At 46.4% G+C, this 72,089-nt stretch overlaps 1 protein-coding gene, 1 long non-coding RNA gene and 1 pseudogene across 4 annotated transcripts; 2 read left to right on the forward strand and 1 right to left on the reverse strand.

The window, feature by feature from the left end:
• Positions 1 to 5,333: 5,333 nt before the first annotated feature.
• LOC141041416 (uncharacterized) lies at positions 5,334 to 8,597 on the reverse strand (annotated as a pseudogene).
• Positions 8,598 to 12,232: 3,635 nt separating this feature from the next.
• LOC109744609 (uncharacterized) lies at positions 12,233 to 53,599 on the forward strand. Its single transcript, XM_073507560.1, has 7 exons — positions 12,233 to 12,335; positions 49,743 to 50,062; positions 50,158 to 50,270; positions 51,218 to 51,340; positions 52,347 to 52,455; positions 52,547 to 52,669; positions 53,310 to 53,599. Exons 1-4 carry the CDS (start codon positions 12,233 to 12,235, stop codon positions 51,336 to 51,338), a joined length of 657 nt encoding a protein of 218 aa, XP_073363661.1. The 3' UTR covers positions 51,339 to 51,340; positions 52,347 to 52,455; positions 52,547 to 52,669; positions 53,310 to 53,599.
• A 3,736-nt stretch (positions 53,600 to 57,335) lies between these two features.
• On the forward strand, positions 57,336 to 60,508 carry LOC120973890 (uncharacterized). Of its 3 annotated transcripts, none has more exons than XR_005769495.2 (3): positions 57,388 to 57,748; positions 57,827 to 60,105; positions 60,188 to 60,508. It is a non-coding gene; the product is annotated as an uncharacterized lncRNA (long non-coding RNA). The 3 variants fall into 3 exon arrangements; XR_005769494.2 differs by having other exon boundaries at positions 57,389 to 57,748; positions 57,827 to 58,002; positions 58,087 to 60,508; XR_005769493.2 differs by having other exon boundaries at positions 57,336 to 57,748; positions 57,827 to 60,508.
• The last annotated feature ends 11,581 nt before the right edge of the window (positions 60,509 to 72,089 follow it).

Consider the following 72,089-nt stretch of genomic DNA (forward strand, 5'->3'; position numbering starts at 1 on the left):
AGGTTTAACACCACTATAAATAAAGAATGAGTTCATTACAGTACCTTGAAGTGGTCTTTTGTTTTCTTTCGCTAACGGAGCTCACGAGTTTTCTATTTTAAGTTTTGTGTTGTGAAGTTTTCAAGTTTTGGGTGAATTCTTTTGATGGATCATGGAAAAAGGAGTGGCAAGAGCCTAAGCTTGGGGATGCCCATGGCACCCCCAATATAATCCAAGGACACCAAAAAATTAAAGCTTGGGGATGCCCCGGAAGGCATCCCCTCTTTTCGCCACTTCCATCGGTAATTTACTTGGAGCTATATATTCACCAACATGATATGTGTTTTGCTTGGAGCGTCTTGTATTATTTGTGTCTTTGTTTGCTAGTATACCACAATCATCCTTGCTGTACACACCTTTTGAGAGAGCCATACATGAATTAAAATTTGATAGAATACTCTATGTGCTTCACTTATATCTTTTGAGTTAGATAATTTTGCTCTATGTCCTTCACTTATATCTTTTGAGCTAGACAATTTTGCTCTATGTGCTTCACATAGATATTTTAGAGCACAGTGGTGGATTCTTTTTAAAGAAACTATTGATCTCTCATGCTTCACTTAAATTAATTTGAGAGTCTTAAATAGCATGGTAATTTGCTTAATAATAATATGCTTGGTATTCAAGATTTGTGAAACTTTCTTTTGAGTGTGTTGAATACTAAGAAAAGATTGAAGCATGATAATTGTTTTGAGATATGGAGGTGATAATATTAAAGTCATGCTAGTTGAGTAGTTGTGAATTTAAACAATACTTGTGTTGAAGTTTGTGATTCCCGTAGCATGCACGTATGGTGAACCGTTATGTGATGAAGTCGGAGCATGATTTATTTATTGATTGTCTTCCTTAAGAGTGGCGGTCGGGGACGAGCGATGGTATTTTCCTACCAATAAATCCCCCTAGGAGCATGCGCGTAGTACTTTATGACTAATGTTGAGTCCATGAGTATATGAGTTCTTTATGACTAATGTTGAGTCCATGGATTATACGCACTCTCACCCTTCCACCCTTGCTAGCCTCTCTAATACCGCGCAACTTTCGCCGGTATCATACACCTACCATATACCTTCCTCAAAACAGCCACCATACCTACCTATTATGGCATTTCCATAGCCATTCCGAGATATATTGCCATGCAACTTTCCACCATCTAGTTCATCATGACACATTCATCATTGTCATATTGCATATCCTGGTACACCGTCGGATGCATTCACATAGAGTCATACCTTGTTCTAAGTATCGAGTTGTAATTGTTGAGTTGTAAGAAAAATAAAAGTGTGATGATCATCATTATTAGAGCATTGTCCCAGTGAGGAAAGAATGATGGAGACTATGATTCCCCCACAAGTCGGGATGAGACTCCGGATGAAAAAAAACAGGCCAAAGAAGCCCCAAAAAAGAGAAAGGCCATAAAAAAAGAGAAAGGCCATACAAAAAAATATAAAAAAATGAGAGAAAAAGAGAGAAGGGACAATGTTACTATCCTTTTACCACACTTGTGCTTCAAAGTAGCACCATGATCTTCATAGTAGAGAGTCTCTCATGTGATCACTTTCATATACTAGTGGGAATCTTTCATTATAGAACTTGGCTTGTATATTCCAATGATGGGCTTCCTCAAATTGCCTTAGGTCTTCATGAGCAAGCAAGTTGGATGCACACCCACTAGTTTCTATTGTTGAGCTTTCATATATTTATAGCTCTAGTGCATCCGTTGCATGGCAATCTCTACTCACTCACATTGATATCTATTGATGGGCATCTCCATAGCCCGTTAAATACGCCTAGTTGATGTGAGACTATCTTCTCTGCCGGGGTTTCTGATCCACGGGCACCTATGGGACCGGCGGACCGGGTCCCTTTTTTTTCGGCGGGGGGCGGAGGTCGCGCAAAGAGCAGATCGAGGCGAAGCACGCGGGCGGTTGGTCGTGCGAAGAGTAAATCGAGGCGAAGCACGCGAGCGATTTACCCAGGTTCGGGCCGCACGGATGCGTAAAACCCTACTCCTGCTTTGTGGTTTGGTATTGATTTCTAGCTCGGGAGCGAGTTCGAGCGTGAGTGTGTGGGATTGCTCCCTGAGGCTCTCAAAATGGCCGACCCCCTCTATGTTGCACACGGGCCTCCTTTTATACTCAAGGGGTTACCGACATAGAGCAACGGGGGCCAAGGGCAAAGATGGAAAGGGTGCCGTGGATAGGCACAGCTAGGTGCTGTAGTAGGCACAGCTAGCTGCTACAGCGTTATCATACCTAACCCTGACGGCAGGGGACAAGGGCATTAAATGTCCGTCTGTGTCGCCTAGACAGCACCGAAAGGGACCGCTAGGGACGCCACCGTCTTGCCATGATGGTTGTCTTGTCAGTGCCTGCGTGCCACCGCACGCCCCTAGCTGCACAGCCTCCTGCCACGTGCGCTCGGGAGGGGCCCCGGAGCGACACGTGGGTGGATGTGCTGGAGCGCGGGCGTGGAGTGGGGGCTTGCCGCGGCCGTCGACTTGTCACTTCCGGGAGCTTGTCGCTCACCGGGCCTTGTCGGGGCGTGTAGCGCGCCACGGCAAGTTCCTTGGAATGCCTTGGACGGCCTTCCCGGCAAGCGCCTCTTGCCGGGGCCTTGGGACGCTTCTGATGGCCTTCCCGGCAAGCTCCTCTTGCCGGGGTCTTGACTTCTTCCCGGCAAGCTCCTCTTGCCGGGGTCTTGTCTTGAGTACTTTGTTCTAGAATGGTCTTCAGAGGGACCACGAAGGATCTTGGCGGTGACCTGGCAGGCCTTGCCGCGGGACGCTGCGACTGCCCGTGCACAAGTTCGGGGTACTAAGGGTACCCCTACTTTAGTACACCGACAGGAGCCCCCGGGCCTGGGCCAGACACGGTGCCGAGCGCTGTTGGGTCAGGCCCAAAACAGTGCACAGGCACGCGCGGCCTGGGTCACGCCGTATATCTCTCCGCTTCTATCGCGCACGCCCGGAGCGGCATGCGTCAAACGCGGCATCGTGGGAGACGTGGGCGGCGCACGCGCGTGGCTAAGCCCCGCGAGCATGCATCAAGCCATGATGAAGGGGGACGGCCCACGCCCTCTTCTCCAAACGGAGGTAGGCGTGGCACATTTATTGGACGGGGCCGGTGCGCGGTTTTCGAAGCGCCCACTCCCCGAGATTACGGGGTAGGGCGAGGCCGCCCCATCCGTCGCCTCAGTTCTGCATCCCCGCCACGCGGCTCCCATGCACTTGGGATCGCGGACGGTGGGAGCGGGAATCTGGGCCGTTGCGAGCGGAGGTGACGGGTCGGCCCGCCTCCCTGCTCTTCCTGTGCCTTGATTCGTTGAGCGGGGCGGCTGGGCTCCCACTTCGCTCCTTTATAAGGAGCGGGAAGGGAGCACCGAAGCCTGCACGAGCTCGTCTCCTCCTTTCTTCAGCTTCTGCTCCCCTTTCTCTCATTCGCCATGGAGAAAGGGAATCCTGGGCCTTCATCGGTGGCGGCGAGGGTCACCGCCAGACAGCGCACCCTCCCCTCTTCCTCGCTCGTGGTGGCAGAGCCAGCCATAAGGGGAAGAGGGAGGGGGCGAGGTCGTGGACGAGGTCGAGGACGAGGTCGAAGCGCTCGGGGAAGAGGCGGACGGGGCAACGCGCCAGCTTCGCCCCCGCCGGCGGCTCCTCCCCCCGCGGCAGTCCATATAGGGGACAACCCTTGCGAGTTCTTCGTCAAGCTGCACCGGGCGCCTCGTCGTCGCCTCCGGCTTCCAGCTCCGTTCGCGAGCGCGATGGAGTCGGACCCGCCCGAAACTCTGAGATTACACATGAGGGGCTGTGGGATCAGCGGCACGCGAGTCCGCGTGGTGTTCCCAGCCCCTAGTGTGATGTATCTCGATCGAGGGTGGAAGACGTTCGCCCGCATCCACAGCCTGATGAAGGGGTTCACCCTCCATTTTGAGCTGGTGGAGGGCGATCTCCTCTCCGTCAAGGTCTTCGGGTGCTTCGGCACCCGGGCGAAGTGCTGCGTGGACAGCTCCTCCTATAGCGAAGGCTCCTCCTCGAGCGAGAGTGACGAGGAGGAGAGCGGCAGTGATGGCGAGGGTGGCGGGTGACAGGATGGCGGCTCCGACTAGGTGTCGGGCGCCGTCTCGTGCGGCACCGGCGACCCCATCATCCGCGCTGCCGGCTTCTTGAACTCCCCGGGGGCGTCTCCTTGGGCGGCTGGCGTAGGGAGGCCGCGGAAGGGGAGGAGGGCTGGCGACAAGGCCGTCAGGTCGGAGTACGAGGGCGTGGTGCCCTCGACAGCGTGCTGACGTCCTGCCGCCCCTCCTTCGCACCCTTCTCCCGGCATCGTCATCACCGTCCGGCCCCCGGGATGTTCTCTTGGTGTCTTCTGGCACCCGTAGCTCGCCTTTGCGCCCCTTTCCCCCTTTCGCCTTCTTGACCTACCTCCTGAAGAGAGGGACAGGAAAGGGATTACGGGCACCTTATCTTTTTAATTGTAAGCCCTCGGGCCTTAGTTGTATCTAGAGCTTGTAATCCTCTCTTCATGTTTTTCATCCTCTATGGACTGTACCTGTATGGGATGTTTTTTAATGAGAAGGGGATGTTTGCCGGGTTATTTGCCTCGCGGGTTGAACCCACGCCAAGGAGCAAATCCTTAGTATCCCTCGGACAGACATTCCCGGCAACAGGCCCTGCCGCCTTCCCACGCCGCTCGACCTTTCTCACGCCTTTGACAGAGGCGGGAACGAGGTGGGCGCGGCCTCCTCGTTTCATCCCTTCGCTTCCGCGACTATGACCAAACTTGGCCCCGGGAACGCGCTCCAGGGCCTAGAGTCGGGGGAGCACGGCAGTTTCTGGGAAGAAACGCGGTTTCACATTCCCCAGTCCATAGGAGGGTGCATGAAGAGGGATGAAAGACTTATCTGATATTGCAGCCCCCGGCAACTATGGCTTGCCGGGGGTGACACCTTGGCATTCGCAGCCCCCGGCGTTCTTGCTGGGGCCCAGGTGCCGGCGCGCCCTTCTTCTCCTTTTCGTCTCCAGGTGGTCTGGCCAGGACGTGCGAGCCCTGCGAACGAAGGAAAAGCAAAGGGACGGACACTCGACCTCTAAGCTAGGGGTTAGCCGCTGTTAGGGACTATCGACCCTAACCAAGGACGAGACTCAACCTAGCATGCATGCTAAAACCCCCGGGGTATGCAGCGCTTCATTTTCTGGTGCTCAGGGTCTGCGCCTGGCTCTGTACAGAGGATTACATGCAACAGCGGCAAGACTCGTACAGAAAGGTGGTTGCCGGACGGGGTCCGACAACCGCGCCTTACGGGTAAAACTTACGAAGATGCTCGATGTTCCAGGAGTTGCCCACTGGAATGCCATCTTCGGTCTCAAGGCGGACAGCGCCAGGCCTTGTGACTCGTTTCACCCGGTAAGGGCCTTCCCACTTCGGCGTCAACTTGTTGGAATTCTTGGCCGACTGAACGCGCCGAAGAACAAGGTCGCCTTCCTCGAGACTCCTGGCATTGACTCTGCGGCTGTGGTAGCGGCGCAGAGCTTGCTGGTAGCGAGCAGCTCGCACAGCAGCCTGGAGACGATCTTCCTCAAGGAGCAGCGCGTCATCTTGCCGCAGCCGCTCTTGCTCAAGCTCATCGTAAGCGAGCACTCGAGGTGACCCATATACGAGTTCCGTGGGGGTAACTGCCTCTGCTCCATAGACTAGAGCAAAGGGTGTCTGTCCGGTGGCTCGATTTGGCGTCGTTCTGATCGACCAAAGAACCACCGGTAGCTCCTCGATCCAGTTTCTTCCGCACTTGTGCAGCCTGTCGAAAGCTGGTCTTGAGCCCGCGCAGCACCTCGGCGTTTGCCCTTTCCGCTTGACCGTTGCTTTTTGGGTGAGCAACAGAAGCGAAGCAGACCTTGGCGCCGAGATCTTGGACGTACTGCATGAAGGTGTGGCTCGTAAATTGTGTGTCGTTGTTGGTGATTATCCGGTTAGGGATCCCGAAGCGGCAAACAATCGACCTGAAGAACTTGACGGCTGACTGTGCGGTCACCTTCCTCACTGGTTCCACTTCCGGCCACTTTGTGAACTTGTCGATTGCGACGTACAAGTACTCAAAGCCCCCGACAGCTCGGGGGAAGGGGCCGAGGATGTCGAGCCCCCAGACCGAAAATGGCCAGGATAAAGGGATCGTCTGGAGAGCTTGAGCTGGCTGGTGTATCTGCTTGGAATGGAACTGACACGCTTCACACTTGGTTACTTGTGCAGTTGCATCCTGGAGGGCTGTTGGCCAGAAGAATCCCTGCCGGAATGCTTTGCCGACAAGTGCTCTCGCGCCAATGTGGTGACCACATATGCCTCCGTGTATCTCTGCCAACAGCTTTTGTCCGTCTTCCCGGGGAATACACCTCAATTTCACACCGTTGAGTCTTCTTCTGTACAGTGTCTTGTCGACGAACTGGTACATACTTGACTGTCGGGCTACTCTTTCGGCTTCTTCTTGCTCTTCGGGAAGTTCTCCTGTCTGAAGGAAATGGACAATCTGCTGCGCCCATGTTGGAGCCTGTGGCTCGACAACAAGGACTAAAGGCAACTCTGCTGCTGCGGGAACGTCCTCTTCTACGGCGAGAAGCTGTGTCTCTGCCGGAGCTTGACGTTCCGCGACAAGCTTGCCGGGAGCTTCAGCTTCAACGGAACAAACCCTAGGGCTTGCCGGAGCATCTGGCTCCCCGGTGCTCTTGGCGTTGATCTTGGAGGTTGCTGCGGGAATATCCGCTTCTACGGTGAGAAGCTGTGTCTCTGCCGGAGCGTGACATTCCGCGACAAGCTTGCCGGGAGCTTCTGCTTCAACGGAACAAGCCCTAGGGCTTGCCGGAGCATCTGGCTCCCCGGCGCTCTTGGCGTTGATCTTGGAGGTTGCTGCGGGACTATCCGCTTCTACGGCGAGAAGCTGTGTCTCTGCCGGAGCGTGACATTCCGCGACAAGCTTGCCGGGAGCTTCTGCTTCAACGGAACAAGCCCTAGGGCTTGCCGGAGCAGACTGCTCCTCAGCGTCTTCGGTGTTGATCTTGGGGACCTTCTTGGCGGCGGCCTCGGGAAGCTCTGCCGGCAGGTAGTCACCAGGAATCAACTTCCTCTTCTTGCTTTGTCCAGCTGATGGTGTTACGGACGGTTGAGTCAGCTTGAGCACAAAGGTCCCTGGTTCCACAGGTAACTTAAGTGCGGCGCACTTCGACAGGCCATCTGCAATGGCGTTCTGAGATCTCGGAACGTGCTCCATTTGTAGGCCGTCAAAGCGCTCTTCTAGCTTTCTCACTTCGTCGACGTAAGCTTCCATCAACGGACTCTGATAATGCTTGTTTACTTGGCGGACGACAAGCTGTGAGTCACCCCTGACAAGGAGCTTCTTGATCCCAAGGTCTGCCGCGATCCGGAGACCGGCAAGCAAGCCTTCGTATTCTGCGGTGTTATTTGTTGCTTGCTCCTTGGGAAAGTGCATCTGGACTATGTACTTGAGGTGCTCTCCGGTGGGTGCGATAAGTAGCACACCAGCGCCGGCGCCTTGCAGCGAGAAGGCACCATCAAAGTACATCAGCCACTCTTTGCTAGCTTCTTTGTCGGGGATGCTCATCTCTGGAATTTCTTCATCCGGGGTTGGCGTCCATTTCGCTATGAATTCTGCCAATGCTCTGCTCTGGATAGTTGAAGTGCCTTCAAACTCGAGACCAAAGCTTGACAGTTCCAGTGCCCACTCAGCAATCCTGCCTGTCGCTTCTGGATTCTGCAGTATCCTCTTCAGTGGAAAGCGAGTGACCACTGTGATCTCATGTGCTTGGAAGTAATGGCGCAGCTTTCTCGAGGCCATGAGAAGGCCGAAAAGCAGTTTCTGCACACCAGAGTACCTTGACCTAGCCCCCTGCAAGAGGGAACTGACAAAGTAAACTGGGCGCTGCACCATTTTCTTCCGTATCTCCTCATGTATCAGCGCGGGTTCATCTTTGTCGGGACCAGAGCTTGTCAGGGAAGCCCCCTGCTTGTCGCTGGATGCGCTTGCCGCGGTTGCTGGCTCATCATCCGCCTCCCTCTCTGCCACTAACGCAGCACTAACCACTTGATTGGTTGCCGCTATGTACAGCAGCAACTTCTCTTGCGGTTTAGGTGCGACAAGTATTGGAGGGGAGGACAGGTATCTCTTCAGGTCTTGCAGCGCAGCCTCCGCTTCCGGAGTCCATTTCATTGGACCTGCCTTTTTCAATGATTTGAAAAATGGCAGGGCGCGCTCAGCAGACCGAGAGATGAACCTGCTGAGAGCAGCCACGCAACCGGCAAGTTTCTGTACATCCTTGACGCGCTTTGGTGCTTCAATCTGCTCAATGGCCTTGATCTTGTCGGGGTTGGCTTCAATCCCCCGCTGAGACACGAAGAACCCGAGAAGCTTGCCGGAGGGAACTCCAAACACACACTTCTCTGGGTTGAGCTTGAGGCTGATCTTGCGCAGATTTGCAAAAGTCTCATCCAAGTCTTGGATCAGGGTTGCTCTGTCCTTGCTCTTGACCACTATACCATCCATGTAGGCTTCCACATTTCTGTGTATTTGTTGCTCAAGAGCAATATGGACTACTCTTGCAAATGTTGAACCAGCATTTTTTAATCCGAAAGGCATCCGTACAAAGCAGTACGTGCCACATGGAGTAATAAATGCGGTCTTCTCTTCATCCTCCTCTGCCATGAAGATCTGGTGATACCCGGAGTATGCATCAAGAAATGAAAGCAAATCACATCCAGCTGTGGAGTCAACAATCTGGTCAATGCGCGGCAAAGGAAATGGGTCTTTGGGACAAGCTTTGTTAACATCGGTGAAATCGATGCAAAGCCTCCATTTCCCGTTTGCCTTGCGCACGACTATAGGATTGGCCAACCACGTGGGATGGAGCACTCCTCTGACAAGGCCTGCTGCTTCCAGTTTCTTGATTTCCTCCGCAATGAATTCTTGGCGCTCCACCGCCTGCTTCCGGACTTTCTGCTTGACGGGCCGCGCATGAGGACAAACGACAAGGTGGTGCTCAATCACTTTCCTGGGAACACCGGGGATGTCAGACGGTTGCCATGCAAATACGTCGACATTCGCCCGCAGGAAAGCAACGAGCGCGCTTTCCTATTTAGGGTCAAGCGTGGCACTGATGGTGAAGGTACCACCAGTGCCATCCTCCTTGGCGGACACCTTCTTCGTCTCTGGCGGAGCTGCCATCGTCTTCTTGTGCTTGCCGGTGGAGCTCGATGGTGCGTCCTCGACGGCAGCGCAACACTCCGAAGAGGCACGCTTGCCGGAGTGGGCATCAGAGCTTTTGCCGGACTGGGTCTTCTTGCCGGTGGAGCTCGATGGTGCGTCCTCGACGGCAGCGCAGCACTCCGAAGAGGTGCGCTTGCCGGAGTAGGCACCAGAACTCTTGCCGGACTTGGTCTTCTTGCCGGTGGAGCTCGATGGTGCGTCCTCGACGGCAGCGCAGCACTCCGAAGAGGTGCGCTTGCCGGAGTAGGCACCAGAACTCTTGCCGGACTTGGTCTTCTTGGTCCCGGGAGCTTCAGCGGCAAGTGGATCGCGGTCTGCCGTGGCTGCTGCTTCCCGGTAGATCTTGTCGGCACAGATAAGAGCGTCCTTCTTGTCGCCAGGGACAGAAATGACGCTTATCGAGCCTTGCATCTTCAGCACGTTATACGCGTAGTGAGAGGCCGCCATGAACTTGGCGAGTGCTGGACGGCCAAGTATCCCATTGTAAGGCAACGGGATATCGGCAACGTCGAACGTGACCTTCTCAGTCCTGAAGTTTAACTCGCTGCCGAATGTTACCGGCGGCGTGACCTTCCCCTTCGGCTTGCTCCTTCCCGGATTGATTCCTTGGAATGTGCCGGTCTCTTCGAGCTCGCCGTCAGGGATCTGGAGTTTTCGGAGCACAGCGGAGGAGATCAGGTTTAAGCCGGCCCCGCCGTCAACTAGCATCTTGGTGACCTTGAGGTTGCGGATAGTTGGTGAAACCAACATCGGCAGACACCCGACCGCGGTTGTGCGATCAGGGTGGTCCTCAATGTCAAAGATGATAGGCGTGCTGGACCACTTCAGAAGCTTGCGCGATTCGATGGGTGGTTCCGCTGCATTGACTTCCCGCACCCACTGTTTGAGTTGGCGGTGCGAGGTATGCAGGGAAGCACCCCCGTCAACGCACAAGACCTCTGTGGCTTTCTGAAACTCCTGCTCACTGGTCTCAACGTCATCCATGTCTTCATCCTCCCCGTCGTCTTCGTCGTTGTCGCGACCGCGGGGAGGTCTGTCTCCTTGCCGCTGCTTGGCCTTGCCGCGGCGTCCTTCCTGGCCGGTGCGCTTCTGGCCAGGCTTCTCGGCACCACCTTGGGCTCTCTCCCTGTCGCGCCGCTCGTACTCAGCCCTCTGTTGCTGGACGAGCTGCTCGACCTTCTTCCAGCTCTGGAGGTCATGGCCCTTGGTGCGGTGAATCTTACAGTATTGCTTGCCGGAGCCGTCCCGCTTGTCGGCGACCGCCACAGCCTGACAGTTGGTGCATGCGGCAACTTCCTTGCCGGAGCTACCAACTGTAGCCTTCGTGGCGTCACCTTCATTGCCGGACTGCTCAACGACCAGCACCTCGTTGTTCTGCTTCTTCCTGTTGTTGCGCCGCCGACTTCTTTTTGCCGGGGCGGCATCCTCACTGTCAGATCCTCCTGCTCCAGTGCTTTCTCCGGGGAATTTCCTCCCCTCCTCAGCGCGTGCACATCTGTCGGCCAGGGCATAAAGCTCGCTGACGTCCCGAATCTTGCACATCGCCAACTCCTCCCGCATCCTGCGGTTACGCACGTTCTGATGGAACGCGCTGATTACCGCGGCGGGGTGGATATTTGGGATGTTGTGGTGTACACGGCTGAACCTCTGGATGTACTGGCGCAGGGGCTCTCCTTCCTTCTGGACGAGCAGATGAAGATCGCTCTCTTGGCCATGAGGTTTGTGGCCGCCTGTGAAGGCGCCAACAAACTGATGGCACAACTCAGCCCAAGAGGATATGGAGTTGTCCGGCAAGTGCATGAGCCAGGACCTGACGTTGGGCTTGAGTACCAACGGGAAGTAGTTGGCAAGGATCTTGTCGTCCCGCCCCCCAGCAGCCTGCACCGCGATGGTGTAGATGCTGAGGAACTCGGACGGATGCAACTTCCCGTCGTACTTCTCTGGTACGTCGGGCTTGAGGTTCTTCGTACTGGGCCACTGGACTTGCCGCAGCTCACGAGTGAACGCAGGGCAACCTACCGGGTACGGTAAGTCGCCTGGTTCCCCTGGCGCATGCATGTCAACAGAGGGCCCAGCGCGCTGGTCTGACTGACGCCGCGCTTATCTCCGGCGCTCGATGCGAGTACGAGCGTCTTCCCGCTGCCGTTCTTGAAGAACTTGGCGCTGATCGCGACGAACTCGGGGATCAGACGACGCGGTGGAGTCGCTGTCGAGGTGGATCCGGCGAGTCGGTGATCTTGGCCTTCGGGGTGGGGAGTGCACAGTAGTTGCACCCCCACCAGTCTTGTCACCACCGGTTCGTGCCTGGCTGACTCGCTGCGGCTGCGACGTCGGCTGCCGAGGAGTGTTGCCGTTGGCGAAACCGATGAGACTCTGGATAGTGGCCCTCCAGTCGTCGATCTTGTCCGGCGCTGGAGGGTAGTCTAGGAGCAGCTGAGCTCGCGCCAGAGCTTCGGCTGTAGTGGCGGGCGGCGGTAGCGAACGGTGCAAGGAGCGGGATAAGCTCGGACTTCTAACTATGTTAGAAGGAGCAGTATCTCGTCCAGGCAACCGCGTCTCGCTCGCGCCGGCTTGTTGATGCGCATGGTGGTCCTGGGCGCTCCGGGATCCACCAGCTCGATCTTGATCCAGCGAGCGCATGGTACCGTGAGTACCATGACGCTACCGGTCCCGCGCCTCCTGAGATGGGCGCGGAGCATGCACGGACGCCGAGGTCTTGGAGTGCGCCCGGTCGTTGTGGGAGCCGGCCACGCCGCCGATGGGCAGCGCAGCCTTGCCCTGGGACCTGGCAGCACCGTGAGTTCCCTCGTCGATGCGTGCCCTTCCGCCGGCGCCCGCACCACCATTCGTTTGCTCCGGCGGTGGGTGGCTCGGCGCGGACGGAGCGGCTGCCTCCGAAAATTTCTTCTTCGGCGGCATCTTGATGAAGATGGTGAAGATCGATGAAGAAGATGAAGATCTAGCCCACGGGAACGCCGGATTTGATTCACACAACTTCGACGCCCCCTACCTGGCGCGCCAGAGATGCCGGGGTTTCTGATCCATGGGCACCTATGGGACCGGCGGACCGGGTCCCTTTTAGTTCGGCGGGGGGCGGAGGTCGCGCAAAGAGCAGATCGAGGCGAAGCACGCGGGCGGTTGGTCGTGCGAAGAGTAAATCGAGGCGAAGCACGTGAGCGATTTACCCAGGTTCGGGCCGCACGGATGCGTAAAACCCTACTCCTGCTTTGTGGTTTGGTATTGATTTCTAGCTCGGGAGCGAGTTCGAGCGTGAGTGTGTGGGATTGCTCCCTGAGGCTCTCAAAATGGCCAACCCCCTCTACGTTGCACACGGGCCTCCTTTTATACTCAAGGGGTTACCGACATAGAGCAACGGGGGCCAAGGGCAAAAATGGAAAGGGTGCCGTGGATAGGCACAGCTAGGTGCTGTAGTAGGCACAACTAGCTGCTACAGCGTTATCATACCTAACCCTGACGGCAGGGGACAAGGGCATTAAATGTCCGTCTGTGTCTCCTAGACAGCACCGAAAGGGACCGCTAGGGACGCCACCGTCTTGCCACGATGGTTGTCTTGTCAGCGCCTGCGTGCCACCGCACGCCCCTAGCTGCACAGCCTCCTGCCACGTGCGCTCGGGAGGGGCCCCGGAGCGACACGTGGGTGGATGTGCTGGAGAGCGGGCGTGGAGTGGGGGCTTGCCGCGGCAAGCGCCTTGCCGCGGCCGTCGACTTGTCGCTTCTGGGAGCTTGTCGCTCACCGGGCCTTGTCGGGGCGCGTAGCGCGCCGCGGCAAGTTCCTTGGAATGCCTTGGATGGCCTTCCCGGCAAGCGCCTCTTGCCGGGGCCTTGGGACGCTTCTGATGGCCTTCCCGGCAAGCTCCTCTTGCCGGGGTCTTGACTTCTTCCCGGCAAGCTCCTCTTGCCGGGGTCTTGTCTTGAGTACTTTGTTCTTGAATGGTCTTCAGAGGGACCACGAAGGATCTTGGCGGTGACCTGGCAGGCCTTGCCGCGGGACGCTGCGACTGCCCGTGCACAAGTTCGGGGTACTAAGGGTACCCCTACTTTAGTACACCGACATTCTCCCTTTTTGTCTTCTCACAACCACCATTCTATTCCACCCATAGTGTATATCCATGGCTCACGCTCATGTATTGCGTGAAGATTGAAAAAGTTAGAGTATGAAACAATTGCTTGGCTTGTCATCGGGGTTGTGCATGATTTAAATACTTTGTGTGGTGAATATGGAGCATAGCCAGACTATATGATTTTGTAGGGATAACTTTCTTTAGCCATGTTATTTTGAGAAGACATAATTGCTTTGTTACTATGCTTGAAGTATTATTATTTTCTATGTCAATATAAACCTTTGTCTTGAATCTTTCTAATCTGAATATTCATACCACAATTAATAATATTTGCATTGAAATTATGCCAAGTAGCACTCCGCATCAAAAATTCTCTTTTTATCATTTACCTACTCGAGGACGAGCAGGAATTACGCTTGGGGATGCCTGATACGTCTCCAACGTATCTATAATTTTTGATTGCTCCATGCTATATTATCTACTGTTTTGGACTATATTGGGATTTATTTTCCACTTTTATATTATTTTTGGGACTAACCTATTAACCAGAGGCCCAGCCCAGAATTGCTGTTTTTTGCCTATTTCAGTGTTTCAAAGAAACGGAATATCAAACGGAGTCCAAACGGAATAAAATCTTCGGGAACGTGATTTTCTCACTAAACGTTATCCAGGAGACTTGGACCCTGCTCCAAGGAACAAAAGAGGCGGTCACGAGGGTGGGGGCGCCCCCCTAGGGTGCGCCCCCTGCCTCGTGGGCCCCTCGTTGCTCCTCCGGCGTACTTCTTCCTCCTATATATACACACGTACCCCCAAACGATCAGAGCAGGAGCCAAAAACCTAATTCCACCGCCGCAACTTTCTGTATCCACGAGATCCCATCTTGGGGCCTGTTCCGGAGCTCTGCCAGAAGAGGGCCGTCATTACGGAGGGCTTCTACATCATCATAGCCTCTCCGATGAAGTGTGAGTAGTTTACATCAGACCTTCGGGTCCATAGTTAGTAGCTAGATGGCTTCTTCTCTCTCTTTGAATCTCAATACAAAGTTCTCCCCCTCTCTTGTGGAGATCTATTCGATGTAATCTTCTTTTTGCGGTGTGTTTGTTGAGACCGATGAATTGTGGGTTTATGTTCAAGTCTATCTATGAATAATATTTGAATCTTCTCAGAATTCTTTTATGTATGATTGGTTATCTTTGCAAGTCTCTTTGAATTATTCGTTTGGTTTGGCCAACTAGATTGGTAGTTCTTGCCATGGGAGAAGTGCTTAGCTTTGGGTTCGATCTTGCGGTGTCCTTACCCAGTGACAAAAGGGGCAGCAAGGCACGTATTGTATCGTTGCCATCGAGGATAACAAGATGGGGTTTATTTCATATTGCATGAATTTATCTCTCTACATCATGTCATCTTGCTTAAGGCATTACTCTGTTTTTAACTTAATACTCTAGATGCATGTTGGATAGTAGTCGATGAGTGGAGTAATAGTAGTAGATGCAGAATCGTTTCGATCTACTTGTCGCGGATGTGATGCCTATATACATGATCATGCCTAGATATTCTCATAATTATGCACAATTCTATCAATTGCTCAACAGTAATTTGTTCACCCACCATAGAATACTTATGCTCTTGAGAGAAGCCACTAGTGAAACCTATGGCCCCCAGGTCTATTCTCATCATATCAATCTCCATCACTTTTATATTGCTTTGCTATTTACTTTGCCTTTACTTTTTACCTTGCATCTTTATATCAAAAATACCAAAAATATTCTATCTATCAGATCTCACTCTCGTAAGTGACCGTGAAGGGCTTGACAACCCCTAATCGCGTTGGTTGCGAGTAGCTATCGCTTTGTGCAGGTACGAGGGACTTGAGCGTGGCCTCCTACTAGATTGATACCTTGGTTCTCAAAAACTGAGGGAAATACTTACGCTACTCTGCTGCATCATCCCTTCCTCTTCGGGGAAAACCAACGCAAGCTCAAGACGTAGCAGTGTGGCGCCGGTTGGTGGTTTGAGACCACTCCAGCGAGAGCGCAGCCTGCAAGGGAGGCCTCGAAACAGGCACGAGGCGGTGGCGGGTCGAAGCACGCTCCAACTGCATGGTGTCAATCCGGCAAGGTGAGCTGTTGCCGTGGATATAGCGATTCAGCGAGCGGCTCGCGACAGATCGAGGCCACGGCAGTGGTGGAGAGGCGGATGGCTTGAAGATGGCATGCCTCTTAAGTGCAGAGGCGACCTATAGCGGCTCAACGCGGATGACGACCGCAGGAAAGGAAACCAACAGAGGTGAGCAGTCAGAGATAGCGTGATGGCAGAGGGGAATCACGGCGACCCGATGTAGAGGTGAGGCCGGCGCGGCATGATACGTCCATTTTGCATCATGCTTTTATATCGATATTTATTGCATTATGGGCTGTTATTTCACATTATGTCACAATAATTATGGCCATTCTCTCTTATTTTACAAGGTTTACATAAGGAAGGAGAATGCCGGCACCTGGAATTCTGGGCTGGAAAAGGAGCAAATATTAGAGACCTATTCTGCACAACTCCAAAAGTCCTGAAACTCCACGGAATATCTTATCATAAATAATGAAAAATCCTGGCCACAGATGAAGACCAGGGAGCCCACACCCTTTCCACGAGGGTGCGGGTCGCCCCCTACCTCGTGGGCCCCCTAGTGGCTCTCCGATGACCATCTTCTCCTATATGAAGTCTTTCATCAAGAAAAAAATAAGAAGCAACCTTTCGGGACGAAACTCCGCCGCCACGAGGTGGAACCTTGGCGGATCCAATCTAGAGCTCCAGCAGAGCTGTTCTGCCGGGGAAACTTCCCTCCCGGAGGGGGAAATCATCGCCATCGTCATCACCAACGCTCCTCTCATCGGGAGAGGGCAATCTCCATCAACATCTTCATCAGCACCATCTCATCTCAAAACCCTAGTTCATCTCTTGTATCCAATTCTTGTCTCTAAGTCCGGGATTGGTGCTAGTAGGTTGCTAGTAGTGTTAATTACTCCTTGTAGTTGATGCTAGTTGGTTTAATTGGTGGAAGATCATATGTTCAGATCCTTTATGCATATTATTACCCATCTGATTATGAACATGAATATGCTTTGTGAGTAGTTACGTTTGTTCCTGAGGACATGGGAGAAGTCTTGCTATTAGTAGTCATGTGAATTTGGTATTCGTTCGATATTTTGATGAGATGTATGTTGTCTAGCCTCCAGTGGTGTTATGTGAACATCGACTACATAACACTTCACCATTATTTTGGCCTAGAGGAAGGCATTGGGAAGTAATAAGTAGATGATGGGTTGCTAGAGTGACAGAAGCTTAAACCCTAGTTTATGCGTTGCTTTGTAAGGGGCTGATTTGGATCCATATGTTTCATGCTATGGTTAGGTTTACCTTAATACTTTTGTTGTAGTTGTGGATGCTAGCAATAGAGGTTAATCATAAGTGGGATGCTTGTTCAAGTAAGAACAGCACCCAAGCACCGGTCCACCCACATGTCAAATTATCAAAGTACCGAACGCGAATCATATGAACGTGATGAAAACTAGCTTGACGATATTCCCATTTGTCCTCGGGAGCACTTTTCCTTATATAAGAGTTTGTCCAGGCTTGTCCTTTGCTACAAAAAGGATTGGGTCACCTTGCTGCACTTTATTTACTTTTGTTACTCGTTACAAATTATCTCATCACAAAACTATCTGTTACCACTTATTTCAGTACTTGCAGAGAATACCTTGCTGAAAACCGCTAATCATTTCCTTCTGCTCCTCGTTGGGTTTGACACTCTTACTTATCGAAAGGACTATGATAGATCCCCTGTACTTGTGGGTCATCAAGACTCTTTTCTGGCGCCGTTGCCGAGGAGTGAAGCACCTTTGGTAGGTGGAATTTGGTAAGGAAAAATTTATATAGTGTGCTGAAATTTACTGTCACTTGTTACTATGGAAAGTAATCCTCTAAGGGGCTTGTTCGGGGTATCTTCACCCCGACCAGTAGAGCAAAGAGTTGCTCCTCAACCTACTGAACCTATTGAAAATGAAATTCCTTGTGAGTATCCTTCGGGTATGATAGAAAAACTGCTAGCTAATCCTTTTACAGGAGATGGAACAAAGCATCCTGATGAACACCTAATATATGTGGATGAAGTTTGTGGATTATTTAAGCTTGTAGGTATACCCGATGATGTTGCTAAGAAGAAGGTCTTCCCTTTATCTTTGAAGGGAGACACATTGATATGGTATAGGCTATGTGATGATACGAGATCATGGAACTATAGAAGATTGAAATTGGAATTTCATTAGAAGTATTACCCTATGCATCTTGTTCATCGTGACCGCAATTATATATATATAATTTTTGGCCTCGCGAAGGAGAAAGCGTCGCTCAAGCTTGGGGGAGGCTTAAATCAATGTTATATTCATGCCCCAATCATGAGCTCCCAAGAGAGACAATTATTCAAAAAATTTATGCTCGGCTTTCTGAAAATAATCGCACCATGCTCGATACTTCTTGTGATGGCTCTTTTATGATGAAGACTATTGGATTTAGATGGGATTTATTGGATAGAATTAAACGCAACTCTGAAGATTGGGACCTCGACAATGGTAAGGAGTCAGGTATGACACCTAAGTTTGATTGTGTTAAATCTTTTATGGATACCGATATTTTCCGTAAGTTTAGCACTAAATATGGACTTGATTCTGAGATAGTAGCTTCTTTCTGTGAATCTTTTGCTACTTATGTTGATCTCCCTAAGGAGAAGTGGTTTAAATATCATCCTCCCATAGAAGTAAAAGTAGCTGCACCTATTAAAGTTGAAGAAAAGACTGTCACTTATAATGATCCTATCATTCCTACTTGTTATGTTGACAAACCACCTTTCCCTGTTAGGATAAAGGATCATGCTAAAGCTTCAACTGTGGTTCGTAAAAGCAATATTAAAACATATACACCTCCTCAGCAAGTTAAAGTTGAACCTAATATTGATATTGTTAAAGATCTCTTGTCTGATAATATTGATGGGCATGTTATTCAGTTCTGTGAAGCTGCTAGAATTGCTAAACCTTGTGCTAAAGATAAACATAGACGTGTGGTAGGCGTGCCTGTTATTTCTGTTAAAATAGGAGAACATTGTTATCATGGCTTATGTGATATGGGTGCTAGTGCTAGTGTTATACCTTATGACTTGTATAAAGAAATCAAGCATGAAATTGCAACTGCTGAGTTAGAAGATGTTGATGTCACAATTAAACTTGCTAATAGAGATACTATTTCAGCAGTGGGAATTGTTAGAGATGTTGAAGTCTTGTGCGGGAAAACTAAATATCCTGCTGATTTTCTTGTTCTTAGTTCCCCACAAGATAGCTTTTGTCCCATTATATTTGGATGACCCTTCTTGAACACTTTTAATGCTAAGATAGACTGCGAAAAGAATGTTGTTACTATTGGCTTGGATGATATGACTCGTGAATTTAATTTCTCTAAATTTAGTAAACAACACCGTGAAGAAGAATTGCCTAGTAAGGATGAAATTATTGGTCTTGCTTCTATTGCCGTACCTCCTAGTGATCCTTTAGAACAATATTTGCTAGACCATGAGAATGATATGTTTATGAATGAAAGAAGGGAAATAGATGAAGTATTCTTTAAACACGAACCTATTCTAAAACACAATTTGCCTGTTGAAATCCTAGGGGATCCCCCTCCACCTAAGGGTGATCCCGTGTTTGAGCTTAAACCGTTGCCTGATAATCTTAAATATGCTTATCTTGATGAAAAGAAGATATATCCTGTTATTATTAGTGCTAACCTTTCAGAGCATGAAGAAGAAAAATTATTGAAAACTCTGAAGAAGCACCGTCCTGCTATTGGATATACTCTTGATGATCTTAAGGGCATTAGTCCCACTCTATGTCAACATAAAATAAATTTGGAAGAAGATGCCAAACCAGTTCGTGATCCTCAACAACGTCTGAATCCTAAAATGAAAGAAGTGGTAAGAAAAGAAATACTAAAGCTTCTGGAGGCAGGTATAATTTATCCCGTTGCTGATAGTCAGTGGGTAAGTCCTGTTCATTGTGTCCCTAAGAAGGGATGTATTACTGTTGTTCCTAATGATAAAGATGAATTGATTCCACAAAGAATTATTACAGGTTATAGGATGGTAATTGATTTCCGCAAATTAAATAAGGCTACTAAGAAAGATCATTACCCCTTACCTTTTATCGATCAAATGCTAGAAAGATTATGCAAGCATACACATTACTGCTTTCTAGATGGTTATTCTGGTTTCTCTCAAATACATGTGTCGGCTAAAGATCAATCAAAGACTACTTTTACATGCCCTTTTGGTACTTTTGCTTATAGACGTATGCCTTTTGGTTTATGTAATGCACCTGCAACCTTTCAAAGATGCATGATGGCTATATTCTCTGACTTTTTTGAAAAGATTTGTGAGGTTTTCATGGACGACTTTTCCGTCTATGGATCTTCTTTTGATGGTTGCTTGAGCAATCTTGATTTTTGCAGAGATGTGAAGAAACTAATCTTGTCTTGAATTGGGAAAAGTGTCACTTTATGGTTAATGAAGGTATTGTCTTGGGGCATAAAGTTTCTAAAAGAGGTATTGAAGTTGATAAAGCCAAGGTTGATGCTATTGAAAAGATGCCATGTCCCAAGGACATCAAAGATATAAGAAGTTTCCTTGGTCACGCCGGATTTTATAGGAGGTTCATTAAGGACTTCTCAAAAATTTCTCGGCCTCTGACTAATTTATTACAAAAAGATATACCATTTGTCTTTGATGATGATTGTGTAGAAGCATTTGAAATACTTAAGAAAGCATTAGTCTCTGCACCTATTGTTCAGCCACCTGATTGGAATTTACCCTTTGAAATTATGTGTTATGCTAGCGATTATGATGTAGGTGCTGTTCTAGGGCAAAGAGTTGATAAGAAATTAAATGTTATCCATTATGCTAGTAAGACTCTAGACAATGCTCAAAGAAATTATGCTACTACTGAAAAAGAACTTTTAGCAGTTGTATCTGCTTGTGATAAGTTCAGACCTTATATTGTTGATTCTAAAGTAACTATCCACACTGATCATGCTGCTATTAAATATCTTATAGAGAAGAAAGATGCTAAACCTAGACTTATTAGATGGGTTCTCTTGCTACAAGAATTTGATTTGCATATTGTTGATAGAAAAGGAGCTGAGAACCCCGTTGCAGACAACTTATCTAGGTTAGAGAATGTTCTTGATGACCCACTACCTATTGATGATAGCTTTCCTGATGAACAATTAAATGTCATAAGTACTTCTCGTAGTACCCCTTAGTATGCTGATTATGCTAATTACATAGTTGCTAAATTTATACCACCTAGCTTCACATACCAACAAAAGAAAAAGTTCTTCTATGATTTGAGACATTACTTTTGGGATGACCCACATCTTTATAAAGAACGAGCAGATGGTGTTATTAGACGTTGTGTACCTGAGCATGAACAGGAACAGATCCTACGCAAGTGCCACTCCGAAACTTATGGAGGACACCACGCGGGAGATAGAACTGCACATAAGGTATTGCAATCCGGTTTTTATTGGCCTACTCTCTTCAAGGATGCCCGTAAGTTTGACCTATCTTGTGATGAATGTCAAAGAATTGGTAATATTAGTAGATGTCAAGAAATTCCTATGAATTATTCACTTGTTATTGAACCGTTTGATGTTTGGGGCTTTGATTATATGGGACCTTTTCCTGCCTCTAATGGATATACACATATTTTAGTTGCTGTTGATTACGTTACTAAGTGGGTAGAAGCTATTCCAACTAGTAGGGCTGATCATAACACTTCTATTAAAATGCTTAAAGAAGTTATTTTTCTGAGGTTTGGAGTCCCTAGATATTTAATGACTGATGGTGGTTCACATTTTATTCATGGTGCTTTCCCTAAAATGCTTGCTAAATATGACGTCAATCATAGAATTGCATCTCCGTATCACCCACAGTCTAGTGGTAAAGTAGAATTGAGTAATAGAGAACTCACATTAATTTTGCAAAAGACTATCAATAGGTCTAGAAAGAATTGGTCCAAGAAACTTGATGATGCATTATGTGCCTATAGAACTGCATATAAAAATCCTATGGGTATGTCTCCGTATAAAATGCTTTATGGAAAAACATGTCACTTACCTCTCGAACTAGAACATAAGGCATATTGGGCTATTAAGGAGCTCAACTATGATTTTAAACTTGACGGTGAAAAGAGGTTATTTGATATTAGCTCACTTGATGAATGGAGAACCCAAGCTTATGAAAATGCCAAGTTGTTTAAAGAACAGGTTAAAAGATGGCATGACAAAAGGATACAAAAGCGTGAGTTTAATGTAGGTGATTATGTATTGCTATACAATTCTCGTTTAAGATTTTTTGCAGGAAAACTTCTCTCTAAATGGTAAGGCCCCTATGTTATCGAGGAGGTCTATCATTTCGGTGCCATAAAAATCAACAACTTCGAAGGCACAAATCCGAAGGTGGTAAACGGTCAGAGAATTAACATTATATCTCAGGTAATCCCATAAATATTGAAACCAATATTATTGAAACCGTAATCCCGGAGGAATACATAAGGGACACTTTCCAGAACGTTTCAGACTCCGAAAAGGAATAGGTATGTGGTACGGTAAGTAAACCGACTCCAAAACAATTTTTAAGGCAATATTCCTCCGTTTTGGAATATTTAGAAAAATAGAAAATTAAGTAGCAGTCCGGGAAGGACACGAGGGCCCCACGAGGGTGGAGGGTGCGCCCTACCCCCTGGGCGCGCCCCCTACCTCGTGAGCACCTCGTGTGCCTTCCGGACTCCGTTTTCTTGCACGATACGTATTTTGGTCGGTAAAAATTCACTATATATTCTCCCGAAGGTTTTGACTCCTGTATCACGCAAAAATCTCATGTCTTTGTTTCGAGCTATTTTTCTGACAGATCTAGATTATCATGACGTCCCCAAGTGCTTCTAAGGACAATTTCTTTGAGAAGGTCATCAACCCTTACCTCGCGGAGGTTCCGCGACACCCTCAAACCATTGAGATGCGTGATGGGTTGCTGCACATCCGCGATGCTGAGGGACCAAAGGGAACCGGAAGCGTGGATATGAGGCTCAAAGCAATGGAGCAACAAGTTTTCAAGTGCCAGGGGATGGTGGAGCGTGGAATCAACCCTAGCCACACGATGCTCGCGGGGTTCACTAACAACTACAAGCCGGATGCCAAGAACACCGAGGAGGCCATCTTCAAGCTACATGAGAAGATCGAGCACCTCCAAGCCCAAATCTATGACCTGCAAAACCAAAACTGTGAGTATGAATATAGATTCAAAAGAATGAGTTTGGCTGCAGATTCAAGGATTCCGGAGACTCGATCATCCTTCTATGATGGTGAACCTATGCCTTGGAACATGGATGACAAGCCCGCATCATCAACAACACCTCCACCTTCTTCACCAACCAAGGAGATATAATCACATGGGTATGGGCACTCCCCTTGGCAACTGCCAAGCTTGGGGGAGGTGCCCCGGTATCGTATCACAATCACAACTCCTATCTTTACCATTTTCCTTAGTTCGATCCTATTAGTAGTATTTTGATCTAGTAGAATAAAGTTTGGCATGATCTAGTTTTGAGTATTGCATTATGATCTCTCTATGTAATCGAGTCCGTGAGCTATATAATAAATATTAGTGTTGAGTCAAGGGCTTGATTTTCTTGCTATGATCTTGGGTGAATAAAAGAAAAGAGAAAAATAATAAGAAGAAGAAACAAAAGTTCATATTGATCTTATTGATAGTAATGACTTCACATAGAAAGAGTGTGATGATTAAAAGTTGTTGGGAGTTGGCAGTCATAGCTTTGGTCATCGTTGCAATTAATAGGAAGTAATAAGGAAAGAGAGGTTTCACATATAAACATACTATTATTGACATCTTTTATGATTGGGAGCACTCATCAAAATATGACATGCTAAAGAGTTGATGTTGGACAAGGAAGACAACGTAATGGGTTATGTTTTCTTATATCTGAGATAAAGTATGTTGTCATGGATCATCCAACATGTTGAGCTCGCCTTTCCCCCTCATGCTAGCCAAATTCTCAGCACCAAGTAGAGATACTACTTGTGCTTCCAAATACCCTTAAACCATTTTTGCCATGAGAGTCCACCATATCTACCTATGGATTGAGTAAGATCCTTCAAGTAAGTTGTCATCGGTGCAAAGCAATAAAAATTGCTCTAAATATGTATGATTAGTGTGGGAGAAATAAGCTTTATATGATCTTGTGATGTGGAAGTAATAAAAGTGACAGACTGCATCATAAAGGTTCATATCACAAGGGGCAATATAAAGTGACATTCTTTCGCATTAAGATTTTGTGCATCCAACCATAAAAGCGCATGGCAACCTCTGCTTCCCTCTGTGAAGGGCCTATCTTTTATTATCCTCTACCTTATGCAACTGTCATGGTGATCTTCACCTCTCCCTTTTTCATTTTATCATTTGGCAAGCCCAGCATGTTGGAAAGAACCTGATATATATATCTAATTGGATGTAGGGGGGCATGAGTTATTATTGTTGACATTACCCTCGAGGTAAAAGGTTGTGGGGCGAAATTATAAGCCCCTATCTTTCTCTGTGTCCGATTAAAACTCCGTAACCACAAGTATTGCGCGAGTGTTAGCAAGTATGAAGGACTAGATGATAGTTGAGTATCTGGACTTGCTTTTTAGCTCTGACATAGACTCTTTCTGATGTTATGATAAATTGCAATGGCTTCAATGATTGAGCTTCTAGTTTGTTGGTTCTCAATAAGGTTTCTGATTCATACTTTTGCATTGTGAATAGATCATCACTTGAACATAAGTAATCATATGACAATATCTATGTATGTTGCAGTTATGAGAATAATCATGATGCCTTCATGTCCGTATTTTATTTTTATCGACGCCTCTACCTCTAAACATGAGGACATATTTATTGTTATCGGCTTTCGCTTCAGGACAAGCGAGGTCTAAGCTTGGGGGAGTTGATACGTCCATTTTGCATCATGCTTTTATATCGATATTTATTGCATTATGGGCTGTTATTTCACATTATGTCACAATACTTATGGCTATTCTCTCTTATTTTACAAGGTTTACATAAGGAAGGAGAATGCCAGCAGCTGGAATTCTGGGCTGGAAAAGGAGCAAATATTAGAGACCTATTCTGCACAACTCCAAAAGTCCTGAAACTCCATGAAATATCTTATAATAAATAATGAAAAATCCTCGCCAAAGATGAAGACCAGGGGGGCCACACCCTTTCCACGAGGGTGGGGGGCGCCCCCTACCTCGTGGGCCCCCTGGTGGCTCTCCGATGACCATCTTCTCCTATATGAAGTCTTTCGTCGAGAGAAAAATAAGAAGCAACCTTTCAGGCCAAAACTCTGCCACCACGAGGCGGAACCGTGGCGGATCCAATCTAGAGCTCCGGCAAAGCTGTTTTGCCGGGGAAACTTCCCTCCCGGAGGGGGAAATCATCGCCATCATCATCACCAACGCTCCTCTCATCGGGAGAGGGCAATCTCCATCAACATCTTCATCAGCACCATCTCATCTCAAAACCCTAGTTCATCTCTTGTATCCAATTCTTGTCTCCAAGTCCGGGATTGGTGCTAGTAGGTTGCTTGTAGTGTTAATTACTCCTTGTAGTTGATGCTAGTTGGTTTAATTGGTGGAAGATCATATGTTCAGATCATTTATGCATATTATTACCCCTCTGATTATGAACATGAATATGCTTTGTGAGTAGTTACTTTTGTTCCTGAGGACATGGGAGAAGTCTTGCTATTAGTAGTCATGTGAATTTGCTATTCGTTCGATATTTTGATGAGATGTATGTTGTCTAGCCTCTAGTGGTGTTATGTGAACATCGACTACATAACACTTCACCATTATTTGGGCCTAGAGGAAGGCATTGGGAAGTAATAAGTAGATGATGGGTTGCTAGAGTGACAGAAGCTTAAACCATAGTTTATGTGTTGCTTTGTAAGGGGCTGATTTGGATCCATATGTTTCATGCTATGGTTAGGTTTACCTTAATACTTTTGTTGTAGTTGCGGATGCTTGCAATACAGGTTAATCATAAGTGGGATGCTTGTTCAAGTAAGAACAGCGCCCAAGCACCGGTCCACCCACATGTCAAATTATCAAAGTACCGAACGCGAATCATATGAACGTGATGAAAACTAGTTTGACGATATTCCCATGTGTCCTCGGGAGCGCTTTTCCTTATATAACAGTTTGTCCAGGCTTGTCCTTTGCTACAAAAAGGATTGGGCCACCTTGCTGCACTTTATTTACTTTTGTTACTTGTTGCTCGTTACAAATTATCTCATCACAAAACTATCTGTTACCACTTATTTCAGTACTTGCAGAGAATACCTTGCTGAAAACCGCTTATCATTTCCTTCTGCTCCTCGTTGGGTTCAACACTCTTACTTATCGAAAGGACTACGATAGATCCCCTATACTTGTGGGTCATCACGGCACAAGGTGGAGACCGTGGGTCGAGGCGGATTAGCGTCGGTGGTTCACCCACGGGGTTGCAGAGTTCGCAACTCAAGCCGGGCAGTTGCTGCGGAGTCTGTGGCGACGGATCAAGGGCAGTACGCTCGTGAGGCCGCGGTCAAGGCGGATGCCGTGACCCGGGGCAGCCGCTTATGGCACGGGAGTAGCGGTTTATGGCGCAGGAGCGGCGAGTTAAGGCCGAATAGCTCCAGGCGGCTTGGAACGCGGTGGCATGAACGGCAGAGGCGGAGACGAGCCAGGGGCCGCGGGTGAGCCGGCGTCAGAGTCCAGCCAGCACGCACGGACGGGTCCACGGCAAAGGCGAACCGGGCGACTCATCCATAGCAGAACGAAGTGGCTCGAGGAGACCTGCGGCTCAGTGTAAGCCGGCGGGTTAAGGCAGAAGCGGAGTCCGGGTCACAATCGGTTTTCAACAATACAACAGAGGCTCGGATGGTGGCGATTTGAAACAGGTAGAGGGGTCGCTCCGAGGTAAAGGCAACGGCGAGCCGGTTTTGACTGGAGGCAACTCACGGAGGTGACCCAAGGCAGCCCAGAGGTAGAATCCGGTCGATTCCGAGACAGGCGATAGCCCGTTGGTAACGACGGCTCACGAGCAGCAGTTGTGAACTACGGTGGTTGAATTCGGGCGGGTCATGTCACATCCCTAGCTTTACCTTGGCATTGGACTATCTTCGTTGTTGCATCATGTTTAAATTCAAAGGAAAATTGAATTGAGGGAATTCCCAAAGCCTCATAAATCTTTTAAAAATGAGCAAGCTAAAAATTTCTTCAAATGAGCCCAAGGAAATGTTCACTTTAATCCCTGGAAATATTGGCAAGAGGTAAAAATCCAAACCAATATTTTAGGGCATTAAGGGTAATTAATTTGGGCATTTTGAATTAAACCATAATGTATTTGAATTGGCTTTATTTCTGTTATAAAAGAAATACATGTCCAATAATTTTGGAAATTATTGTGGGACTCTGGAGTGATATCTCTAGTCCATACAATAATTTTTGGAAGCAACAAAAATGGTTTAGTTTTAAAACTAAATCAAAATAGAGGAAATAAATAAAAAAACAGAAAAGAGAGAGAGAGAGAGAGAGGAAGGACCCCAGGGCCACTTACCCGGCTGGGCTGGCCCACCTGGCCTATGCCAGTCATCACCCACCTCTGCCAATAGGCAGAGGAGGGACAGCACACAGCGCGCGCGCGGGCGCCACGCCACCAGGCTGCCTGCCTGCGTCGCCTGGCCACTGCGACGCCTCGCGTCTTCTCCCTAGCGCTGCCTCGACCCCCCTGGACACCACTCTTCCCCCCCCCCCCCCTTCTCTCTCTCCCTCGTCCTCTCCCGCTATGGCCGACGCGCCCGTAAGCCGTCGTCGCCGTAGTTGACGGCACCGCCTTTCCCCCCGACCCCTCGCCGTGCCTTTGAGCTCCGCCTCGACGTCTTCGACCTCCTCGCGTCGCCACACGTCGTCGGACGCGCTCCTCTGCCCTCACCGACCTCGTCCTCGACCTCTCGTCACCGGAGATCCCTCTCGCCGCCTCGTTCTGCTCCGACCTCCTCCGAGCTCACCGTCCGCTCCACTACATCCACCGTGAGCCCCTGCCCCTAACCCCCTCCTCTATGCCTCGGTTGCGCCCCCTAGCCGCCATCTCCACCGAGCCCGAGCACTCTGCTCCGCCGGCGACGCCGTCGTCGTGGCCACAGCCACGCGGGCTCGAAACCGAGCGCGTCACCGCGTTTGCCACACTCCTAGGAGGCCGTAGCCCCTTTCCATGCCCCTATTGTGCATCCCAGCGCCGAACCTGAGCACGCCCGAGCTCCGGCCACCGCGGCCGAGCTCCCTGCCGTCGCCTCCGGCCGCCCCAGGCCCGGCTGGCACCACCATCCGACGCGCGCTGGTCTGGGCTCTCGAACGAGCCCAACCACGCTGTGAACAGGGCCCCAAAGCCCGTTCCCGCGGCCCTCCGCCGCGTCTGGTCATTGCCGACGGCTAAACACCGGTGGTTTAGCCACGGTTGACCAGGAGTTTGACCTCCCCTGACGTGTGGGCCCAGGCGCCTATTTAATTAGTGTTAGGTTTAGTTAGTGTTAATTAACTTAGCTAATTAGATGAGCCACTGACATACGGGCCCGCCCTGCTAATTACCCTAGAATTAGGACTAACAAAAATTAGTTAGTCTAATGACACTGACACGCGGGACCCACTGGTCAGGTTTGACCCGGACCATCCCCTGTTGACCTGCTGACGTCAGCATGACCTGATGCTGACGAGTAATACATTTTCTGGATTTAATTTAATTCAGGAAATTCTAGAAAATGTTTAAAACTTTAAAAATTCATAGAAAATCAACCGTAGCTCAGAATGAAATAATTTATATATGAAAAATTATCAGAAAAATTCAAGGAATCTATTTATGGCATTTTCATGCATGTTAGAGCAACTTATATCCTCTGTTTAAGACAATTCAATTAAATGGCATTTAAGAAAGCACATATGGGGTTTGAATTTGAACCTAGGGTTCAAACCAACTTCACTTAATATGGTTGCTAGTTGCATTAGTTCAATCAATAGAATATTGCCATGTCATGAGCATGCATCATATTGTTGCATTGCATTGATTGTGTTTCCTTCTTTATTGCCGGAAGTTGTCCCCTCCCGATAGACGTGGTTTTGACGATGAGTTCGATGACACCGATGAAGAGCTATACTATCTTTAGAAGTGCCAAGCAAGCAAAACCCCCTTGTTCATTCTGAGACAATCCCACTCTCTCGCTCCTGCTCTCTTATACTGCATCAGGACAACAACGATTCAACTGTTACATGTTGCGGTAGTTGAACCCCTTTCCTCTGCATGACCTGTCATTGCCACAGTAAATAGATGAAACCCACTAGCATGAGTAGGAGTTGTTTGAGCCCTGATGTGTCTACTCATCCATGCTTGTTTTTCATGCCTGCTATTGCTTAGAGTTGAGTCAGGTATGATTCATCGGGGATGAATTGGAATAGTGATGAACATGCCCTACTGTGTGTGAGCTAAGTATGTGAACACGATTTGGTAAAGGTAGTGGTGAGAGGCCATGTAGGAGTACATGGTGGGTTGTCTCATTGAAACCATTCTTAGGAACTGAGTTCTGTGATTGTGATCCATGAAACAGTTACTACCACGCATTGGGCCCAAACCAATGGACCCTCTCAGCTTCTTGATCACCCTTGTCCTCTGTCCAGGAGTTGCAACTAGTTTATGGTGTTTATAGGATATGTGTTGGCGGCCGTGCGTAGCGCTGACCCTAGGGGTGGGCTATGATGCGGTAGATACACCGCGGCCGGGCATGCCGGGCGCCCGTTTGGTGTCTCGGAACCCTGTACACATCGTCCGGGGTCGTATGTGGAAACCTCGGTCGGACTCCCTGCGGATGGAACCTGGATAGGCGATAAACCTGGACTAGAGACTTGAGTGTTTAGGTAGGCCGTGGCCGACACCCTCGTTGGGCTTCCGCTTGAAGGTTGTCGAGTACATGTCGTGTAAACGGCGGTAAGTGGTGAGAGCGTGTGTGAAGAAGTACACCCCTGCAGGGTTAACATCATCTATTCGAATAGCCGTGTCCGCGGTAATGGACTTCTGGGTTGCCTATAACAGTTCATAGACAAGTGAAAGTGGATACTCTAAAACTCGCAAGATAAGTGTGAGTGCTATGGATGGCCTTCTCGTAGGGAGACAGGAGCGGATCCATAGTGGTGTATTGAATGGTGAATATGTGGACTCGTGTGCGCCACCTCAAAAGAGTTGCTTGTAGTCGTAGTTCAGGTTAGCCACTGAGTCAAAGCTGGCTTGCTGCAGTCAAACTCCACCACCCCCCTTGTTGATACCGATGCATATGTAGCTAGTTCTGGTGTAAGTCTTGCTGAGTACCTTTGTACTCACGTTTGCTTAATTTATGTTTTGCAGAGAGACTTCAGTCTCGCTAGTAGTTCTGCGTGGACTTCGACGTTTAGCTTGATACCTCAGCTATGATCTTGTGCCCTCGGCAGGATCTGGTAGATAGTCAGGCTTCTTAGCCTTTTTCATTTGTAGATGTCTGTACTCAGACATGTTAAGCATCCGCTTGTGCCTTCACTACTGGAATCAGCTAATTTGCCATCTGCCAGCTCTTTGCCGTCTGCTAGCTGACGGCAAAGCAGCTCTTTGCCATCAGCTACCAAAAAGCAAACGGCAAAGAACTAGCAGACGGCAAAGAAGCTCTTTGCCGTCCGCCAGTTCTTTGTCGTCTGCTGGCAGACGGCAAAGAATCTTTGCCGTCAGCTTGCAGACGGCAAAGAGAGAGGTGGCCCCCACCCCCCGCCCGTTTGGAAAAAACTTAACGGCCCACCTCTTTGCCGTCCGCCAGCGGACGGCAAAGAAAGGCGGACGGCAAAGAGCTGGTTTATCTAAAGGCCCGTACCCCCCGCCCCTCTCTGTCCTCTCCTCGCCCCCCCCCCCCCCGCCCCTCTCTGTTCTCTATACCCCACCGCCGCCGCCGCCGCCCGCCGCTACCTCTCGCCCCCGCCGCCCCGGCGCCCCGGCCTCCCGCCGCCCCGGCGCCCCGCCACCCCGCGCCCCACCGCCCCAGGCCCGGCCCCCCGCCGCCCCAGGCCGTGCCCCGGCCATCTCCTCCACCGCCCCGCCCCCCTCCTCCACCGGCCCTGCCCTAGGTGAGCCCTCCTCCTTTTTCCTGTTTTTTTCTGTTTTTTTCCTTTTTAGTTTTAGTTTAGATTTAGTTTTAGTTTTAGGTTTAGTTTTAGTTTAGTTTTAGGTTTAGATTTAGTTTTCTCCTTTTTTCTGTTTTATTAGTTTTAGGTTTATGTTTAGTTTAGATTTAGTTTTAGTTTTAGGTTTAGTTTTAGGTTTAGTTTAGTTTGAGGAAGGAAGAAGAAGAGAAAAAGAGGAGAGGAGGAGAAGAAGAAGAGGAAAAAGGAAAGGAAGAAGAAGAGGAGGAGGAGAAGAAAAAAGAAGAAGAGGAAGAAGAAGAAGAAAAAAGAGGAGAGGAGGAGAAGAAGAAGAGGAAAAAGGAAAGGAGGAAGAAGAAGAAGAAGAAGAAGGAAAAAAGGAAAAAAGGAAGAATAGGAAGAATAGGAAGAAGAAGAAAAGGAAAAAAGAGGAAAAAAACCCCGACCCGACACGGCACACCGACCCGACACGGCACCCCGACCCGACACGGCACCCCGACCCCGACCCGGCACCCCGACACGACACCCCGACCCCTAGACCCCGACCTCGACACCCCGACCCCAACCCCGACACCCCGACCCCGACCCCGACACCCCGACCCCGAGCCTGACCCGACACCCCGACCCCGACACCGACACGGCACCCCGACCCCGACCCGGCACCCCAACCCGACACCCCGACCCCGAGACCCTGACCCCGACACGACACCCCGACACCGACACCCTGACACCATACCCACCCTTACCCCGACACCGACACGGCACCCCGACCCCGACCCGGCACCCCGACCAGACACCCCGACCCCGAGACCCCGACCCCGAGCCTGACCCGACACCCCGACCCCGAGACCCCGACCTGGCACCCAACCCGACACCCCGACCCCGAGACCCCGACCACGGGCCTGACCCCGACACTGACACGGCACCCCGACCCCGACCCGACACCCCGACCCCGAGACCCCGACCCCGACCCTGACCCCGACACCCCGACCCCGAGCTTGACCCGACACCCCGACCCCGACACCGACACGGCACCCCGACCCGACACCCCGACCCCGAGACCCCGACCCCGACCCCGACACGGCACCCCGACACCGACAGGACACCCCGACCCCCGACACCTCCCGAAAAGGTGTTCTTTGGCCTTCCAGAGGCCGACGGGGTCATATATTTGTGAATTATTAGTTAGGTCATATATTTTTCGATTTTGTTATGAAAAACATCATATATAATTGTGTTGATCGTGTAGTTTTAAATGTGCAGTTGTTTCATCGCTGCGAGGTTTGGTGTTCGACGACCTCGCCGTGCGTTTGACGAGCTCTGCCCCTTCGTTCGTGGGTGAGCACAAATGACAAGTCCTCCTCCCCCATTAATTATTTGATCTATTCAGATGAAACTTGATAGCTAGCTATATATGTGTCTTGAATCATCAGTATGCGTAACCAATATGTGTCTCCCGTTCGAAAGCGGCATAGTTATAAATATGCATGCATTTGCATATTTATAACCTTGATTCTTTCGAATTGTCCAACGCTATCCATGGACAGCCCGAGTATGTGTAGATTGGGTTCGTTTTCCCATATGCTTTGCTCCGGATCCGACGCACAAATTTCGTCAGTGCCTCCCCTGTTGTTCTCCGGGTACACATCCTCTCTGTTTATTGCAGAGACGTGTATCGGGAGAACAGCGGGGAGGTGCTGCCGAAATTTTGCATCGGATCCGGAGCATAGCATGGGAAAATGAACCCAATCTACACATACACGGGTGGGATTAGGACCTATCATTACCTATTAGAGTGTAGGTTGCATGGACGTAATAAAATTGACAAAGTAGATCAACTGATGAATATATACATGGTGAATTACATATATAATTGTTGTGTGTCCAGTAGCTCTGAAAGTCAAGATGAGTGACCGTGCTTGGATGTATACCGGTCACACTGGTCAGAACAAATGGAGCGCTGAATGGTTCACAAAAACTAAGGGGTTTGTGCAAGCCGCATTTGCAAATGGCCAAAAGAAAACCTGGTGCCCCTGTTTCCGGTGCGGCAATTGGGAAAAGAAGACAGAGGCTGAAATGGGCAAACACTTGCAGAAGAGTGGTTTTACGCCCGATTATACGGTGTGGACATTTCATGGTGAGTCTGCCCAACGTGACCGAGCTGAGGTGGATCGTCGTCGCACCGACGAGCATGGTACCGGGATGGAAAACATGGTGCAAGGCTATGATGATGCTCGGGATTCGGACGAGGAGATGGAGGAATCTGCAAAGGCCTTCAATGAAATGTTGGAGTCTTCGAAACGTCCGCTCCACGAGCACACTGAGATTTGTCAGTTGGATGCCATCTCACAAGTAATGGCTCTGAAGGCTCAGTTCAACTTGGGCAGAGAATGCTATGACGCAATTATGACAGTATTTGGACGCTTTCTACCCAAAGGCCATGTAATGCCTGCAAACCTGTACCAGTCGGACAAAATCCTCCGTGCACTGAAGATGCCCTATGAGAAGATACATGCCTGTGAGAAAGGATGTGCCTTATTTAGGCTTGACTATGCGGACTTGAACTATTGTCCCATTTGCAAGTCTTCCAGGTATATTGTGGTAGACAACGGTATGGGTGAGAAGACACAGACCAAAATCCCCGTTAGTGTTCTTCGGTATATGCCAATCGTACCAAGACTTCAACGTCTTTTCATGGTCGAAGAGACGGCCAGACAGATGACATGGCACAAAACAGGCAAAAGAACCGAACTAGATGCAGATGGGAATCTGATGATGGTACACACATCGGATGGTGTTGCGTGGAAAAAGTTTGATGAATTACATGCTGACAAAGCGGCAGATCCGAGGCATCCTCGAGTCGGCATCAGCACGGATGGGTTCAGTGTGTTTGGTATGACGGCAGCCCAATACAGTTGTTGGCCCGTATTTGTCTTTCCACTCAATCTCCCCCCCCCCCCCCCCGGACAGATTATGCAAAGAAAGAACATTTTCCTGACGTTGATAATTCCAGGACCCAACTATCCGGGCAAAAATATCAATGTGTACATGCAGCCGCTTAAGGACGAATTGCAAGAAGCCTGGGATAATGGGTTCAGGACATACGACGCCTTTAGCAAACGGAACTTCATAATGCGTGTCTGGTACATGTACTCGACGCATGACTTGCCGGCGTATGCGCTATTCGTTGGTTGGTGTGTGCATGGAAGGTTCCCGTGCCCCACATGCAAGGGAGCTCTTGAGTTTCGTTGGCTTCAGGCCGGTCGCAAGTTTTCTTGCTTCGACATGCATAGACAGTTCCTGGATCCTTGCCATAAGTTCAGGAAAGACAAGAAGAACTTCATCAGGGGTAGAGTTATCAAAAACTCTGCACCACCTGCATTGACAGGCCAACAGACCCTGGATCAGTTAAACGCTCTCGAGCCAGATCCACAACGTCCAGGGTACTTCAAGGGGTATAATACTAAGCACGCGTGGACTCACAAAACATGCTTATGGGATCTGCCTTACTTCAAAGACCTCCTTTGCCCACACAACATCGACGTGATGCACACTGAGAAGAATATCGCCGAGGCACTTTTTGGTACATTGTTCGGCATAGATGGGAAGTCAAAGGATAATACTAAGGCTAGAGTCGATCTGGAGGCGCTATGTGATAGGCCGTTACAAAACATGAAAGAACCGAAAGGAAAGCAGAACTGGACGAAGCCAAAGGCATGGTTCAATCTTGGAAGGCCAGCTATGAGGGAAATTCTCTTGTGGGTGCAATAGCAGTTGATGTTCCCCGATGGGTATGCAGCGAATCTAAAGAGGGGAGCAAATCTTGATAAACTGAAGATATTTGGTCTCAAGAGTCATGATTGGCACATATGGATTGAGCGGGTAATGCCGGTGATGTTGCGTGGCTTCATCCCTGAGGATGAATGGCTAGTACTGGCAGAACTCAGCTATTTCTTCCGTGTTCTTTGTGCGAAAGAACTATCGCCTTGCGTGCTAGAAGAACTGGAAGAGTTGGCGCCAGAGTTGATCTGCAAGTTAGAGAAGATCTTTCCACCGGGCTTCTTTAATCCAATGCAGCATTTGATTTTGCATCTCCCGACCGAGGCAAGATTGGGGGGCCTGTGCAAAATCGTTGGTGCTACCCAACTGAGAGGATGCAGAAGACGCTTCGAGAAAAATGTAAAAATAAACGTAGAATTGAAGCATCGATGGCTGAGGCATTCATTACAGAGGAGGCGGCAAACTTCGTAACAGCGCACTACGAAGACAAAAATTGTCATTTGCATAATCTGAAGCCTCGGTACAATGCTGACGAGCCTAAAAAGGGTGGATCCAACCTCAGCCTATTCAAAGGGAATCTCGCACCAGCTAGTGTTTCACATCCAGTATCTTTGGATAACGAAGAATGGCGGACCATTTCGTTGTATATCTTCAACAACCTGATAGAAGTGCGGCCGTACATCGAGTAAGTTCTCAGTACATTGTTTCGCAACTTCTATTTCCTTTGAACTACTCTTATTCCTGGATATGTCATACAGTCGATACGTCACCATATTCTCGTATGGAGCGGAGATCCAAAAGGATTCCGTCGAAGAGTATGAGCTTCTCGCAAAGCAAGGAGGTGGCTATCCCGGTTTCATCTCTTGGTTCAAACAAACGGTAATTTCTATTAGACAATTTCATTTCATTCGCTAATTTGTGCATAATGCAACAATCCTTTCATATTAAACCTGTAGGCTAATTCAGAGTCTATGGACGCCGAATTGAGACAAGTCGCTAATGGTTTTGACTATAAGGTCCGTTCATTTGACAAGTACGACATCAACGGGTATCGCTTTCGTACCTATGGCAAAGAGCTATCTATGGCCGACTGAAAGTCAACAAATTGTTGTGTATCTGCTATCGGCGAAGGAGGTACCGAGTATTATGGGAGAGTTGAAGCAATTTATGAACTTCTGTTCTATGGTGAAAACCCACCGAATGTCGTAGTCTTCAAATGTTATTGGTTTCAGCCGAAGGAGACTAGAAGGACTCATGAACATGTAGGGCTAGTTGAAATCAACCAAAGCATGATGACCTGTCAATGCTTGACCGATTACGTCAAGGTGGCCTTGCACATGTTGATGCCAATGAACCCTATGAGCCCGTCATTGATTATAGTGATGATGATGATTATGCATTTATTGATGATACTGATCGATATTATTAGTAGTGTCAGGTATTACATTTTTTTATGTTGTACTTGATGATGATACACTTAAGTGATACACATATTATTATTCATGTCGGTCTTTTTTTATGTTGTACTAATTTCGTTTACTGTTTGTCATGGCATGTGTTGAAAGATGGTGGGCGCTGGTCGGGAGCGTGGTCTGAGGTCTTCCATTCCAGACGCACCTCTCCGCCGAGCGTTGCTGGACAGTATGGCCACACCGCCGGGCCCTTCTTCGTCGACCGCGGTGCCCAGCAGGGGACGAGGTAGGAAGAGAGGAGGTGGGGCACGTGGTCGTGGGAGAGGAGGTAGGGTGACTGCTACGGTGCCTTCCTCGCCGCCACCCCCAGCCGTTTCACCCGAGCACGTGACTGCTAGGGTGGACTCGTCCGAGGAGGAGGCTACACGGACTCCGGTCCACGAGCCTCCGGTCCACGGGTCTTGGGCCCACGAGCCTCGGGTCGACTGGCCTTCGGCCCACGAGAGTTCAGCCCACGTGACCCCGGAGGAGCACACGTCCGGATGGGGTACCTGGCTGGATCAGCCCGAGGAGCCGAGTGGCCATGCTGATGATGGCGGGGAGCCGACTGATCTTGAGGAGGAGGGGGGCACCGTCTACCAGCGTGGTGCTACACGGCTCCCGTCCGTGCCGGTGACCCGCGAGCAGAGGTGGTTGATTTTCCCTGATGGGGAGAGGTACGTAAGTGCATTTAATATCTTTGTACCTTGTGCATTCATGTTTTTTCAAATAACTAATGCGTTGGCCTTGTCATGCTGCAGGGGTTGAGACCACCATCATAGTGTCCGCCGGCCCAACTCCGTCCTTGGAGTTCTTTGCCGGCAAAACTTCCCGGGGTTTGTCACGTTTCCTGGTGAGGGTCGGCTTCCAGAGCTTGGATTGAGCTGGGAGCACTACGTGGCTGCCCCGGCCCCGCCAAATGAGATTATCGACGGTGTCGTGTGCGACACGAGGGCAGACATGGTGATCAGAAAGTTCTAGGTAATTTCTCCTTTACACATTTAAAAATCTTCAACTAGCTAGTTATTAATTGTACTAATCAATATTGTCTCATTTGATTGCAGACATTCTACAGGTGTGAGGAGGGATACGAGGAGGACGCGGCACATGTTATCGAGAACGTCTGCAAGCGCCTACTCCAGAACTTACGGCACGAGGCTCGGGTGCAGGCTGTTCGAGACTACTACGCCTTGCGTGGTATCAAGAAGACCAAGCCGGCGTGCCGCGATAAGTTCCTGAGTAAGGAGCAGTACATGAAGGTAATTCTTAAGGCCTTCTCTACTTAAGTTCCTTCATTTAGTAATTCTTAGCCGTAGCTCTCAAGTTTCTATTTGCTAACTTAGGCGCCTCCGAGATGGTGTGCGGATCGGATGGATTGTTGGGAGGTGTTGGTCGATGAGTGGTGCTCACAACGATGGCTAGCCCTCCACAAGGAGGCCAAGGAAAAACATGCCCAAATGGAAGGTGTGCCACACCATCAAGGCAGCTCCAACTTATATCAGTTCGGGCGCAACTGGGTATGTGGTTTGCTTCATGATTCATGCAATTCATTCATCATGCTAGCTTGAGCCCTTTAATTACTAATTTTCATTGTTTCTCTCTTTCAGGCACGCTACAATAAGGCGGATAAGGTGCCAGAGGTGTACGACCTGTATGCCATGGCCCACACTGCCTCTTTCAAGAAAGTCAAGGCTTTCTCTCAGTCTGACCTCGATGATGCAAACAACTTCACCAACATCTCCTCCCACAACAAGCTCGTGAGATATAGAGATGAGGGGAAGGCGAGGAAAGGGGAGGACTTTAACCCGAGCCAGGGTCCCATTGATCCAGAGCTGTTGATGATATCTGGTGGCGGGAGGTCCCATGGCTCCATAGCCATTGGAGATGGACTTATCCGTTGTCCTAGCACTCTCCCGGAGATCAAGGCGCGCCAGTCGAGCTTCGCTCCTGAGATAAGGCCTCGTGAACGGCCAGTGTAACTCGCCATCAAGGTTAGTGATACGTACTCAGTTATCTTTCTCCATTACATTGTGTGCGCTTCCATCAATGATTACAAATGGTCATGTGAGTGGTGTTGCAGGCTGATATACAGAGTGAGAGAGATAGAACGGAGAAACTTCTGGCGGAGGCGGCGGAGAGGCAGCGGGAGTTGGAGGAGAGGACGACAAAGATGATGGAGGAGGAGAGGGCACAGAATGACATGCAGGCAAGGGCCATGTACGAGCTCCTTGTGGTAAGTTTCTTCTGCAGATTAGCCAAAACATTCATGTAGTGTTTGTCTCATTACTAACTAGTATGACTGAGTCGTCGAAACCAAATGTGCAGTCTGTGTGTGAGAAGACAGGTCAGACCGCTCCGCCGATGCCAGTGATTGCTCCTGGGACCACGGTGAGTTTTATTTGAATGGACATTACTTGCTAGTCTTAACATTTGAGTGTCATCATGCTAACAAGACATTGGAAATGATCTTTGGTGCAGCGTAACTCCAGACAAGCATCGCACGATCCTTCTCCAGCTACCGACACGAGCCACCCCGCTCCTACACCTCCTGGATCTTGGTAAGTTTATCTAGTGTTTTGCTTAACACATGCATAAAGACCTAGACTTAGCTTTATTTCCTCCAATGCTTACCATAATGACCTAGACTTAGCTTCTTCTCCTCCAAAATGACTTAATAAGCTTACTGACCTCCAAAACCATCCATTTTACCTAAGTTAGCTCTAAAACGATCTGTACTTAGCTTACTTATGTCAAAAATTGCATAATTAGCTTAGTTAGCTCATAGACGATCCATTTTACCTAAGTTAGCTCTAAAATGACCCATTTTACCTAGGTTAGCTTATAAATGATCCAGTTCATCCAAGTTAGCTCAAAAATGACCCATTTTACCTAGATTAGCTCCTAAATGATCCATTTTACCTACGTTAGCTTTAAAATGACCCATTTCACCTAGGTTAACTCCAAAATGACCCATCTTACCTAGGTTATCTCATAAACGATCCATTTCAACTAATTTAGCTCATAAACTATCCATTTCACCTAGGTTACCTAAAAAACGATCCATTTCACCTAAATTAGCTCTTAAATGATCCATTTCACCTAAGTTAGCTCAAAAAGATCCATTTCAACTAAATTAGCTCATAAATGATCCATTTCACCTAAGTTAGCTCAAAAACGATCCATTTCAACTAAGTTAGCTCATAAATGATCCATTTCACCTAAGTTAGCTAAAAAATGATCCATTTCACCTTAGTTACCTAAAAACGATCCATTTGACCTTAGTTAGCTCATAAACGACCCATTTCAACTAAGTTAGCTCATAAATGATCCATTTCACCTTAGCTAGCTCATAAACGACCCATTTCAACTTAGTTAGCTCATATATGATCCATTTCACGTAAGTTAGCTCATAAATGACATACTCTTCTTGTTCTAGTCTTCTTCTTGTTCTACTCTTCTTGTTCTAGTCTTCTTCTTGTTCTACTCTTCTTCTTGTTCTACTCTTCTTGTTCTAACTTTCTTATTTTTCATTTTGCAGATTTCATTCACTTGACGAAAGCTTGCATAGATGGAGTGCTCCTTATCCCTTTCTCTGTTTCTTTTGTATCGTTGAACTATGCATGTATCGTTGGATGAAACTATTGTAATATATATGGTTGGATGCCTCTATGTTGAACTTGTTATGTATGATGGAACTATGCATGTAATATATATGGTTGGATGATGAAGTTATGTGTTGGATATCTTATATGTTTGCTCTGTAATGGCCTTTTGAAATATATCTATATATGTCATCTATATTTGTGATGAAAATTGTTGGATTTAATAAAAAACAGATAAAATAGCCAATATGCAGGCTCTTTGCCGTCTGCCACCGACGGCAACGGGCTCTTTGCCGTCTGCCGCGGACGGCAAAGAAGACACGTGGCATCCAGCTGTGCTTCCTGGGAGCTGACCCATTTGGCCAGTTTGCCTACAGTGGCAGACGGCAAAGACTTTGCCGTCAGCGGCGGACGGCAAAGACACTACAAATTTTGCCGTCAGCGGCGGACGGCAAAGACACTACAAATTTTGCCGTCAGCAGCGGACGGCAAAGGCCTGCCGTTAGCCACTTAACGGACTGACAGCGCAATTATTGCCGTCTGCTTTCTTTGCCGTCCGCCGCAGACGGCAAAGACTTTGCCGTCAGTAGCAGACGGCAAAGTAGCTATTTACCGAAGCCTACTTTGCCGGAGCCTTTTGCCGTCCGCGGCTGACGGCAAAGGCCTTTGCCGTCCGCCGTTCAGGCCTTTGCCGTCCGCCGTGGCAGACGGCAAAATAGCTGATTCCTGTAGTGCTTGATTTGTATGCTATGATTGTTGGGTCATGAGACCCATGTTTGTAATATCTCGCTCCTCGGAGCCTAATGAATAAATACTTGAGTTGTAGAGTTATGTTGTGATGCCATGTTGTATTTACACATATCGAGCATATTGTGTGTATGATTGAAATGCTTGGTATGTGTGGGATCCGACAATCTAGTGGTTTATCCTTGGCAACCTCTCTTATGGGGAAATGTAGTCTAGTGCTTCCATGAGCCATAGTAGTCCGCTACAGCCCGGTTCACCGGAGTCCTGTTAGCCGAGCACTACTGCTCAGGACACTTGACTGGCCGGCATGTGTTTCACTTTGTTCCTGTGTCTGCCCCTTCGGGGAAATGTCACGCGGTGACATCCGGAGTCCTGCCTAGCCTGCTACAGCCCGGGTTCCCGGAGTCCTGTTAGCCCAGTGCTATAGCCCGGATTCACACGCTGCTGACCAACATGCTCGATGTGATTCATGTATGCTTGTTCCCATAGGTTAGTGCCGCTTTGGGTTCACGACTAGCCATGTCGGCCCGGGTTCTCTATCATATCGATGCTAGCGACACTATCATATACGTGAGCCAAAAGGCGCAAACGGTCCCGGGCCTTGGTAAGGCGACACCCGTGGGGATACCGTGTGTGAGGCCGCAATGTGATATGAGGTGTTACCGGCTAGATCGATGTGACTTGGAATCGGGGGCCTGACAGGTCAATGTTGACCCGAGGCGACTCAGGTGAGAGGCGAGGCGCAACAACGATTTGGACCAGAAGTCGGGTATTATCTTGAGTGAGACGTAGTAGACAGCGGTTTACATGAAGGCCGTGTCAGTGAAGGTAGCAGCGATAATTGAGGCGTCTCGATAGTTGAGTCCGGGTTATGGCCGGCTGTGGGATTCCCTTAGATGAATAGTAGCAACAATTAAATCTCCTCTTGTCTCGCCGCAATGCCGGGTCGTGTCTGGACTTGAGCATCTTAAAATTGATTTTGATCTCAGGTAATTTTTCCTTCATCCGGATATTGCAACTGGGTGGATGACTCATGATCCGACAGCTCTGGTATTTGCATCGTGGACTAATCACCATACTCCATCCGAAGCCACAACAGCTCAAACAATACTTTGTCTTGGTCTCAGTAGATTGCCATGATTTTTTTGGTGGTTTGTAAAAAACATAACCCTAAATTTCTTTCACCTCAAATATCGTATCTCGTTCCGGCTGCTTGCTAAGGAGACAATATAGATCCTTCCAAACTGGTTCTTCTTCGTTCAACAAATTGCGAGCTTCTTGATCCTTGAGGAGCACCCTCCAAGAACTCAGCACCACCGTGCGCCAGCCCCACGGTGGGCGCCAACTGTCGTGGAGTTGTCACGACAGATGTCCTAATGTGAGGACTTAGTCGTGAGGCCAACGCATCTATATGGTAGCTTTAGAGGGGTTGAGCGGAATCGAGAGACGCAACACAAGACGAGGATTTAGACAGCTTCGGGCCCTGGGAAACATTATCCGGTAATAGCCCTACATGTTGTTTGTGGCTAGATCTCATTATGATCATGAGGAAGTCGCCGTAAACCGGTTCTCCCAGTTAACCCTAACCCTTAAGATTGTTTCTTCTTACTTGTCCCTCTTTGGGGAGCCCTGCCCCTCCTTATATAAGTTGAAGGGGCGGGTTACATGTAGAGTCCAACTCGGACTTAAGACTTAACTATTATGACTTCTCTTCATGGGCTTCTTAACATCTTGAGCTTCATTACGTCTCGGGCTTCATAACTCCTGGCAACCCAGTTATCACTGTCTGCCAGGTTATAAATGGTGCCGATTTAAGATGGTCTGCTGGTTTATGATTGTCTGCTGAGGTATCATCTGACTTAACTCCTGTCTTAACTGTCAGCCGTTTTACCGTCTGGGTTAACTGCCTGTTTTACCTATCTGTCTTAACTGCCAGCCGGTTTAACAACCTGTCGGTTTACCGTCTGACTTAACACCAACCGGTTTACCACCTGCCGGTTTAGCAAGTCCCAGCCGGGTTATAACTCCGGCCGCATCATACCGCGGGGTATATCCCCGACAGTAAAGGTGTGTCCGAATGTCGTAATCGTACTTTACTAGATATGTTGCGATCTATGATGTCTCTCACTGATTCATCGCTATCTTTTGGGGTTACGCGACAGATGCATTCACGTTAAATAGGGCACCATCTAAATCCGTTGAGACGACACCTTATGAACTGTGGTTTGGCAAGAAACCCAAGTTGTCGTTTCTTAAAGTTTGGGGCTGCGATGCTTATGTGAAAAAGCTTCAACCTGATAAGCTCGAACTCAAATCGGAGAAATGTGTCTTCATAGGATACCCAAAGGAGACTGTTGGGTACACCTTCTATCACAGATCCGAAGGGAAGATACTCGTTGCTAAGAATGGATCCTTTCTAGAGAAGGAGTTTCTCTCCAAAGAAGTTAGTGGGAGTAAAGTAGAACTTGACAAGGTAATTGTACCTTCTCCCTTATTGAAAAGTGGTTCATCACTAAAATAAGTTCCAGTGATTCCTACACCAGTAAGTGAGGAAGCTAATGATGATGATCATGAAACTTCTGATCAAGTTACTACCGAACCTCGTAGGTCAAACAGAGTAAGATCCGCACCATAGTGGTACGGTAATCCTGTTCTGGAAGTCATGTTACTTGACCATGACGAACCTACGAACTATGAGGAAGCGATGATGAGTCCAGATTCCGCAAAATGGCTTGAGGCCATGAAATCTGAGATGGGGTCCATGTATGAGAACAAAGTATGGACTTTGGTTGACTTGCCCGATGATCGGCAGGCCATAGAGAATAAATGGATCTTCAAGAAGAAGATTGACGCTGATGGTAATGTTACTGTCTACAAAGCTCAACTTGTTGCGAAAGGTTTTCGACAAGTTCAAGGAGTTGACTACGATGAGACCTTCTCACCCGTAGCGATGCTTAAGTCCGTCCGAATCATCACTAGTGCAGAACCGGGCAATAGCACTGGTTCGTAAGGCCCTTTAGTGCCGGTTCGGTAACCGGCACTAAATTGTAGGCACTAAAGGCCCCCCTTTAGTACCGGTTCAGCACGAACTGGTGCTAAAGGGCAACCACGTGGCACGAGCCAGCTTCGTGGGCGCGTAGGACATTAGTACCGGTTGGTAACACCAACCGATACTAAATGTTTGGGTGTGTTTTGGTTTTATTTTTTATTTTTACTTTAATTTTGTATTTTCAATTTAATTTAGTGATTGTTTTACATTATAATGAGTTGTTAAATCATTAGGTGATTAGTTTGACTGGATGCGTGGATCGTAGCTAAGTCATCAAGTATATGTCATATCCATATTATATATACTTGATCACCTACTTAAGTGATCGAGGTAATATGGATATGGCATATACTTGATCACTTAGCTAGAATCCATCCAGTTGAAACTAATATGCAATTTCTTTCATAAATGATATAATAACTCATCATCATCATATTAATTAATATAAAAACTCTTGCATCATATATATCATCACCAACGGTTTTCATAGCAAAGATATCATCGAGTTCAACATGGTAATGAAATTATAAGCGTTCATAACACCACAAAAGCAAATCACTCTTTGAGATTAAGTTCAGGACGAAGAACACGGACATGAGAGGACAAGTACTAAGAGCATGAACTAGCTAATTAATCACTCCTGTTGCTCTCTCTCAGGTAAAATAGCATAGAACATGTATAGCTTTGCTGATTCATCATATTGGAGCATGCAGATGAACCTGTCTCCTAATCATGGGTTGCGCTTCTGATTGCTGCCCCCTAGTACTTCTCTGTGATCGTTCACAATTTTGCTCCAGTCTTTTACTATTAAGCATTCCTCGCTATTAGAAATTCTGAATGCACTAAAGTGCATTGTAGGATATCTTAGCCGTAAGCTAGCAATATTCATGGTACCTTTAGTCTTGATCCAATCAGGCACAACATTCATCGGGAGTCCCTGTTGAAGAACATCGTATAGTAACATACTTAGCAATGAAGTTTAGCTTAAAAAAATAATGTATGCAAAAGATGCACTGAGGAGAAATAGTAGAAATCTTACCATCTTTCCTAAATATATGTGACCCTAGTTCAGTACGAACACTATTGGTCGCACGTTTTGAGTACTAACATTTCTAAGTGCAGGAAAGAAATTTGTCTTGACAGCATCAAGATCCTCAAGCCATGAAACATAATGACTTGTCTCCTCGCAGTTTAGTTCGGCCCTGGGATAGTGGACGGTCCTGTCTACCAAGCGCCGGACATGTTTGCTTGATTGGAAGTAAGCTGCCAATATAAATTGACATCTATTAATTATTCAACTGGTTCAAATAATCTCATATCGAAGACATAAATATGGTTGAGAAACTCACATAATGTTAGAACTGGAGGCGTCTGCACATCGACCCAGATGTCTCTATTACCTTCAATATCATCTTCCGGACGAATATCAAAGGTGATAACCATATCAGGCTCAAAGTGCTTGCCAAGTTTTGCATTCAAAATAGGTGTATGTGTCTGCATTGTATAATTTGACGTTGAAGGTATAACCATGCTCGGTCTTCAAGTAAACTCTTTTTACCTTCATAGTTTCGTTAGGACTGAAACCTATCTTATCCAAGACAAAAATTCTTGCATGGCAGGGGATACGCTAGTAGAATAGTGAAAAATTAAAATTAAAAGTTGAAGCAAATGAAGCATAAGTCATGCTTAATTACGAAAAAAGACTTGTCGTTCTGACTTACTGTATCAACTTCGAAGTTTTCATCCAGCTTGATGCTGAAGCGTCTATCATCAACTAGAAAATTTCTGCCGCACAGGCCGCACTGGTCTTCGCAGTATTCGCACATAATGAAATCGTGTTCGTCGTCAGTAAATTAAATATATATCTAACATATAATTTATATCTAATTCATCTAACATTTGACATTAATATCTAACATATGTTCATATATAGGTGAAACATTAAACACTTATTAGTTCTATTAATTCAACTAATTCTGTTAATTCAACTAGTTCAACTAATTAATCGAACTAATTCAACTAAGAACTTATGAAGAATATACCTAATTAATTGAACTAATTCAACTAACTAGTTCAACTAATTAATTCAACTAAACTAGTTCTATGAATTTTCTTACTAAAAATAAGGTAGCTAGTTCTATATAATAAAATGTTAATTAGATAATGAAATCTCATATAACTAAATTAAATATATATCTAACATATAATTTATATCTAATTCATCTAACATTTGACATTAATATCTAACATATGTTCATATATAGGTGAAACATTAAACACTTACTAGTTCTATTAATTCAACTAAATAAACTAGTTCTATTAATTCAACTAAGCATTTACTAAAAATAAACTAGTTCTATTAATTTCTTACTAAAATAAAGTAGGTAGTTCTATATAGTAATATTTTGATTAGATCATCAAATCTCATATACCTAAATTTTCTTACTAAAAATAAACTTGTTCTATTAATTTTCATACTAAAAATAAACTAGTTATATTAATTCAACTAGTTCAAATCTCATATATATACCTAATTAATATCTAGCTATACTAATTCAACTAGTTCAACTTGTTCTAATTCATGTAAAATATATTTGACATTAATATTTAACACTACAAGAAATATGTCAACTTATGACCTTCTGTCAGTGACCCTCGAAGAATTGGTCATAAATTTGGTCAAAAGCTGTCTGGGGGGCTCCAAACCCTAAACCATTGCGACCATTTTGGTCAGAAAGGTCATAATTTCCTTACACGAAATTGTCATAAAGCAAACAGCGCTAGTCCGCTGCCTTATTTCTAGTTGTTAACGACCAATATAGATGGTCATAGCCTTGTAAATTGTGGTGGGTTGCGATGATTAGGCGCCATCTCATCAGTTTTGCCTATGTGTCATGTCCATGTGGCAGTTTTTGCCCTAGGTTGTGAAGCAACCTATATTTCTGTCATTCCAAAAATTCCCAAAAAAATCTCATAAATTCTTTGGGTCATATCTTCGTCAAATATGTAAAAACCTTCCTTGCCTAGTTCAAAAATAATTCAAAAATATTCATTTTCCTATTCTGTTTAGAACAACAGTTTGTGAAGAAAGTACCACTTTGGCATGTCCAAATAGTATCCATTTTCTACAGTGCTTTCCTATGCCCAAATAACCATCCTCCACCAAATGCCAGCTCAATCCATTCATTATTTTGAGCCGAGCTTCAACATTCGTATTTATGTCCAGTGTGGTAGTTTGCAAAGCAAGTACCACCTAGGCTCCTCCTTTTGAGCTGAAAATTTGTGAAGACGGTCTTCTTAGTAACTGATCATCCTTAGCCAAAACACACGCCTATTAGCCATGTACATTTCTGTACCGCTAATCAAACACTTGGCTGTTAATTCATGTTTGAGCATCGATCGGTCTTCTCGTGAGAATCTTATGTTGTAATTTTCTTCCTAGCACCTACCTGGGGAGTTCCCAACCCACTAGACATGCCTAGGCCGTCTAGAACACATGGCAACTCCACGGTCACGCGGTGACCACGCGGCGGGCATGAGAGTTTACGCGCTCTAGAGTTGGAGCCCTCGGCAACCGTCCCTACCTCGACGTATCGCCACCAAACCATATATTTATGATTACATAGGTACTTATGTAACTAGAAATGATTTTTGGAAAAAAGAAATAGCAAACTATGAGGCAGCTGCAGTTCAAATTTGACCCGCTTCCAACTGAATCAGCGGAAATTTGTCTTTTTCACGAGAGGTGGATCAAAACTTTTTACACCCAACCACTTTATCAATTGTGCATTAAATATGGCCTAGTATTTTATAAAAATGATTTGGTCCAATTTTGCAACAATTATTTTGGAGGTCCTTCACAAAAAAACCTCCTTTCGGGCACTCGAAAAATGGAAAATGGTTTTTTCGTCCAAAGAAAATGAAAACTTCCTTATGCAACATTGTTTGCCATTCCAATATGCACCCTTGTGCACAATATGAGATCATTTGAACAAACTATGCCATGAATGTGGCCATAAGATTGATCATTTTTCTTGAAAGCCATTGATCTCCACACGTGATAGCTCGTTTCTAAGAACACTTTTTAAAAATAATTGTCGTATTACAAGTTTGTTATTTTTCCTGGGAACTTGGCCACATATAATGACACAATGCGAAGGTTTCCCAATTTTTTGATTTTTTTTAATTTTTTATGCCCGTTTCAAAATGCGGTCAAAACGGCGGGAATGACCGTTCCTAGCTAGAGGTTGAATCTTGGAATTTTTTGGGTGTTTCTCTGATTAAATAGATACTTATGTACCTATAAATGATTTTTGGAAAAAAAAAGAGGAAACTATAAGGCAGCTACAGTTCAAATTTAACCCGCTTCCAACTGAATCGGCGGAACTTTGTCTTTTTCACAAGAGGAGGATCAAAACTTTTTACACCCAACCATTTGGTCAATTGTGCATTAAATATGGCCTAGTATTTTAGAAAATTGATTTGGTACAATTTTGCAACAATTATTTGGTAGGTCCTTCACAAAAAACCCCTTTTGGACACTCAAAAAATGGAAAAATGGTTTTTTCGTCCAAAGAAAATGAAAACTTCCTTATGAAACATTGTTTGCCATTCCAATATGCACCCTTGTGCACAATATGGGATCATTTGAACAAACTATGCCATGAATGTGGCCATAAGATTGATCATTTGTCTTGAAAGCCATTGATCTCCACACGTGATAGCTCATTTCTAAGAACACTTTTTTAAAATAATTGTCGTATTACAAGTTTGTTACTTTTCCTAGGAACTTGGCCACATATAATGATACAATGCGAAGGTTTCCCAATTTTTTAATTTTTTTTGAATTTTTTATGCCCGTTTCAAAATGCGGTCAAAACGGCGGGAATGACCGTTCCTAGCTAGAGGTTGAATCTTGGAATTTTTTGGGTGTTTCTATGATTAAATAGATACTTATGTACCTATAAATGATTTTTGGAAAAAATAAAGAGCAAACTATAAGGCAGCTACAGTTCAAATTTAACCCGCTTCCAACTGAATCGGCGAAAATTTGTCTTTTTCACGAGAGGAGGATCAAAACTTTTTACACCCAACCATTTGGTCAATTGTGCATTAAATATGTCACAGTATTTTAGAAAATTGATTTGGTACAATTTTGCAACAATTATTTGGTAGGTCCTTCACAAAACAACCCCCTTTTGGACACTCAAAAAATGGAAAATAGTTTTTTCGTCCAAAGAAAATGAAAACTTCCATATGAAATATTGTTTGCCATTCCAATATGCACCCTTGTGCAGAATATGAGATCATTTGAACAAACTATGCCATGAATGTGGCCATAAGATTGATCATTTGTCTTGAAAGCCATTGATCTCCACACGTGATAGCTCGTTTCTGAGAACACTTTTTTAAAATAATTGTCGTATTACAAGTTTGTTATTTTTCCTGGGAACTTGGCCACATATAATGACACAATGCGAAGGTTTCCCAATTTTTTGATTTTTTTGAATTTTTTATGCCCGTTTCAAAATGCGGTCAAAACGGCGGGAATGGCCGTTCCTAGCTAGAGGTTGAATCTTGGATTTTTTTGGTATTTCTCTGATTAAATAGATACTTATGTACCTATAAATGATTTTTGGAAAAAATAAAGAGCAAACTATAAGGCAGCTACAGTTCAAATTTGACACGTTTCCAACTGAATCGGTGGAAATTTGTCTTTTTCACCGGAGCTGGATAAAAACTTTTGAAACCTAACCATTTGGTCAATTGTGCATTAAATATGTCCTAGTATTTTAGAAAATTGATTTGGTACAATTTTGCAACAAATATATTATAGGTCCTTCACAAAAAAACTCATTTTGGGCACTCGATAAATGGAAAATTGATTTTTTCATGCAAAGGAAATAAAAACTCCCTTTGTCAATATTGTTTTCAAATCCAAGATGTAAACTTATGCAAAATATGATATTATTTGAACAAATATTTGATAGGACTTTCACAAAAAAAACTCATTTTGAGCATTGAAAAATAAAATGAAATATTTTATCTTGAATCGATCACGACCAATTTATATGGTCAAAGGTCATCAAATGGTTTGCTGCGTTCTGATTGGACCATGAGCATATCACGCGGATCACGCATCAACCACCGTCGGATGCTTCCGGATCCAACGGCCCAAACCCACCCGAGCCGAAACCCTAGGTCTGTCCTCATGGACATTTTCCACCCACCGCCCCCCCCCCCCGCCTCCTTTCTTTCTCTCGTCGCGCTGCCAATTCCCCTCGCTCTATTCTCCTTCCTCGCTCTCGCGGCATCCCATCGATCCACGGCCAGATCCACAGCCCACCCCGACCCACTACGATCCATCCCCCTCGTCTCTGCCGCCCAGTTGCGCCGCGGCCGCCGTCTGCGGTCCCTCCTCGTCCTTCGCGTAGCCGCCGTCTGCGGCCCCTCATCCCCTCCTCTCTCTCCCGCTCGACTCACTTGTCGTCGCTCCCCCCCACGCTCGATCCCGGCGAGGACGTAGCAGTCGATCCCGACGAGGACGGCGGCGGTAAGGTCGGCGCCCTCGTCGAGCGGCACGCGGCGCTGGCGGCGGGGTCTGGCCAGCGACGCCGAGATCTGCTACGGCGCGACGCCGACACGGTCCGTCACGACCGCCTACAGTTTCCGCACGTCCAACGACGGCTGCACGGTCACCATGCCCAGGTCCACGCTCTGCTCCCACTGCTTTTTTCTCTCTCTTGGCCGCTGCCGCCGCGTAGAATTTGATGCTTCCATGGTCGTTCCCTCGATTTGATCAGGAGTGCCCTGCCCGGACGGCGGCCGGTGGTGAGGAGGTCGCCTGGAGCCGGAGCCAGCACCAGCGCCATGCCTTCCCAGAGCTCGAGTGGATGCACTTATTGCTGCTTGATCTGTAAGTGTGCTACAATGAAACTGCTGGTGCTCGGGTGCCATGATGAATGATCCTTGGGTGTGTGTTATCTAGTAGGAATACAATGTGAAGTCACGGATTAGCAGTAGAAATTGCTTTATTTTCATATTTCCATCAGTGTTGTTCTTGTGGACAGAACATTCAGAACTAGACCCTTCCCATGGATATGCATAAGTTTCAGTGTATACTAAACGCTACTACTCTTGTGATAGATATTCATTTCAGGCTGATGCACATCGTTGAGTCAATGTTTCATACTGAAAGTTCACAGTGGGTTCCTGCTTATGACTGTGTCATTAAGGCCTTACATAGTGAAAGTTCACATGACTAACTCATATGCATGATACTTTTTTTACAGAAAGGCAATGGTCTGTAGTGAACTGAAGATAGGAAAAATGATATGTAAATGCACTTTGATCTGCTCAGTAGGAGCAAGATGGAGTCGCCGGACCAGAGCAGTGGAGTCTGCATTTTGTTCTTCTGTCAGACAGACATCCACATGCTGTACCGATTCTTAGTTCAGAGATAGGAATGTATAAATGGTTGCCGATCTCTCCATGCATGGAACAATAGCTTTTTATGTAGGATCCTTTCCGTATAGATGAGTCACAACATTGATTTCTTGATCCATTTGGAAACTAAAAGAAAGTACAGAGAGGACGAACTTGTTGGTAGAACTTCATCATATTCAGCAGACGGAGTCCACGGGTGTAGCATTTTGTCTAGTACACCCAACACCACCTCAGGATCCAATTCACTGTTAGAAAGTTAGAAATTGATATTACAAGTTCCTTATAGTGCAAACCAAAGCTGCTACTCCAACAACCATCAAATGAAACCATGTTTTTTAAAATTAAAGGGTCTGATTGATATTGGTCCTTCTTTTGACAGATATAATATGTATACTGACTTGTTATTTTCTTCTCTAGCAAGCACTACGGCGTCAACTTTGTGGTGGCCGACGCAACGGCCATCGAGCACAACTTCTTCGCCAAGAACAACCTCAGCGTGGACATCACGCCGCAGTACATCATGATGGAGCTTGGCTAGATGTACACATATTTTTTTACAACCTCAGCGTGCATTTTTTTTTTACAATGCACCAAAGTTTCTTGTTTCTGTTGTGAAAGTAATGTAAATGGTGTTACACAGTTCTCAATAAAAATGCAAATAACTTGTGAATTTGTCTTCATGTTGTATAAGTCTCGACAAAGTTAATTTGCATAATCCTCGACCTCCTCCTGCAATCTCTCTTTCTCCCTTTCTTCTCTGAATTTCCCGATGTTGTATAAGTCTGTAAGATTCAGATTTTAAGAGTACTTGCTCCCTGTACTAGTTACTTCTACTACTTATTTTTAGCTGTTTAGTACTACTCTGTAGATATGTGATACTAGTCTAGTCGCTTGTATAATTTTGTTTAATAGTGTAACCTGAACCATTGAGTAGTACCCTGTTCGCATATGTGTGATTATGTGTGTTCTGTAGTCTCTAGCTCCAGTACATGTGAACTATATGTTGTGGTGTAAATCATTTTCATTCTATCTTATAAACGTGTTTCTTCAATAGCTATTTCTGTTCAAGTCTTGTTGTCATTGATGTTAGCATTTAGTTTGTCTCAAGTAAAAAAATACTAAAAATACAGTGAAGATAATCTGAACCTCCCTATGTAAAATTTAGTTTGTCTGTAATACTACTAGGAGATGGGTGAGGGACTAAAAGGATGATATGCTTCCATGAATTTATTTGTAAGAAGTTTTTCTTGGTTGTGTACAAATCAGCACAAATATGTGAGCCTCGGTTCTGAAAACTAAAGAATTCATATATTGGTAGATAGACTATGATTTAGGATATGCTAAACAGAAAGCTTTATAAGATGGAACTATCAATTCATCATGACTTCACTTTGTCCTTTAATTTAATTTAATTTAATATGGTTAGAACTACCATGGTTTTTTAAGTAGTTGGCGCATTAAGAAACAGTATGCTGGATGTTTGGCCTTGCATCCGTCCTTCCATGAATTCATGCTTGTGCATTGCTAGTTATTGATTTTTTTGCAGGTCTTCTTCTTCCTTGATCTGGTGCAGCAGCAACAATTCAAGGTCATGGTCATGGAGCAGCAGCCATATATTTTTCTTCTTATTCTTCCCTGAGATGACATGAGATGAGGTTTGTTTTCCTCAAGGTCAAGGTGCAGTAGCTCGATTTGATTTGATGTGATTGGATTCAGTTTCCTCATGCCTCTCTGTTTGCATTGCAGGCTCTGTTGGTCGGTCTTCAATTCTTCATGCCGCTGCTGCTGCTGCTACATGAGGACCCTCTTCAATTCTGCATCCGTTGCGGCCACTGCAGCTTCCACCTCTAGCCGGCCGCATTCGCAAGTGTAAACTCCCCCTCCCTCCGTCCTAGATCTCTAGGTCTGTTGCTGTCATGCGCCATGTTCTTGATGTTGCGTGACCTCATGTGGATGCCACGAACGGCGCTGCTCCTGCGTGCAGATTTGATTCGCCGCATTAGTATGCGGTTGTTGTCTCGCTGTGGTTGTTCAAACTGAGATGTACCCAGTTGATTCGTCATCTCAGGTCATAAATTTTTTTGCATTCCCTGTTGCTGTAGCTTGTTGGATGCATAGTTTGATCTCCCAATGGGAATTATTAGTGAATGGTGATGTCTGTGGTCACGAGAATGGTGATGTAGTAGCTGGTATGCTTGATGCGTGTATGTCCATCTCTTTACTGTTTTGCTAGAACCATAAATCCTGATGCGCATGATGATCATGGTCTGGTTTGTTAGATCTATTCTGCTGGTGCTTAAAATTTGACATGCCTGGATTCTAAAACAAATTTTACAGCATTCTATGTTGTAGCCAAACACTTGCTCTGTATTTTATATTAAAACCATGGTATTGTGTACCTGCCAACTATGAGTAAATTACTGTAGTTTTAATACTTTGGTTTTTTTGATACTTTGCTGTTCGATTTACTTTTATTTTGTCCCTAAACATTTTGTTCTACAATGTGCAGATGCTGGCATTTCATTCAGGACAAAGAAGTTGGATGAAGCATAGTTTTACCTCATTGAGCTAGTTCTGGGAGTAACAAACTCCTTGTAGCAGAACTTGTACGTGTGCTAGGTCTGGGAGCTGATCCTATTTGTGTGTTATATGATGTAGCAGAACTTGTAGGGCTCCTGTGATAGACTTGGGCTGATACACTTGGGCTGTATGTGTGTTATCTAATTGTAAACTTGATGCTGATCACATTTTTATGTATGTTATATGATGTAGTAGATTGCTTCCTGCTGTTATTTGAAATATTGTGTCTGTTTTCTGTATTTGCATATTGAAATATGAAAGAACATGACCTTGACAGTAGGGTCCCACAAACTAGAACGTCACATTTGGGACCCACTTACCAGAATTTGACAATTGGCATACATTAAAAAAAGAGAAACAAAGGCTACGGCCCAAAGATAAAAAGGCTATAATGTTGGGCTAGGCCCATGAAATCGACGAAAAATTGACACAAAAAAATATATAGAAAGGCTGAATTAATGGGCTAGGCCCATGTAGAAAATCGAATTGGACCGGGCTGAATCTTGTGCCACGTCAGATTGCCACGCTGGATGCCTACGTGGCCTGGGGAGGTTGCTAGTGACCAAAACGCCACAGTAGACATATTTTGGTCATAAACGTCTTCGACCATTCCAGAAGAAAGGTCGTTATAGTCAGTTTACGATCGCCAGCTTTTGACCTTCTGTTTTTGTCACAAAAAGGTCGTAAATGGAAATTTGTGACCTTTCAGTGACCAATAGTGGTGGTCACGAGTTGACATATTTCTTGTAGTGTAACATCTTTTCCATATAATTCATCTAACATTAACATTCTAACATAATTATCTACGTAATTTATCTAAAATTAATCTAAACAACAGAAAATAGAAAATAAGTAAAAACAATGTGTGTGTATGTGTGTGTGTGTGGTGTGTGGTGTGTGTGTGTGTGTCTGTGTGTGTGTGTAGTGTGTGGTGTGTGTGTGTGTGTGTGTCTGTGTGTGTGTGTGTATGTGTGTGTGTACGAGCGGGGGGCGGCGGCGTACGGGCTGCGGCGGGCGACGACGGGGACGGGCGCGGCGGGCAAGAGGCGGCGGCGACGGGCGCGGCGCGCGGGGGCGACAGCGGTGACGGCGATGACGGGTAGCGGGGGCGACGACGGTGACGGCGACGACGGGTGGCGTGGGTGATGGCGGTGACGGCGACGACGGGCGGCGGGGGCGGCGAGGGCGGCGCGCGATGGGCGACGGGCGGCGCGGCGAAGAAGTTGGATCGAGAAGAAGTACTGGTGGTCGATGAAACTGATTTTTTTGTAAGTGCCATATATATAGGAGGGGTCTTTAGTACCAGTTGGAGCCACCAACCGGTACTAAAGGCCAATTTTCGCCAGGCCAAGGGGCGGGAAACGACCCCTTTAGTACCGGTTCGTGCCACGAACTGGTACTAAAGACCCCCCCCTTAGTACCGGTTGGAGACACCAACCGGTACTAATGGTTGTGCGCTGCCACCGGCGGTGCACAATGTTTAGTCCCACCTCGCCGAGCGAAGGGCAGCCACACTGGTTTATAAACCCAGCCGCGGCTGCTCCTTCGAGCTTCTCTATATAGCAGGCTTCTGGGCCTAACTAGGGCGCGCTGCCCTGTGAGTCTGCTGACCCTTCTGGGCCTGCATTTACACACCCTAGGTCTGGCAGGCCCACTTGGCAGCGCGCCAACAAATTTTTTATATAGTTTTTTCTTTTTTGCATTATTTATTTTCTTCTTTTTATTTTTGAGTAATTTTTTATATAGTTTTTTTTCTTTTCTGCATTATTTATTTTCTTCTATTTATTTTTGAATAATTTTTTTGTATAGTTTTTTTCTTTTCTGCATTATTTCTTTTCTTCTATTTATTTTCTTCTATTTCCAGTTTGTACACGAAGTGCGTCCAGTTTTTGCCGTGACCCTCTCTACTCTTTCGCACATGTTATGCGGGTGAAATGATGATACCATGCCAAGTTTCAACATTTTCAGAATTCATTTTGTAGTGATTTTCAATTTCACGGTCATTTAGCTCTCTAAACAATTAGGTAAATGACTGAAAAACAACAAATGATGTCAGAACATGTTGGAAATTGATGACGTCGCTTTGAATGCTGCATACTGAACACAAAAGAAGTCCGGAGTTCAAATAAGTTATTAAAACATTGAAGTGCCCGTGTAACAGATGAGTTCTCGTCGGAAACCCTGATACTCCGAAAGAGTTTGTCCAGTTTGTACACGAAGTGCATCCAGTTTTTGCCGTGACCCTCTCTACTCTTTCGCACATGCTATGCGGGTGAAATGATGATACCATGCCAAGTTTCAACATTTTCAGAATTCATTTTGTAGTGATTTTCAATTTCACGGTTATTTAGCTCTCTAAACAATTAGGTAAATGACCGAAAAACAACAAATGATATCAGAACATGTTGGAAATTGATGACGTCGCTTTGAATGCTGCATACTGAACACAAAAGAAGTCCGGAGTTCAAATAAGTTATTAAAACATTGAAGTGCCTGTGTAACAGATGAGTTCTCGTCCGAAACCCTGATACTCCGAAAGAGTTTGTCCAGTTTGTACACGAAGTGCGTCCAGTTTTTGCCGTGACCCTCTCTACTCTTTCGCACATGCTATGCAGGTGAAATGATGATACCATGCCAAGTTTCAACATTTTTAGAATTCATTTTGTAGTGATTTTCAATTTCACAGTCATTTAGCTCTCTAAACAATTAGGTAAATGACCGAAAACAACAAATGATGTCAGAACATGTTGGAAATTGATGACGTCGCTTTGAATGCTGCATACTGAACACAAAAGAAGTCCGGAGTTCAAATAAGTTATTAAAACATTGAAGTGCCCATGTAACAGATGAGTTCTCGTCCGAAACCCTGATACTCCGAAAGAGTTTGTCCAGTTTGTACACAAAGTGTGTCCAGTTTTTGCCGTGACCCTCTCTACTCTTTCGCACATGCTATGCGGGTGAAATGATGATACCATGCCAAGTTTCAACATTTTTCAGAATTCGTTTTGTAGTGATTTTCAATTTCACGGTCATTTAGCTCTCTAAACAATTAGGTAAATGACCGAAAAACAACAAATGATGTCAGAACATATTGGAAATTGATGATGTCGCTTTGAATGCTGCATACTGAACACAAAAGAAGTCCGGAGTTCAAATAAGTTATTAAAAATAAAAAAGAGGTGCAATGCTGGTTAATTTGCTTCAAGCCTTTCGGAATAGTGTAGACTGCACTGCACATAGCTCAGTGCAATCTATGCTATTTCGAAAGGCTTGAAGCTAATCAACATGCAGGTGAGCATTGCGCCTCTTCGTCATTGTCTATGCACTCACGGCTTATAAACCGCTCATACTACCTCTCTCTTGGCGAGGTGGGACTAAAAATCAGCTTACTAAGAAACTCTAGGACCGGTTCATGGCATGAACCGGTACTAAAGGTCTTCGTGGGGCCCCCAGCCTGACCATAGCCTGACACAGCCTCATTAGTACCGGTTCGTGGCATGAACCGGTACTAAAGGTTGCCCACGAACCGGTACTAATGATGCCCGCCCACCTAGCCGTTGGAACCGGCACTAATGGTCACATTAGTGCCGGCTCAAATTCAAACCGGCACTAATGTGCTTCACATTTGACCCTTTTTCTACTAGTGCATGTTAACAATTGCCGCATTTTATGATTATGAAATTTGGCAAATGGATGTCAAAATTGCATTCCTTAATGGATACCTTAAAGAAGAGTTGTATATGATGCAACCAGAAGGTTTTGTCGATCCAAAAGGTGCTAACAAAGTGTGCAAGCTCCAGCGATCCATTTATGGACTGGTGCAAGCTTCTCGGAATTGGAATATATGCCACTACAAGGATACCCTGCATAAAGCAACACATATTCTACAACGTTTTAACTCTATGTTGCAAAATTCACCATAGATACGCATATAAGCATTGCACAATATGCGTCGTTCTATTGCACCCCGTGACCCCCTATTGTAGTACAAGTAAAGCCCAGCGCACTAACCAACTACCCAGCCTCGTTTTTGTAATAGCCCGGCCCAAATTGGCTTTCATGAATAACCTAGGTCGTTTTGTCCCCAGCCTCACCTATTCGCTCCCACGCCGGCCGCCGCCCCTCGCGGCTGTGACCAACCTGCATCCCGGCGCGCCGCCCCTCTTCACTCCCATGTGGTCCTCCATCCCGGTGGCCGCCAGCACCACTCCCCTGCAACACTGCATCCCGGTGCGCCGCCCCTCGTCACCACTCCCCTATGGTCCTCTCCTCCGTCCCGGCGCGCCGTCAGCACCACTCCCCTGCGACTCTGCATCCCGGCGCGCCGCCCCTCGTCACCCCTCCCCTGCGACCATTAGTGAATCCAAGGTACGGCCATGAATCTGCTCAAGCCTGCCCACCAAGTTTGAGAAATTATTCTTTTTATAACAAGCCCATGAACGGCAGGAACAAATGTTTGAGCCCTAGGTACGCAGAGAAGGTGGCGGCCAAAGAGTTTGATTTGTGTATCCGGTGTTCCTGCATGATGGTCTTGACTCGTGAGAGCTGAGAAGATCCGTTTGGGCTTAAGAAAATTCTGCAGTTGTTTCTGCACCTGAGTTCATGGTCACGGTCTCATGGAGGTAAGCTTCTGTATGTTTGTTTGGCAGGCGAGCCAAGAAGTTACTTAAGCTTATGATTTGTGCCTTTTGTTCTTCATCCACTAGGTATATGACTTAAAACCAGACTCATACATGACTGTCATGGTATTCAGTGTCCACATATTGCTTAGTTGTAGTATCTCTATGCTCTCTGCTACTACAAACTGAGGAGCAGCTTGATAGCTTTACGCAGCTCGGTCGACTAGGCCACCGCGACGCTGTGGGAGAAGGACATCGGTGCAGAGCATGGCAAAGCTGAGTACTTGTTGGATCTGAGGACTTCTGATCCACAGTTCTCCGCATTATCATCCATCAGCATCTGGTGACATTAGCACTCAGCTGCATAAGGCTTTCTCCCCACTACAGTTGGAGTTCAAGAGCGAATGGAAGGTAATCTGGCGATCAATCACTGTTGCTTGTCACAAAACTCTGAAAAATATTATTGAGTACATCTACCACGAGCTATGCTTGCCATTTAAAAAGATGTTTATGTGAGCTGCATGTCATATCATTTTTTTTATGCAAGCAGATCTTGCGATTTACTTATGATTTATGAACAGAAATTGTTCACTGCGTAACCCCTAATTACAGTAGAAGGGAAACAAATCTTGTAAAACTACGCTGAGACAAGTAGTACTTATTTAGTCAAGTAACATGTTAGATAAAATTCCACACCTATTACAACTTATCTGACTTCTGTATTTTTAAAGATAACTGAACTAGTTTGTGTTCCAGGAATACAAAACCATGGGTGTTTTCCATTTATTCACTTGGCTTTTGGAATTTGATTGATGTCCCCTTCTCCTATTATTAACTACATATACCTACATGGTTCTGTTTGCTGGTTTGCCAAATTCTAAACGCTTCTTTTGTGGTTCGTGCTTCCTCTTTATACTATGCTTGCCTACATCCGTAGTCTCACTCCTTTATTCTCTTGATGTGCTTTTTCTTTACAAGGAAGAATACACACCATGGGGAAAAGAGAAGTAGATTTGTAGCCTATGGCCACTTTATATATACTTCCATGTTTCTGATTCATCAGGAGGTCATGTACTGATGGATTGCAAAAAGAAAAAGGAAAATAATGTCAATTGTTTCTATATCACTTGAATAGGCACGGTTCATCTGTAGTGTCCTTCAATTATTAGACCACATTCAATATTATTTTATGGATGCCTGCAACTTCCAATTAAATATATCACCATATATCTATCTGATTTGTATTTGTAATCTACAAACAAGACATCCTAATTATTTGTTCGAAGATACTATAGTCTTGTTTTCTCTGCCGTGTCTTCTCCTTTTCTTAATAGTGTCACTGCCTTTGATTTATCTGCTCAGTTGTGCTAGTTAGAGTTGCTGGTAAATATGAACTAATGGTTGATCCACCCTGCTGTCCTCGCTGCACTGCATGCAAAATCATTGGGTCGGTACTGGGAGTACCTCATTTATGATGGATCTTATGCTTCAAAGCTTATTTTTATTGTTTATTATGTTTTACTGTACTAATTTGGTAAACATACTGCTTCAGTATCTTCCAGTAGGTGCCTCAGAATTATGCAGTTTATCATACCATACTGCTACTCAAATAAAAATGTCTATCTTTGTGTTCTACACTGAAGGTATCATATGAAGTTTAATTATTTTAAGCGTTCATCACCAAAACTACTTTGTTTGTAGTGAAAGGCTTCATAAAATTTCAGAGACGTTGCACATCATGAGACTAACATATAGTAGAGGAAAAGATGCAACCACGACATGTCTTGGCCTCTCAACCTTTTCTGTTATATGTCATGTTTCTATTAATTATTTTGCTTGACATGATTCTGCCAATGGTAACTTTGATTTTCTCTAACAGGAAGGAACATAAGTATTTTTAATGAGCCTAAAAAACCATAACAGAGACGTAGCTCTTGCTACAGTTGTAAGTTGTGATCCTAAATTTGAACTTGATGGTGCTGAAATTACTAATGAATTCTGGGTAGTGCATGTCGATATGAAACTTGTGAAAACTGAAGATTGGGTACAGAGTCGCAAAAACTGCAACTCTTGGTAATGCAGATTTGTTTTTGCATGTCAACCTTTGTAAGTGACTAATATCGTGTCTCTATCAGTACTTGTGACATGCATTGTGTGTTAACAGTTCATTTTGTTTTTTTGTTTGTAGATTCAAAAGATAAATGGATGATTCTATGGGTGTGTGTGGCAAGTATACTACAATGATGATGATGATGATGTTCCTGTTCATGATGATGAAGATAGATGGTTTCAATTTTAATTAAGTTGTAGGGATGATGTTCCTGTTGGACGATGTTTGTCGATTGTGTTTTAGTTAAGTTGTAGGGATGTTGATGGATGCTTTCAATTTAAGTTTCGTTGTCAAGAAAATATTTTGATTATATATCCATTTGGATGATTTTCCTTGTGTAATATCCATTATTGTAATCCAACAATTTTATCTAATATATGATTCTTCCTCCCGCGAGTATATTCTCTTGTTTTTCTTTTCTGGAAATTCATAGTTATCACCATTATGTGAAGCACTTATTTAATTGCTGGCAATATGTATAAAAATTAATATTGTTCACATTATATATGAACCAATACTTGAAGCGTTCAAAATCCTCTGTTGCGAAGCCCTGGGATTTTGTTTCCTATATAATAATCACCAACGCATAGAAGTGTTGCACAAGTATGTTTTATGCATTGTATTCTTGCAACGGTCCCTTTACCAACGATAATATAAGCGTTGCATTATGCGCTAGCAACGCCGGATAAGGCAACGCATCCTAAACCGTTGGTAAAGACACTAACAACGCATATATGGACTTCTAGATACGAAAAAATGCGTTGCTATAGGGGGTTCATGTTGTAGTGTGCTTTGATAGTGTGATCAAAGCATATGGTTTTATACAGACTTTTAGAGAAGCCTGTATTTACAAGAAAGTGAGTGGGAGCTCTGTAGCATTTCTGATATTATATGTGGATGACATATTGTTGATCGGAAATGATACTGAATTTCTGAATAGCATAAAAGGATACTTGAGTAAGAATTTTTCAATGAAAGACCTCGGTGAAGCTGCTTATATATTGGGCATCAAGATCTATAGAGATAGATCAAGACGCTTAATTGGACTTTCACAAAGCACATACCTTGATAAAGTTTTGAAGAAGTTCAAAATGGATCAGGCAAAGAAAGGGTTCTTGCCTGTATTACAAGGTGTGAAGTTGAGTCAGACTCAATACCCGACCACTTCAGAAGATAGAGAGAAAATGAAAGGTGTTCCCTATGCTTCGGCCATAGGCTCTATCATGTATGCAATGCTGTGTACCAGACCTGATGTGTGCCTTGCTATAAGTTTAGCAGGGAGGTACCAAAGTAATCCAGGAGTGGATCACTGGACAGCGGTCAAGAACATCCTGAAATACCTGAAAAGGACTAAGGATATGTTTCTCGTATATGGAGGTGACAAAGAGCTCGTCGCAAACGGTTACGTCGATGCAAGCTTTGACAATGATCCGGATGAATCTAAGTCACAAACCGGATACGTGTTTTTATTAAATGGTGGAGCTGTCAGTTGATGTAGTTCCAAGCAGAGCGTCATGGCAGGATCTACGTGTGAAGCGGAATACATAGCTGCTTCGGAAGCAGCAAATGAAGGAGTCTGGATGAAGGAGTTCAGATCCGATCTAGGTGTCATACCTAGTGCATTGGGTCCAATGAAAATTTTTTGTGACAATACTGGAGCAATTGCCTTGGAAAAGGAATCCAGATTTCACAAAAGAACCAAGCACATCAAGAGACGCTTCAATTCCATCCGCGATCAAGTCAAGGAGGGAGACATAGAGATTTGCAAGATATATACGGATCTGAATGTTGCAGACCCGTTGACTAAGCCTCTCTCACGAGCAAAACATGATCAGCACCAAGATTCCATGGGTGTTAGAATCATTACTGTGTAATCTAGATTATTGACTCTAGTTCAAGTGGGAGACTGAAGGAAATATGCCCTAGAGGCAATAATAAAGTTGTTATTTATATTTACTTATATCATGATAAATGTTTATTAATCATTCTAGAATTGTATGAACTGGAAACTTAGTACATGTGTGAATACATAGACAAAACAAAGTGTCCCTAGTATGCCTCTACTTTACTAGCTCGTTAATCAAAGATGGTAATGTTTCCTAACCATAGACATGTGTTGTCATTTGATGAATGAGATCACATCATTAGAGAATGATGTGATGGACAAGACCCATCCGTTAGCTTAGCATAATGATCGTTTAGTTTTATTGCTATTGCTTTCATCATGACTTATACATGTTCCTATGACTATGAGATTATGCAACTCCCGAATACCGGAGGAACACCTTGTGTGCTATCAAAGGTCACAACGTAACTGGGTGATTATAAAGATACTCTACAGATGTCTCCGAAGGTGTTTGTTGGGTTGGCATAGATCAAGATTAGGATTTGTCACTCCAAGTAGAGAGGTATCTCTGGGCCCTCTCGGTAATGCACATCACTATAAGCCTTGCAAGCAATGTGACTAATGAGTTAGTCACGGGATGATGCATTACAGAACGATAAAGAGACTTGCCGGTAACGAGATAGAACTAGGTATGATGATACCGACGATCGAATCTCGGGCAAGTAACATACCGATGACAAAGGGAACAACGTATGTTGTTATGTGGTTTGACCGATAAAGATCTTCGTAGAATATGTAGGAGCCAATATAAGAATCATGGTTCCGCTATTGGTTATTGATCGGAGATGGGTCTCGGTCATGTCTACATAGTTCTCGAACCCGTAGGGTCCGCACGCTTAATGTTAGATGACGATTTGTATTATGAGTTATGTGATTTGATGACCGAAGTTTGTTCGGAGTCCCGGATGAGATCACGGATATGTAGAGGAGTCTCGAAATGGTAGAAAGGTAAAGATTCATATATAGGACGATGGTATTTGGACACCGAAAGTGTTCTGGGTGATACCGGGTCACCGGAAGGGGTTTCGGGCAAACCCCGGCAAAGATATGGGCTTAATGGGCCAAGTAAGGGAACACACCAGCCCACAAGGGGCTGGTGCGCCCCCTATAGGGCAAGTGGGAGACTGAAGGAAATATGCCCTAGAGGCAATAATAAAGTTGTTATTTATATTTCCTTATATCATGATAAATGTTTATTATTCATGCTAGAATTGTATTAACCGTAAACTTACTACATGTGTGAATACATAGACAAACAGTGTGTCACTAGTTTGCCTCTACTTGACTAGCTCATTGAATCAATGATGGTTATGTTTCCTAACCATAGACATGAGTTGTCATTTGATTAACGGGATCACATCATTAGAGAATGATGTGATTGACTTGACCCATCCGTTAGCTTAGTACGATGATCGTTTAGTTTGTTGCTATTGCTTTCTCCATAAATATACATGTTCCTATGACAATGAGATCATGCAACTCCTGAATACCGGAGGAACACTTTGTGTGCTACCAAACGTCACAACGTAACTGGGTGATTATAAAGGTGCTCTACAGGTGTCTCCGATGGTGTTTGTTGAGTTGACATGGATCAAGATTAGGATTTGTCACTCCGATTGTCGGAGAGGTATCTCTGGGCCCTCTCGGTAATGTACATCACAATAAGCCTTGCAAGCAATGTAGCTAATGAGTTAGTTACGGGATGTAGCATTACAGAACGAGTAAAGAGACTTGCCGGTAACGAGATTGAACTAGGTATTGAGATACCGACGATCGAATCTTGGGCAAGTAACAAACCGATGACAAAGGGAACAACATATACCATTATGCGGTTTGACCGATAAAGATGTTCGGAGTCCCGGATTTGATCACGGACATGATGAGGAGTCTCGGAATGGTCGAGACGTAAAGATCGATATATTGGAAGCCTATATTTGGACATCGGAATGGTTCCGAGTGGTTCGGGCATTTTTCCGGAGTACCGGGAGGTTACCGGAACCCCCGGGGAGTATATGGGCCTTATTGGGCCTTAGTGGAATAGAGGAGAGGGAAGGGAAAAGAGGGAGGCGTGCCCCCAAGCCCAATCCGAATTGGGAGGGGGCCGGCCCCCCTTTTCCTTCCTCTCCTACTCCTACTTGGAAGGGGGGACTCCCCTAGGGCGCGCCATAGAGAGGGCCGCCCCCCTCCACTCCTTTATATACGGGGGAGGGGGCACCCCATGGACACACAAGTTGATCATTGATCTTTTAGCCGTGTGCGGTGCCCCCTCCACCATAATCCACCTCGGTTATATCGTAGCGGTGCTTAGGCGAAGCCCTGTTCCGGTAGCATCATCATCATCATCATCACACCGTCGTGCTGACAAAACTCTCCCTCGAAGCTCTACTGGATCATGAGTTCGTGGGACGTCACCGAGCTGAACGTGTGCAGATCGCGGAGGTGCCGTAACTTCGGTGCTGGATCGGTCAATCGTGAAGACGAACGACTACATCAACCGCGTTGTCATAATGCTTCCGCTTACGGTCTACGAGGGTACGTAGACGATACTCTCCCCTCTCGTTGCTGTGCATCACCATGATCTTGCGTGTGCGTAGGAATTTTTTTGAAATTACTACGTTTCCCAACAAGAACACCAGACCAAAATCATCACAAGATCATCCACACCTACATCTTAACACAATAGAACCAAAATGACCATTGTATGTTCAAGAGGCGAAATGGGAGTATCAAGGATTTCTAGTTAGCTTGATCATGTATGACAATCATGCTGCATAAGTTCTACTCCCGCATGAGTCGTTGGGTTTCCCCAAAGAGGAAGGGTGAAGTAGATAGTAGCAAAGTTTTTCCTTGGTTAAGAACCAAGGTTTATCGAACCAGTAGGAGCTTCTAAGCTAACAAGATAAACAACACCTGCACACAAACACGATAAAACCTTGCAGCCAACTAGAAAGAGGGTTGTGAAGGCCCTTTTCTTGCTAGTTACAAGATTAAAAGCAAATAGAGATATATAGTGGTAAGTCAAGTAAGTAAAAGAGCAATTTTGGTAGAAGATTTTATTAATGGAGAATGAACCTGGGGGCCATAGGTCCACCAGTGGTATCTCTCTCTCTCTCAAATAGGTGAAGGGTATGGTAAACAAATTAAAGTTGAGCAATTGAAAAGATTGCAATATTTATGAGTAGGCATGATCTCATATATGCATTACGTCCGTAATAAATAGACTGTTAATCCAATTTCATCTACTACTAATACTCCACCCCAAAAGTGCTATCCAGCATGCATCTTAAGGTATTAAGCTTGCAAGAAACAAAGTATCATAATAAGAAAGATGAGATAAGGTAGACAAAAAGAAGTCAATCAATATGAAAATCCTATCGTTTTACCATTAGTGGCAACAATACAATACGTGTCTTGGTCCTTTTTTCCACTGGGTTAGAGCACCGAAAAATTGAACCCACTACAAAGCACAACCCCCTCTGAAGAAAAACCCATCAAACTTGGCCAAAGAAGATAGATAGATCGGAGAGCATACAAGCTATCTAATTATGCAGCAACAAAACCCAAATAGATTCAATTGATTTTAATGAACAATCTGATCATAAAGTGACAATTCATCATGTCCCAACAAACACACCACCGATTACATCGAATATATCTCGATCAAGAACGAGAACATGGAATTGAAGATCCGAGAGAGAGAGAGAGAGAACCATCTAGCTACTATTATGGACCTCTAGGTCCTAAATGAACTACCCAAACATGGTCATGGAGGCAGCAAGGTTGATGAAGATGGCTCTGGCAACGGATTCCTCCTCGAGCAGGGCTCCAGGTGGGATCTCTTCAAAACAGAGACTTGCTGCGGCGATAAAATTCTTTTGGAGGCACAGCGGATGGTTTCGGTATTTATACAGTTTGTGGCGGTGGGATCAGGTCAAGGCGGTAAGTAGGGCCCCCAGACGGACAGGGGGCACGACCACCCCCTGGTTGTGCCGACACCCTTGTGTGACCCTCGGTGCACATCTCGATCTCTCCCGAAGCTTCCTGTGTTTCTTGTTGCCCAAAAAAATCATGTTAAAATTGGCAACGTAATTTGACACATGTAGATATTGATTTCCCATTAAACCAAAAATAAGCAAAAAATAGGAACTGACACTGGGGAATAAATTAATAGGTTAGTCCATAAAAATAATATAAATTACCATAAAAAGTATATAAAAGTGATAATATAATAACATGAAACAATCAAAAAATATAGAAACGTTTGGGACGTATCAACATCCCCAAGCTTAATTCCTACTCATTCTCGAGTAGGTAAATGATAAACAAAGATAATTTTTAACAATAGGTGGCTCATCTTATTGCTAAGTATAGTTTTGACAATAGGTCACACGGTATTCTTGTTAATGATGTTCCGGTATTCTTGATCAATTAATGCAATCATGGTGTGAACCTAAGACAAAAGTGATTCAAATTTGACAATAAGTAACAACAAGCTTTCAAGCTTGACTCCTATCAATGAGTTCCAAATCTCCAAGAGGGCACCCCTTGGAGGCCTTCTGCAACGGATGCTTTTCTAGCACAGAGCGCTCCATCACCGACACGTGGCGCGTGCCGCAACAGATGCTTTTCTAACGCAGAATGCTACATCGCGTTTCTCCCATTGGAAAGGACTCTCTTTGTTTTTAATGTATTTTTTTAATTCTTTGTTTTTTTCTAGTTTTTTTTATCATTTTTGGTTTCTTGTTTTTTTTTAATCTTTGTTTTTAATTGTTTTTTTTTGAATTTTTTTTATTTTCCATGTGAAGCACTGTCGGTGTCAAAACCGGCGGATCTCGGGTAGGGGTCCCGAACTGTGCGTCTAGGCCGGATGGTAACAGGAGGCAGGGAACACGATGTTTTACCCAGGTTCGGGCCCTCTTGATGGAGGTAAAACCCTACGTCCTGCTTGATTAATATTGATGATATGGGTAGTACAAGAGTAGATCTACCACGAGATCAAGGAGGCTAAACCCTAGAAGCTAGCCTATGGTATGATTATTGTCTATGGAGTTGATGAAGTTGTCCTACGGACTAAAACCCTCCGGTTTATATAGACACCGGATAGGGTTAGGGTTACATAGAGTCGGTTATAATGGTAGGAGATCTTGAATATCCGCATCGCCAAGCTTGCCTTCCACGCCAAGGAAAGTCCCATCCGGACACGGGACGAAGTCTTCAATCTTGTATCTTCATAGTCCAGGAGTCCGGCTGAAGGTATAGTCCGGCTACCCGAACACCCCCTAATCCAGGACTCCCTCAGTAGCCCCTGAACCAGGCTTCAATGACGACGAGTCCGGCGCGCAAATTGTCTTCGGCATTGCAAGGCGGGTTCCTCCTCCAAGTCCTTCATAGAAGATTGTAAACATCAAGAGTAGTGTCCGGCTCTGTAAAATAAGCTTCCACATATTGCCATAGAGAGAATAATATTAACACAAATCAAATCTGCTGACGTATTCTGCAGTGCGCCATCACACCACAACCAAGCCCTTTACTCGAATCGTTTTTACTTTTCCTCCTCAGCATGTTTTGCGACGCGGTTTCCTTGGCACGTCTTGTCAAAGCAGAGATCGTGTACCCTTTTTACGGGATTCTCATCAATACGGACATGGGTAACCCAACCGCGCCATTTATCACGGCGCTCGGGAGGCAAGCGAGTTTTATTAGGTAGGTGGGGACGCATAACCGCATCTGCCTATATAAGGGGATAAGGATCCACCCTTTTTACCTACGCCTTCTTCCTCCCTTGCCTATCCATCTCTCGCGCACCCGAGCTCCAGCGCCCAAGCCCGCACATCCCACCTCAACCTTCTCCAGCAATGTCCGGAGCGGGAGGCAAATGGATGGTCTCCTCCGTTACGGAGGGTAAAGTAAAAAGGCTAAGGAAGGCCGGATACCTGTCCAAGGACATCGCGCACCGGCTTCCCGAAGAGGGGCAGCTTATCCCCACCCCAAGGCCCCATGAGAGGGTCGTGTTTCTCCCCCACTTCCTCCGCGGACTAGGTTTTCCACTCCACCCATTTGTCCGGGGGCTCATGTTCTACTACGGCCTGGACTTCCGCGATCTGGCTCCAAACTTCATCCTCAACATCTCAGCGTTTATCGTCGTGTGCGAGGCCTTTCTCCGCGTCCGCCCCCATTTCAGCCTCTAGCTCAAGACCTTCAACGTCAAGCCCAAGGTGGTGCGCGGCAGCCAGGCGGAGTGCGGAGGTGCTATGGCGGGCAAGATGGCCAACGTCCTATGGTTCGAGGGCTCTTTCGTGGAGACCCTAAAGGGATGGCAAGCCGGGTGGTTTTATATCACTGAGCCACGCGATCCGGAATGGACCGCAGCCCCTGAGTTCCGATCCGGACCCCCCACGCGGCTTATGTCCTGGAAAGAGACGGGCCTGTCGTGGGGTGACGAAAAAGAGGTGACCGGATTGCAAACATGCATCCAGTCCCTGGTGAACAAGCCAGTCCGGCTTGTTAATATAATCCAGGTTATGCTCGTCCGCCGGATCCTCCCGTGCCAACAACGGGATTTTAATCTGTGGGAGTTTGACCCGGCGCAGCACCAAACCCTCAACAGGCTCTTCAACACGACGTATGAAGATGCCTGGAAGGTGCTATTCAAGGGCGCCGAGGCTCCCGCATCCGCTTCCGAGGACCGCGGATATAGCTCGCAGCGTCACGCTAGCAAGGTATGCCATCCACACCCTTCACAGGATGTTAAGCCTTTTTTCATAGTTTGACACCATGCGGGATCTGAACTCCCTTTCCTCTGACAGGCTTGGCGGGTGATAGCCGAGCCGATTAACTGTCCGGCTCCGCTGCCCGAAGATCCAGCCCCAGCTTTACTGGTGAAGTTGCTGGCCCCGGCGCCTTATGTGGTGTCGGAGAAGAAGGTCAAGAAGAAGAAGACGACGGGGACTCGAAAGAGTGCCCGCAACATGGTGGTGTCGGACTCGTCATCTGACGAGTCCGAGGCGCCCTCCTCCCGCGAGAACGAGGAGGAGGAAGAAGAAGACTCTCCCTCTCTAGTGGAGGGAGGAGAGAAGAGGAAGGCCGCCCCAACGGGGGAGGCCGAGGGGTCTAGGAAAAGGAAGACCCCTCCGCCGGACTACGCCCCTGACGCCGAAGAGGGCGAAGAGGAGTGGCCGGACAGGGCCAAGCGTCCGGCAAAATCGTAAGTGTTCAGATACCAGAGTAACTCATGATATTCCTTTTGTTGCACAGCTTCCCCTAATGTCGAATATAATCATGCAGCCCGCCCCGGGCCGCACTCAACGAGTCGTCGAGCGGCTCCCTGGATTCATCGGACGTGAACTCTGTTCCGCCCGCTGTCTCCCCCCGCACTGTGGATGACACCGAAGTGGCGTCGGAACGAGCTCTGGCGCAGGAGGAGGTGGTCCTGGAGGAGCCGCAAGGCGACCTCCCGGACCCCAGGAGTGAAGGGGACAAGACCCCCCAGGGCTCCAAGTCCGGCCTTAAGCCGTACACCGTGCCGAAATCTTCAACAATTCTGGACCGCGGCAGGCGAACTCCTTCCAAGAGGAGCAAGCCTTCTGAGCCGGCAGCCTCCATCCAACCGGAGGCGCCGGACAATCTGCTGGAGGTGCTTGAAGGTGCCTCCATCGACGAGGAGCACCGTACTATTATGAGTACGGTGACCCGGAAGGTTCAGTCCGCCAAGAGCGGGCTAAATGAAGCTTGCGCTGGCCTCCTAACAGGCTTCGAGGTAAGTAAAAATATGTAAAAATATTACCACATAGACAGTAGCCCCTGATGCTCTGTTTGGCATTCGGAAAGAAAAGCCGAATAGAGGATCTATGAAATTTCGTAGGAGTCTAATAATAAAGAAGTCAATATGCGTATGCAGGCTTCGCTGCTAGCCACCGCCGCACTGACTGCGGAGGTGGATACCCTAAAATAGGGACTCGAGCGGTCCGAGCAAGAGCTCGGCCGTGCCAAGAAGCAGCTCAAGGAGAAAGAAGGTAAGAAATACCTTATAAAAAGGTGCCTATAGAGAGGCGTGATTGCAAAAAATAACAGGATTGTACTGCTTATTGTAGGGGCCACGACTGAGGTGGCAACCCTCAAGCAGGCGCTGTCCGAGGCCGAAAAGAAAACGTCCGCGGAGCGCACCGAGCGAGAGAAACTTGGGTCTCAGTTCGGCGAGGTGCAGCAAGGGATTCAGACTCTCATGAAGAAACATGAGAGTTTGGAGCTTCAGTCAAAGACCCAAGCGTCCGAGCTCGCGACGGCCCTTGAGACTGCCAAGTCTGCCAAGGCCGAAGCCCAAAAGGCTCTCCGAGAGTTGGAGGATATGAAGAAGATAGCAGCGGGTAAGGCATTCTTTATGCAAAGCAGAAACATAAAAGTAAACTACTTGTTACTTACCCGAATCCGGAGTTCTCCAGGGGCCTTCGCAGATCTTCCCCGCAGCGTGTCCGATGCCGCTGCATTCTACCGAGCCGAAGAGGGCAGCTCGACGGAGAAGGTATTCTGGTCTCAGTATGCTGAGGCCGGACACCCTGTGCCCTTGAGCGACCAGCTAAAACAGCTGGTCGAACTCCACAAGGCGGCCGAACAAGCCATGAAGGGCTTCATAGTTCAGCTATGGCCCGGAGAGGCCTTGCCTGGGAGCTACTTCGGGCTGGTGCGGCGGCTGGTGGAGGCCTGTCCAAGGCTCGAGGTCATCAAGCGCTCCGCCTGCATCGAAGGTGCCCGTAGGGCCCTTGCCCGTGTAAAGGTGCACTGGGATAAGCTGGACGGTGAGAAGCTTGTGACGGACGGGCCGCCGCCGGGGAAGGAGCATCGCAAGCCGGAGAACTACTATAAGGATGTTCTTGCAGGTGCCCGCCTTGTGGCAGATGAGTGCACCAAGGATGTAATTTTTGAATGAATTCGCTCGTGTTTATCCTGTGCGCTAAAAACTTGTTCATATGCGCTAAGCAATGCTTATTGAATTTAAAATATTATTTTCTGTGCGGCCATTTATCAAAAATTGAGAGATGGCCAGTCGTCGGATTCTGCCCCCATGCCACTAGTGCTGGGGTGTTCGGTGATAAACCTGGGCGCTCTTTTTCCCATGGTTGGGTCCTTCGAGGGAGGCGCTCAGCACGACGAACCAGGCAATCGGACTATAATGCTTGAACACTCTCACTTAGCCATAGAACTTTATAATTTTAAATTTCGGTGAAGCCCCTAGTTCGGAAGACCGAGTTCGGGGCGCTATCCACGCCTTGGCTGGGGTTATCCAGCTCCTCGCTCGAAGCGGCATAAGCCTTTAGGGACTCGAAAAACCTCTCGAACAGCGACCGGTCTCTCGCCTCATCATGACAGTCAGTTTTAGCTTTCTCCACTGAGGTGCTTAACCCAGCTCAACCGGGGCACAATCGCAGTGGTTCTCCTAGTGCTACCTTAGCCGATATAGCGGAACGTAAGGCACCAAAACATAGAAGCCGGGCAAACCCAACTATTGACCCAAATCATGATTTGGAGCCGATGCATATAGTGCTATAAGTTCGGGGTGCCGCACTTGTGAAAGTGTACGGACTTCTCACACCATATTAAAGGGTACTGAAGCCCCTGGCGTACTTGCCGTACCACAATGTACGGGTGCAACATGTCATTAATGCACATATATATGAAAAGAGTAATGCAAAAAATAGACAAAAAGCTAGGCATTGTTTATGGAGAGGCTATTTATCAAAGCCGAACGATACAGATGGTGCGGTAAGCAAAAGATATTGGACTATTCAGTATGTCCTGACTAGGGGCAGGCCACGGAATTATATATAAAGTAGGTATATCGCTCGTAACAGAGACCACCTGGGAGTTCCATAATGCGGCATGGCTTGTCTGCCTTCCTGGATCTTGCATCGTTTGTGCGGCAATCTAATTGCCGAACAGGTCGTCCGAAGTATGGAGTCCTGTAAGTAAGAAAAAATTAAAAAAAGAATCCGGCAGCCCTTGGTACGTTTTAAGCCGTATTTTGGGCGTGCCGTTATTTTGCCCCTTCCCCTGTGCCCATGGTATTTCAAGGGTGTAGTT

This window comes from Aegilops tauschii, chromosome 2 (assembly GCF_002575655.3).
Source record: "Aegilops tauschii subsp. strangulata cultivar AL8/78 chromosome 2, Aet v6.0, whole genome shotgun sequence".
NCBI lineage: Eukaryota > Viridiplantae > Streptophyta > Magnoliopsida > Poales > Poaceae > Aegilops > Aegilops tauschii.

What these genes read in the sequence shown, in the direction of transcription:
- LOC109744609 (XM_073507560.1), top strand. Translation starts at nt 12,233, where the DNA reads ATGGTGAAGATCGATGAAGAAGATGAAGATCTAGCCCACGGGAACGCC. An exon ending in GGCGCGCCAGAGATGCCGGG is followed by an intron (nt 12,336 to 49,742) that starts GTTTCTGATCCA and finishes TCTGCCGCCCAG; the next exon opens with TTGCGCCGCGGCCGCCGTCT. An exon ending in TGCACGGTCACCATGCCCAG is followed by an intron (nt 50,063 to 50,157) that starts GTCCACGCTCTG and finishes CGATTTGATCAG; the next exon opens with GAGTGCCCTGCCCGGACGGC.